At 28.5% G+C, this 72,089-nt stretch overlaps 4 protein-coding genes across 5 annotated transcripts in view; 2 read left to right on the top strand and 2 right to left on the bottom strand.

Annotated features, from left to right (window-relative positions):
• The window catches only part of LOC136075104 (uncharacterized), a 75,610-nt gene extending 73,274 nt beyond the window's left edge, over positions 1 to 2,336 (bottom strand). Inside the window, exon 1 of the mRNA XM_065787375.1 lies at positions 1,889 to 2,336. The gene's annotated coding sequence lies outside the window, so the exon portion shown is untranslated. The remainder of the gene's footprint in view (positions 1 to 1,888) is intronic.
• A 22,006-nt stretch (positions 2,337 to 24,342) lies between these two features.
• Positions 24,343 to 44,975, top strand: LOC100200689 (probable oxidoreductase). 2 transcript variants are annotated; one of them, XM_065787371.1, is made up of 2 exons: positions 24,343 to 24,470; positions 43,881 to 44,975. In XM_065787371.1, the coding sequence occupies exon 2, from the start codon at positions 43,920 to 43,922 to the stop codon at positions 44,901 to 44,903; it is 984 nt and encodes a 327-aa protein (XP_065643443.1). In that variant the 5' UTR covers positions 24,343 to 24,470; positions 43,881 to 43,919; the 3' UTR covers positions 44,904 to 44,975. The 2 variants fall into 2 exon arrangements, with proteins under 2 accessions (XP_065643443.1, XP_065643444.1); XM_065787372.1 differs by having other exon boundaries at positions 24,399 to 24,536.
• Positions 44,976 to 55,397: 10,422 nt separating this feature from the next.
• On the bottom strand, positions 55,398 to 56,128 carry LOC136074086 (uncharacterized). The gene is made up of 2 exons (XM_065786386.1): positions 56,033 to 56,128; positions 55,398 to 55,907 (listed from the first exon to the last, which is right to left on the bottom strand). Exons 1-2 carry the CDS (start codon positions 56,126 to 56,128, stop codon positions 55,398 to 55,400), a joined length of 606 nt encoding a protein of 201 aa, XP_065642458.1.
• Positions 56,129 to 71,271: 15,143 nt separating this feature from the next.
• The window catches only part of LOC136074782 (uncharacterized), an 11,736-nt gene continuing 10,918 nt past the window's right edge, over positions 71,272 to 72,089 (top strand). The window contains exon 1 of the mRNA XM_065787076.1: positions 71,272 to 71,436. Within this exon, the coding sequence (XP_065643148.1) occupies positions 71,358 to 71,436 (79 nt within the window). The 5' untranslated portion in view covers positions 71,272 to 71,357. The remainder of the gene's footprint in view (positions 71,437 to 72,089) is intronic.

The raw sequence follows: 72,089 nt of genomic DNA, 5'->3' as shown, positions 1-72,089 counted from the left end.
ACTACGATTATATTTTTTTAAACCAAGATAATATTTCAAAATGTGGACCCGCAATTTTTTTTGGACTAGGCCCCCTATAACTTTAAATTTGGCTCTGAACATATATATATATATATTTATATATATATATATATATATATATATATATATATATATATATATATATATAAATATATATGAATATACATATATAAGTATATGCATACATAAATTTTTAAATACATATATATATAAAAATATATATATATATATATATATATATATATATATATATATATATATATATATATATATATATATATATATATATATATATATATATATATATATATATATTAATATATATATAAACTTATATTTTTATTGTATAAATATATACATTTATATATAACTATTAGGGTGGTGCTAAAAACAACTTATTTTAAAAATGTCAGCTGACAACCCCTAAATGTGTTTTATATAATAAAATAATACTGGATTTAAAAAATTTTTGAATAAAAAATATTTTTATGGGTGCCACAAGGCCCTTATACATCAAACAGGTTCCTAATATTATAAAAAAAAAAGTTTTTCAAAAGTATGTCATGTTGGGTCTCAAAAGAAGCAAAATTTTATAAAAATTTCAAAAATAACAATTATTTTAAAAAAAAAATTGTTATTTTATAGTTTATTGCAAAAAAAATGACCTTTTAAACTAAAAATGAAAAAAGTTTGTTTTTTTTAATTATAATTTCAAAAAAATCTTAAATAATAGTTTTTTTATAAAATAATTGTTATTTTTAGAATTTTTATAAAATTTTGCTTCTTTTGAGAACCAACATGATATACTTTTGAAAAACTTTTTTTTTTATAATATTAGGAACCTGTTTGATGTATAAGGGCCTTGTGGCACCCGTAAAAATATTTTTTATTCAAAAATTTATATATATATATATATATATATATATAAATTGTTATTTTATAGTTTATTGCAAAAAAAATGACCTTTTAAACTAAAAATGAAAAAAGTTTATTTTTTTTAATTATAATTTCAAAAAAATCTTAAATAATAGTTTTTTTATATATATATATATAAATATATATATATATATATATATATATATATATATATATATATATATATATATATATATACATATATAAATATATATATATATATATATATATATATATATATATATATATATATATATATATATATATATATATAAAAAATCTAAAATAATAGTTTTTTTATATATATATATAAATATATATATATATAAAAAATCTAAAATAATAGTTTTTTTATATATGTATATAAATATATATATATATTTATATATATATATATAAATATATATACATATATATATATATATATATATATATATATATATATATATATATATATATATATATATATATATATATATATATATATATATATATATATATATATATATATATATATATATATATATATATATATATATATATATATATATATATATATATATATATATATGTATATACATATATATATATATATATATATATATATATATATATATATATATATATATTTATATTATATATATATAAATATATAATAATTATTTTACCATCGTTTTTAGGGGAAAAGTGTTTATTCTAGTATAATAAAACATTGCCTGCAACTTGAAAAAAACAATTATTAATTTTAGAATATTAATTTATTTAAACCCTTCTTTACCTGATATATATTTATAATACGATTTATTTATAATATTTCAATATTATTTAGAGGATGAAAGTATATAGGATTATAAGCTCTGTTATCAAATCGAATTTTTTAATTTTATTGTTACAATGATATTATTAACAAGTTAATAAATTTGAATATTCAAACTGTTTATGTAAAACTTACAACAATCCAAAATTCATAATGTTTCAATTTTAAAAGCAAGCACACCAGTTAACTTATCTTTCTTTTGATGCCAAATGGAAAAGATGAAATTTTTAAAGAGAAGTCTATTATACAATCACAATTATTAATGGACTTTAGAACAATACCACACACCCATTTATTGAAGCCTTCTCTTGCTACTTTTTGTTACAATTTTGCTGCAAGTCGGAAAATCTATTCCTAAATTCAGGGTAAATACAAGAAAGTTATTCTGAGATTGCTTTTTGGTGCTGGATATTGCAACCCATACAAAATTATATGTACTAAACTTGTATACTCTTGCAATAATACAAAAGATGTGTTACTTTTTGACATAAGAAGGCAAGAAAAAAGTTTGTTAAGTCATTAAATACCTCCTTTCTTCAAAAAAATAAATACCTTTCGTTGTATTGCGACGGATTACGAAATTAGTTCGTAACTAGGGGAGCACAATACTGCAAGGCGGGAGGGCCCCGGAGCTTAGAGAGCCCCGCGGAGATTTTTCACGTATTCTTAAATGAAAAACAGGTTATTCTTCTATAATAGGAACTCTATTTTAGAATTTAATTTCAATAGAAATTCTACTTTAGAATTTAATTTCAATAGAAATTCTATTATAGATTTAGTTTTAGAAGAAGTTTTATTGGAGAACTAAAATTCAAAAAAATTTTTATTACAGAATTCAATTTCAATAGCAAACCATTATAGAATTTCTATTAAATATTAGTGAACATTAGTAAATATTAGCGTTGTCTATTATAGAAATACGACTGATATAATTTAGAATTTTCGTATTTGTCGATAAAGTTAGGTGATTTTCTAGTGGAAAATTAAGTATAAATTATTAAATATTATTATATTTATAAGGTAAGTGCTTTTCTTTTTATATGCATTCATGCAAAGCAGTAAAAATTATACAATTATAATTTTTTTTACAATAAGTTGAGTTATCAAAATGTTTAGCTAATAAGTAATAAACTAGTTATACTTACAATATTGGTAATATTTTTTAACCGCTTGTTAAAATTATCTTGCAATTTTATTCTAGCGATTTAAAATTTTCTATATAAATTGATTACTGAGATCTTGAATTTTTAAATTAAAAAATGTATAAAAACGCGATACAGGTAGAACCATGTTTGTGTTGAGTACGCACTAGATTTTGTTATAGTACGAGGATAGTACGAATTAACAAAGAAACACAAATTATCCCAGTGTGCACAATACGTTTTTAAAACGTATTTTAGACGTTTTTCTTAGGTTTAAACCTAACAAAAACGTCCAAAGAACGTTTAATAAACGTACCGTGTCCACTAGGATGTGTACATATTTGATATAAAAATAAAAGGGGAGGGGGCGGACTTAAAATACGAACTAAAGAATAAATATAATCTATTATTTATTCAAAAATATTTTACTATATATATTTATATCTATAGGGTTAATACATAGTCCTGGTAAAATATTTTTAATACATAGTATAGAATATTACATTTAATACATTAAATACATAATACATAATTTACATTTAACACATAATACACAATTTACATCTAATAAAAAATTTTTCTACAATAGCATGGATTCAAAGAGAGCTTATATGAGTAGAGCCAGAAAAAGGAAATTAAAAAAGGAGACTGATGATAGATTACGTAAAAATAATAAAAAGATATCCTTATTTTTTTCATCAGTAAAACAGAAACCTAGGGAAGTAGATGGAGATAAAAATATCAATGTCGTTACTACTACTTCTCAAGCAACCCAATAAGAAGAAATGCTGTCTGTTTCAATTAACTTAGAACACAATGAAATTTCAAAAGATCATAATGAATCTCGTTATAAAAGTAATGCAGATATTTTTGCAAATCCTAACAATCTTACCACTGCAATGCAAGTTGAAGAAGCAGATCCAGTATTGAATATATTCGTGAGCAGCCTGGCGCAGTGGTTAGAGTTCTGGTTCAGAACCCAAAAGTCCGGGGTTCGATCCCGGCTCTAGTAAGGAAGGAGGCGTGAACTTCAGTTAAATGCTCTCTCGCGGTGCTCCGTGATAAGACCGTAAGGACTTCTGGGAGCACCTAGAAAAAAATGGAAAAATATATATATATATTTCAGGAATTAAATACATTAACACAGATATGGGATATTTTAAAGAAAAATTTTTTGATGATAGCACAAAAAGATTTATTATTTCAGCTGAAAGATGTAAACCACAAGGGCCATTTAAAAAAGATCCTTCACAAAATTGTCGACATTTTTCCGCAAATTATTATTATTGTGCATATAAATTTGGTCGAACACAGCGATTTTGGCTCTGTTATTCCAAAACTCTGGACTCAGCATATTGTGAACCATGTTGGTTATTTTTAAATGATAAAAATAACAAATGGCGTTTGGGAGTACGAGACTGGAAAGGGCTGAGTAAAAAAATAAAATGTCATGCTATTAGTCTAAAACATATTGAAGCATGTCAAGTATACGATCATTGGAAACAAAACAGGACACTTAATGAAGATACAGAGACATTAATTCGTCATAAAGCTTCACTTTGGAAGATGTAATAAGAAAGGTTATTTAACATCACTTTAATGTTAATAAAAAACTCACTTGCATTTAGAGGTCATAGTGAAGTGTTGGCAGATGAAATTTACTAAGGCAATTTTTTTGTCTCATGTTTATTTGGTATCAAAGAACGAAGATACAATGAAACAATTACTCAATAAGCCTAAAGGCACTATAATATATCCAGCTATCCAAAATCAAGTGATTCAATGTTTCAGCCAAAATTTAGAAAAAACATTATTATTGGAAATAAATGAGTCTGCCTTTTTTTCTATTATAGTTGACACAACTCAAGACGTATCTAGAAAAGAACAATTAAGTTTAATTTTTTGATACGTTCACATAATTCACAAACAAGACACTCAACTATGTCAAATAGAGAATAAAGAAACATTTTTGGGTTTTTATGAAATAAAGGAACATTCGGCAGTAGGTTTGACCAATCAATTGTTATTATTGCTTAAAAATAAAGGAATAGATTTAAAAAAGTGCCGTGGTCAAGGATATGACGGAGCTAATGTGATGAGCGCCATTTATAACGGAGTTCAGAAAAAATAAATAATATTCAGCCATCTGCACAATATGTTCATTGTGCGAGTCACAATTTAAACCTGGTTATAAATGACGCTGTATCTGGTTGTAGAGAATTAAACAATTTTTTTATAATTTTACAAGAAATTTACTCCTTTTTTGGCAACAGTATTGAAAGATGGGATTTGTTATCAAATTTTAGCGGGGAGTCGGAAGTAACTTTAAAAAAATTAAACCCAACAAGATGGTCTTCAAGAATTAATTTTTTATTAGCTATAAAGTTACGCTTTTTAGATAAAGTTAAAACTTTAACTGAAATTTCTTTAAAATATTCGAGAGTAGAACAAACTGAAGCTCTAAAATTAAGGGACAAAATATCAAACATTGAATTTGTTTTTATTTTCGTCATTATGTATCACATATTAACGAATGTAAATTATGCTTCAAAAAACTTACAAAAAAAGTGCATAGATCTATACGAAGCAGCCACGTTATTTGGTACTCTGAAATTCAAGTTAAAAGATTTTAGATCAAGTTACGATTTATTTAAACTAGAAGCTGTTACTATTGCAGTAAGTGGAAAATAAAACCAACATTTAAGGTTAAGAGGCGAGCCAAATATGCAAGACATGATAATGTGATGATTTAAGTGGAAGTGATTTAAACGAATGCGATGAAAAAAGTTTTCAAATTAATGTTTGTTATAGGACCATAGATATTGTTAACGTGAAAATAAGTGATAGATTTACTGGAATGGAAAAACTTTCAAATCTTTTCAATTTTTAGCAACCTCAAAATTTAATAAAATTGTCTGAATATGATCTAAATAAATCCGCTAAATTATTGCAACATAGTTACCCATACGATTTCACAAAACATTTTTCAACCCAATTAATTAATGAAATCATTTTTATTAAAAATGACATCACAGAAACAACTACATCAAAAGATTTAGCTGACATACTGCTCGTCAAATACAGTCTTATGGAGTACGATTTTTCAAATGCAAACACAGCAATATTGCTACTGATGACAATATCTGAGACAGTTGCAAGAGCTGAAAGATCTTTCAGCAAATTAAAGATTATCAATTCATATATGAGAAATAGCATGTCTCAGGAGCGTCTCAAACATTTTGCAATTTCGGAAATAGAGAACGAAAAAGCACAAGCACAAATTAGATTAAGTAATTGCGGAATTTGCGAATAAGAAGGCAAGAAAAGTTTATATTTAACGTAGTTCAACAAATACAAAGTTTCTTAAAATATTCTTTAATTTTTTTTTCTGTTCTTAGTTAGTAAAGTTAGTTTTGCTATTAAGTATACACCTCTTAAACATTATTTCGATGTTCGTTCTTTTTTATAATTATTTCGAGAAAAGATTCTAGATTATTTCTCAAAAATATAAAATAAACATTTTTATATATACTTGATCGTGTTATATTAACTCAATATAAAATCAAATATCAGATATTTCATTTGTAAATATACTTTGAAAAAATTTAAAGTGGGAGGGCCCCCTTACTTTGTTGACGGAAGTAGGGGGGGGGGGCAAATTTATAGTTACGCCACTGACAATATTAGTTACTTTATTATAACTTATTTTATTTGAGTTATTTTAGTTGGGTTACTGATTTTTTTCCTGTGAACTTTGGGGAGTCAAACGTGATATAGGTATTTGAGCTTATTGGTGGCTCCGCGCTAAATCGGACTATCTGTAATCTCCACAGAAAACAAATTTGCTTCCTCCGACGGAGACTCCGTATAAAACAAAATTGGTTTATCTGCGATTTAAACACAAAACCTTGATCATAACTTGATTAAGTTTGTCCTCTAGAGGTTCACTATTACTGGAAATTCCAGAGAATTCGATCCTGGAATATTCTTCATGATTATACAAATATCTAAAAAGTACTCTAGAAAAGTCTCCAAAAATGCTATAGAATCTTGTATTACAATACTGCATTAATACTTATTTTTATGTTTGCAGTATTCTATAATTATTTTTTAATATTTTGATAAGGTGAAAATGTTGTGAAGTAAAAATAATTGACAAAATACAAATTTAAGTAAAACTAATTGACAATATACAAATTTAAGTAAAAACAATTGACAAAATACAAATTTAAGTAAACATAATTGACAAAGTACAAATTTAAGTAAAAATAATTGACAAAATACAAATTATAGAATGTCAGTTAGTTTTTGTGAAGCTTATATTGCAACTTTTACTAGGGAAAGCTGCGAGCTGTAGTAACATTAGAGCTTATCGAGGCTTCCTATAAAACTGTTGACAGTTGGAGAACTGATAACTTTATCTGGTAACATGTTTCATGCCTTGGCAATGCCATTGTTAAAAAAGTTTAAACAAGCTCAATTGTTGCTGTACTCCTCACGGTGAAATCTTTCTCTGTGATTTGCTCTTGGTGAAATTGTGATGAGGGGAAAGTGCCAGTTGACTATGTCGATGTTATTTATAATTTTATATTTTTGGATGAGGTCACCTCGTTTACAACGTTCAACTAGAGAAGATAGGCAAAGCTGTAAACATCTGGACTTGTATTCAAACTTTTTCAGTTTGTCTGGTATTTTTGTGGTTCTGCGCTGTATTAATTTAATAGTTTGTTCATCTTTCACCAAATGAGGGTTCCAAGCCTGCATTTCAAACTCAAATATAGGACGGATGTAGGTGCAGGAGAGATGTTTCCATAAAGAACTATCACAAGATTGGAAAGTGTGTTTTAGGATGCCGAGCATTTCATTTTCTTTACACGAGGCAATGATGGGTTGGGTTTCAACTTTAAGATCATTGGTAACTTGAATTCCCAAGTCACGATCAGAGGTGGATGCTTCCAATGTTGTTTAAGCCGTTATTGAATAAGGGCCTAATTCCTACATTGAGTACTTGAAAGGAGTTAATTTTTTTTTCATCAAAGTGCAAGATCTTGTTTTTCTTTGCGTATAGCTCCATGAGCCAAGATTTAGTCCAATTAACAATTTGGTCAATATCTGATTGGAGTTGAAGTTGAGCAGCACTTGTTTTGACAATGCTTAGTATTTTGGTGACATCAGCGTAGATCTTACAACTGTTTTCTTTGATTATTACATCCGGCAGATCATTGATGAAAATAACAAACAAATTTGGACCCAAGACTGATTCATGCGGATCTCCACTTGTCAAAGGAAACTAATTCGATTGATTGTCACTAAGGATGACTCTTTGAGACCTGTTGAGTAGAAAAGCTTTAATCCAATTCAAAAGATTGCCTTCAATTCCGTATTTTTAATTTGTAAAGCATTCATTGATGTGGGACTTTGTCAAAAGCTTTAGCAAAATTCAGAAATACGAGGTCTACTGGTAGCTTTCTTGCCATATTTCCAGTCAAGAAATCCATTGTTTCAAGGAGATTTGTAATGCATGCTTTTTTTCTGAAAATCCATGTTGACTATTTGATAAAAGATTGTTTGATTTTAGATGCTGCATAATTGCCTTTTTAATTAGTTTCTCCATTATTTTACACGGAATTAAGGTGAGGGATATTGATCTGTAGTTTGATTGGTTGATTCTAGAGACCATCTTATATATAGGTCTTACATTTGCTGTTGACTCTGAGTTTAGAATTTCATCATTGTCAAATGATTTTTGAAAGATGAGAGTAAGTGAAGAAGACATTGAGGTAGAACAAAAGCGTAAAACGTGAGAACTGACATTGTCTACACCAAGTGATTTAGATATATATAGTGCTGAGAGTTCCATAAGAGTGGCTAGAGTATCGAAAGATATGTTATTGAGGATTGTGTTAGTTCTACGATCAAAACGGTAAAGATTGTCATTTGATAGCTCTTTGCTGAGAACTGATTGAAATTGATTGTTAAGTGAGTTGGCTATTGTAATTTTTTCAGAGATAATGATCTCACTGGAACTGGTAATTTGCATAGATGAGATCTGATTATTACAGAGCGTTTACTATTTATGTATAAAAACAGTCTTTAAGGGTTACGCTTAGTATTGACAAGGACAATTTTGAAGAATTTCAGAGATGAACAACTTTTTTAACGAGCTTTCTGGTTCCCTATATTCCACAACCAGGGATATGATTTTCCATTTTGAACTGACGTTACGAGCCCAGAGCAAAATTTTAAGACAAATTAGAGATAATAGTTCTTTTGTCATCCATGGTTGTTTTTTGGGGGATGGTTTGTTCGGCATAAATGGAATGAACTGATGACAGCATTCATTGTATTTGTTATGCCAAAGTTGGTAACATTGTTCTACGTTTAAGTATTTAAAAAAAAAATGACCAGTCAACCATATTGAAGTCTTCGTTGATTTTTTCGTAGTTACAAAGCTTGTATATAAATTTAGAGCTGTTGAAATGTGGTAATTTTACGCTAGAAGCCAATTTGTAATGCCAGGTGATAGAACAATAATATTGATCAGACAAACTGAGTGGAGGATCAATGTTAATTTTGCTAGCACAATCAGGAGAGTCACGTATTATGAGATCAAGAGTGTTTCACATAGGACAATTAGCAGGTTTGAAAGTAAAAATTTGGTAAAGAATCTTGAAAAAGAGAGACAAATGAAAAACTGATATCAATTTTACTAGAGGAAAAGACTGAATTGGAGCCCAAGTTTTTTCTGGGAAATGGAAATCACCGGCAATGATGACGCCATTGTATTTTTTGGTTGATACTAAAGTTTTGGCATCAAAAATAGCACTTGAAATCTCTGAGAAGGCTTCGATACCGGAGGATGGAGGTATATAAATGCAGCCTAAGAGTAGAGTTTCAATCAGAAGCTTTAGTTCGACCCATAATTTTTTAGATTTGTAATAAATAAAATTTTTGTGTAGTACGAATTCCTCTATTTGGTTTGAGATGATTTTATTGTTTGTGTATATAGCTTCACCTCCTCCAATTTGGTTGCAACTGTCTGAACGATATAGGTTGTAGTTGGGAAAAGAGGGAGTTGTTTGATCTTTGAACCATGTCTTGGTGATAAAAGTAATGTCAAAAGAGTTGTTTTCTACAAGTACGGACAGTTCGATGAGTTTTATTGGATTGAGGAAGATTGCATTGGTGTGGAAGCACGAAAAATGAGATAATTTAATGGAAGATCTGGCCTTGTTAAGGAATGAATTAGTGAGATGCTGAGAGCGACTGAATGGCTTCAGCAGATGATTTCCATTTTAGGAATGGGTTCCTCTCTCTTCCGTTGTTGTTGATTGTTTTGGATGTATCAATGCATTTGAATTTTCCGATGCAGATGACAAGTCGAAAGGGTTTGTCAAGTAAATCTTTTGCCAATAATTCTGCATTTTCGGTAGCACGCTTTTTGTTTAAGTTGTTGAATGTTTCTTCATCCACAGGTGTACAGTCTGGGCGAATGTAGACAGATTTTAATTTGTCTATTGAGGCAAGTTGCTTTGCATTAGATAAGAGATCATTGCGGTACTAATTTGAGTCAAACTCAACAATGATCAATTCATTTGGCTCAGCTGCTATAGTAGTTAAACTGGTGGTATTTTTGATCTTTTTTGTGAAATGCCCAAAAACTTTTTAAGCAACATTATAGTTAAGTTTTTTGAGCATACTCTAAACTGAAATTAGATGTATGATTATTGTATATATATATATATATATATATATATATATATATATATATATATATATATATATATATATATATATATATATATATATATATATATATATATATATATATATATATATGTATATAAATATATATATGTATATATATATATATATATATACATATATATATTTAAATATATATATATATATATGTATATAAATATATATATGTATATATATATATATATATATAAATTTATATATTTATATATATATATATATATATATATATATATATAAACAGGATATCAGCGAAAAGTCAGGGAATTCATATATCTGCAAAAAAATCAGGGGATTATCATGGAAGTTAGGTTAAATTTTAGAAAAATCAGGGAAAGTGGCTCTTCATCAAACTTACATAACTTAAATAAGTTGTACATGGTACACGTTATATAAAAGTTTATTTGGCAGATAGTTTTATGAACTCACTTGATATATTTAATGTGGGTTGTATTATTGTTTACATTTTTGCAGTTGAAGAGCATTTTTTTAAACGAATCAATTTTTATCAAATTGAAATTGGGTAACTTTAAATTAAATCAGAGAAAACAGGTAGAAGACTAGGGAACGATTAGGAAAAAATTGGGGAAATCTTTAAATAAGTTAAACTTAAAATATTTGTAGACACCCTTATATATACATATATATATATATATATATATATATATATATATATATATATATATATATATATATATATATATATATATATATATATATATATATATATATATATATATAAATATTTATATATATAAATTATGTTAGTGTATTCTACAAACAGAATGCTCAATGTTCTTAAGGAACATAGCAATAATAAATTAGTAAAAACACTTATCTAATTTTTTCTTTCTTTTACACTGTGTCTCTATCAGTAGGTTCATCAGGAAGAATGTCTAAGCATTAAAAAAATTTTCAAATTATAGAAGAAGTTATTTCTTAGGAAGTTGGGAGTTGTTATAGTTAATCGTGTAATAACTATAGTATTTTGCAACCAGGAAGTTGCGTTAACTTCATTAGATAATTAAAAATTCATGAAAAGAATTCTTTTGAATTTGGATAAATTTGGGCTGGTCATTTGTTTTTATAGTTTTTTCTGTTTTTTATTCATTAAATTTTCTTTGTCTAAACGAGTAATAATTTCAAATTTTTCTTGTAAACATAGTATACATTTTTTGGAAATGTTATTATAGGCAGGCGCAGTTTTTAGGATAGACCAGTTTAATTTAAAATCAATATTTTTTTCTTTTAGTTGCCAAATTTATTTTGACAGCATAGTTTCCTTTGAGTCCTTTTTGTGTTTAAAAGATTGTTTGTGGTTGGCATAACGTCTTTTCCATTTGCAGTAGGTATAGCCAATATATTGTTTATCAGGGTTGTTTTGCGAGGAAAGAATTTACATTAATGCATTTGTAAATAATATCTTTTGATAAGCAATTAACATTCATAGGCTTGTCAATTCTTTGCTTGCAGATACAATTTTCAGAATTTTTTTCTTTGAGAATCTCATTTCTATTAATCAATGGAAAAATATGGCTTTTTATAACTCTTTCAATAGTTTTTGTACAGCTATAGCTTACTTTAATAGTGTGTCTGTTAAAAGTTTTGTGCAATTTATTAGAGGGAGGGAAATGTCTGTCACCTAATTTTAAAAACGCTTTTCCAATGTTTGTTGAAACATCTTTGCGGTACGGAGGGTTGAACCAAATTATATTTTTATTTCTTTTTCGCTTTTTTGCAATTTTTGTTTCAAATTTTAGCTCGAAATTTTTAAATCCGCTTTTTATAAGAGCATCTTCATACACGCGTTTGGAAGAGTTAAAAATATTTTCATTAGAAGATTTCGATTTTGTCTATTGTTAATTGAAATGGGAATTTGCTTAAAAACTTGAGGGGGATGATTCGAATTTATATTAATATACGATAATTCATCATTAGGTTTTTGTTAAGGCCTATAAGAATTTTCCGAAAAGTTAATTGTGACATCAAGAAAATTCACAATTTTTAAATTAATGTTAATTTCAATTTGGAAGCCAATGTTTTTGAAAATTTCTATAATATTTTTCTGACTTTGTCAAGTTGAGGCTCTGATTTTTCTTGCATTGTTATTACGCCATCATCGCGGTACAAGCCTAATTGAATAAAATGAACTATTTTAGCTAGAGAATTTAAAATATATAAGCCTTTAAATTCGCAAATTTCTGCTCCGTCGTAACTTCCCATTATTACATCAAAATATAAGTCAGGAAATCAAAACAAAGATAGGTGATGACTTTTTCAAAACAAAAAATGGTGAAGACCTTTTCAGAATAATTGATTTATTTCATGATTTAATTTTAAAAGAAATATTTTAAGTCGAATTTTTTCCTTTATATAAGAAACGTTTGCATACTATTTTGAATTGTTCTAAAGAGATGTTATGTAGAATGCTATTTTTAAAAATTTTTGAAAAGTTCATTCCATAAAAATGGTCCGCGACATTGAATTTGGAATGAACCGAGTTCTAAATAGAATCTTGGAACTACAAAATTATCATTTGAAAAATTTGTTGGGTATTTATAAGAAATTTTAGTAAAGTAGGAGTGAAATATATTAGGAGACAAACTATGTTTTGATTTAAACATGAAAAGCATAACTTGGTATATATTAAGTTTATAAACATTGAGTGCATTAAGATCAATTAAGAATGGTTCTCCATGAGCAGTTTTCTTAACGCCAAAATTAATTCTGCATGCAAGTTTTTGTTTACCATAAATTTTTTAATCTTTCTATAGTTCCTACTTCCCAATGCAATATTGCAATAGGATAGATAACTATGGATAAATGAAAAATATAAAATTTTTAAAAACTTGATATTAAGAAATGGTTTTACTCTATATAGAACATAAATATTTTTAGAAATGTTATTTTCAATAGGTTTAATATGAGATTTCCATGATATATTTTCATCTAATATTATTCCCATGAAGTTAACAGTTGATTCTCTTTTAATAACTGAACTATTCATAAAGAGATTGGGTAATTGTAAAGGAAGGTGATCACTCTTTCAAGGATTATGAAACAACACAAGTTTCGTTTTCTGTACATTTAATGAAAGTTTATTACAAGTAATCCAATCATTAGTTTTTATTAGTTCTTCATTAGATATTTTAAAAAGTTTTTTAATGTTTTTATTTGAGTAAGAAAGATTAGAGTCGTCAGCAAAAAAAATTAGGTTTAAGGTTTTAGAAGCTAAATATAAATCGTTAATATACAGCAAAATAATAGCGGTCCTATGATGGATCCCTTGGAGAACACCACAAGTTTTCCCTTGGGAACACCACAAGTTATAATTTTATCAACTGTGTCAAATGCTTTTAACAGATCAATAAAAACTCCAAGTGTATAACAATCATTATTAAACCCATCGGATATATAATTTATTAATTCAATTGCTTTTTAATGTCGCAAGTTTTGCAAAAAAGTCTTGGGGTAGAAAAAAGTTTCTTTGCAATTATTGTTCTGGTAAAGTCTGACAATTTTTTATTGAATAAAGATAAAAAACAAGATCTTATGTTAAATACCAAAGATATTGGTTAATTGATGAAATCAGAGCGGTTGCGACATCTAAATCTTCTTTTTAATACCAGTTCATTGCAACAAAAAATTTAAAGTCATCGACTGGAGCTAAAACAAAAATCTTTAAACGGTGAAATTGCATTAAATAAAAAAGACTAATGAACTTAGCCATGCGGTGGATCATAATTTTCTCATCAACTAACATGATAAGTTTTTCAAATAAGAATTTCATTTTTAAAAAATATATAGAATGTGACTTCGCATTGTTAATTGGCCCAGGATTGTGAATTTTGTATATTTTGTCCATTGATAGTTTTCCCCCAAGGTTAAAGTGCTAACACCTCCCTCCTTTATATCCGAAGACATAATTTGTGGACAACCCTAACTTCACTTAAAACATAAGTAAAAACTATTTGGAAACAATGTTATAAAAGAGGCTCTATTTTTTATCAATAAAATTATTAAATCCTAAACTAAATACGTAGTAATGTGTTTGTACATATATATATATATATATATATATATATATATATATATATATATATATATATATATATATATATATATATATATATATATATATATATATATATATATATATATATATATATATATATATATATATATATATATATATATATATATATATATATATATATATATATATATATATATATATATATATATATATATATATATATATATATATATATATATATATATATATATATATGTACATATATACAGATATATATAGATAAATATATATATATATAAATATATATATATATATATATATAGATATATGTAAATAAATATATATGTATATATATATAAATATATATATATATATATATATATATATATATATATATATATATATATATATATATATATGTATATATATATATATATATATATATATATATATATATACAGATATATATATAAATTTATATATATATATATATAATTATATATATACATGTATATATATATATAAATATATATATATATATATATATATATATATATATATATATATATATATATATATATATATATATATAAATATATATATATATATATATACATATATATCAGGACAAGTCAAGTTATCTTGTTACTGGTAAAATGCAACCCAGTACAATCTGCTTCATGTCCTGCTACCTTGTAGGATACGCTTTTTTAGGCAAAGGCTAGGAGATGCCAACTCCAACTTAAAACACCCCCTGCCTTGGGGCTCTTGGTTGTGTAAAGGCTAGAGATGGTGTCTCGATAAAAATACTCATCTTGGGCAGATGTTAAATGTATTCGGCTACTGTCTTGTAAAAAGCCTCTTAGGCAAAGACTTAAGAGGTAAACAGATGCTATCTGTTGACCAGCCTCGCACCCCTTCTTCATCTATTAGACTGGCGCAGATGTATTTTTAATACATTGTTTCCGTTTAGGATGTTGATTGCTGGATCTTCTTGATTCAATGCATGGGTTTTGCTTGTGTCTCTGTTTTTATGACAAGACAACTCATTCTATTATCTCCTACTGAGGGTACAGCTTTAAAACTCAGTTTTATGGTTCTGAGGCCGGCTGGTAGTCAGGTTTCCCGAACTCTGTAGTAGCTCTCAGAGAGGCTGATTCCATCAACAGCTAAAAAATATCATGAAAAATATGAAAAGTAATAACAGTGCCATGTTGCGCATGGATGGTGTCACTGTTTGTACTTTTGGTGTGCATTGTGGAGGCAACATTTGGAGCCCTGTGTTACAGCTTATGGTTTATTAGCATTAATGAGGCAATTGCTTGGGTTACTAAACAGTGTTCTGAGTACTACCTATGCTTTGAGTCAAAGTTCTTCAACCAAAGTACCAAAAACTATAAAACACAAAATACCATCATCATCACCAAGTTCTCTAAACCTAACATTCACTAATATTCGTGGTCTTCGAAGTAACTTTTCTTCTGTTGAGTCTTATCTCTTGCAAAGTTCACCAGACCTACTTACTCTTTGTGAGGCTAATTTGAGTTCAGCTGACTCATCTTGCGATCTTAGTGTTGATGATTATCTTCCTTTAATTCGTAAAGACTCCAATAGTCACATGCCTGGCCTTGGCATTTACATTTGTAAGAGTTCACCCATTTGTCGTGAAACTAAGTTTGAATCCACAGACTAATCTTTTATGTGCTTTCGTTTAGCACCACTACACTCTATTGCCTTTCTTTTTTTTCTATATTGCTCTCCTTCATCTCAAGACTGCACCCTTTTTGATGTTATTTCTGATCATATTGACCAAGCCCTCTCTCTTTTCCATTAGCTAATATAGTTGTTGTTGGTGACTTTAATGCTCACCACTCTGAATGAGTTGGCTCTAGTGTCACTGATTCTGCAGGCATGAAAGCCCACAATTTTTGACTTTCTCAATCCCTAACTCAAATAATCAACTTTCTAACTCGCTTTCCAGACAACTCGAATCATTTATCAGAAACAAGACATAAGTCAAGTCTACTCGACTTATGTCTTGTTTCTGATCCTAGTCAGTGCTCAGTTTCTCCACATTCACCCTTAGGTGTTTCTGATCACAGTTTGATCTCTATAAAACTAATATTTCATTCTTCTTCATCACCAGAATCCCCTTTTTATCGTACCTCTTTCAACTATAGTAAAGCTGACTGGGATTCTTTCTGTGGTTTTCTTCGTGATGGCCCTTGCGTATAAGTCTTTTGTCTTCCTGTCGACAAATGTGCTTCTTACATAACTTCCTAGCATCTTTTTCAATATTTAACAAACTCTGAACAATTATCTTTTCTTAAAATAAATTTTATGTTCAAAGTTAATACAAAATAATACTTTAAATAATAATAAATTTTTATTTTGTCATTTATAATAAATAAGCAGACTTATTTACTTTACCAGATACTCAAACAACACTAATGTTCAACCAAAAGTTTCTTTGCCGCCAAAATTATGAAATAAAATTCTTTTTAATAAACTTAAAATTCTTGAAACTCAAACTTAATTTTATTTTTTTGCTTTATTGGTATTGTGGCTTATCCTCCTCCCGCTAGTTGCCATACAGAGGCCACTTTATTAAGGTTCGCAAAGACGAGTTCAGCTCAATAAAGAGCATCATAACCGGCTTCAAAGACCAAGAGCATGAAGAACCGAAAGATATATGAGTAAAAGTCAGAAGAAGCCGAGATAAAAATTGCTTTATATGTTAGAATGTGCAATCTTTTTTCAATTATACTAATTATTGAAACTTTTACATTATTTTATTTGCTTACAATTCTTAGATTACCCTATTATTCTTTTATACCATTCTTTTTATCGTCACTTTTCTATCGGCACTTTTATATCGTTATTTTTTATATACATTATAATTCTTAGATTACATTATTGAAATTTTTATATTTTCGCTTTATTTATTCCATTGTAATTTTTTCTTTTATCATTTCAATAAGAATGGCTTATTTTATTACTATTATTAACAATTATAAATGACTTAGGGGTCGTCCATAAAGTACGTACGCCAAAAACTTTGAAATTTGACCCCTCCTCCTGTTGCCATGCGTACTTTTATATCCCCACCCCCCCCCCCCATTCCCTATAAAGTACGTACGTTTCTCAAATTCCCTCCCCCCCACCTCAAATATCCCCCCCCTTCCACACACACCCACACACACACACATTCCTCCTTTTTTTTTTTCTCAATAAAAAAGTTTATTTAAAAAAAAAAAGACGGAGGGTACCTTAGATACTTTATACGACCCCAAAGCCCTTTGTTTGCGCATTTTAAAAACGTCTGTAAGTATATATGCAAATAATAATTTAAATAAATTTAATATACTTGGTTGGCAAGTGTGTATTTGATCGAGAGGTTAATGCGGCGGAAATAGGCGACGAAGATCCATGTTCGATTCCCGGTTTTACCTTTTTTTTGTTTTAATAACGAATCAAATGTAAGAAATCTATACTTAAGGTGGACGTTTTTTCAGCCACCCCTCTTTAGTAAGTAAAAAACAAGTCTTACGTGAAATCAGTAATATTGAAAACAAAGGGTAAAACCCAGTGGAAGGGGGTAACAGCAAATTTTGTGCCCATTTGCTATCATTTTAGCAAATTGTGCCATCATTTTAGCAAAACCTAGCGGTCAAATTTGGAAGATTTTGAGACGCCATTGACACGTTTTTTTTTTAGGGGGACTCCGTCCCATCAACCACGGCCCTCAGGTCTTACTCAGGGCCAGTATATAAGGGGTGACATGTGTGCATGGGTCCCCTCAGGATTTTTTGATGTTCCAGATAGAACACTTTCACACATCGAGCAAACTTAAGTTTGTTAATATGCCAAATGAGGTGGCCTTACCAAAAATTTGATTGGCGGAGGCCTGGGAACAGGCCCTAAAACGTTTGCCTCCCTCCCTTCCTGCCCAAACGTGAGGGAAATATGTAGCAAAATTTTTAACTTTACTATCTAAAACTAAATTTATCGACAGATTTTAGTTTTTGTAGAAAAATATTGTAAATTACAAAAAAGTTATGACCATGCAAAATTTACACCCTTCTCATTTTTGGGGTCGGAAAATTTGTATGATCATAACTTTTGTAATTTACAATATTTTTCTACAAAAATTAAAATCTGTCAATAAATTTAAACTAAGTTTTAGATGGTAAAGTTGAAAATTTTACTACATTAGTGCCCTCACATATGGGCAGGGGAGGGTAAGCGTTTTAAGGCTTTTTGTTCACAGGCCTCCGCCATCCCAATATTTTGCAAGGCCTCCTCATTTGGCATATGTATAAACAAACTTAAGTTATGAGTTTGCACGATGTGTGAAAGTGCCCTATCTGGAACATCAAAAAATTCTGAGGGCGCCCATACATGTGTGTGCATAGAGGAAAACTATACCCTTTACTCCATATACCATTTTTTTTTTTTTTATTCAAATTTTTTTTGTTCTTTAATCCTTACAAATTCGTAAAATATAATAGAATCTTTACAGAGTAAATAAAATTTAAAAAAAAAAAAAAAGTTTACATAGTTACGTTATACAAAAAAATATATAAAGTAAAACTGTAAAGTATTAGAAATAACTTCAAAGAACGCGGAAAACTTGCAAAAGACCGACGGTCTTGTCACCAAGAAACCGCTATGCGTTACTAATATTTTTGGATGCTTTTTTTAAAAATAAGTTTATTTTTTTTTTAATAAAAAAACAAAACAAAAAAATGTTATCGGTTTTCGGCAGAATGAGAATAAAAATCCAAAATGCAAAAAAACAAAGAATGCAGACAAAAAGAAGTTTTTAATTTTTTGATTTTATTTCGATACACATTATTATAAGTAGGTACACGATTTGCTAAATAGGTAAATTGCTAAATAGGTAATTTATAGTCGTTCGAGTGTTGATAAATAAGTCTATTATTTGCTTTTGTGTTTTTGTTATTGCAGTTGTTTTTGAGTTATTTAGAGTTTTTTGGGTTATTTAGAGTTTTTTGAGTTATTAGAGTTTACATTAGTTTCGGAACAAAGTTAGATTTATACATAGTTTTAAATGTTTTTGGGTTAATAAAAGTTCATAAAGTTGTTAGTGTTTAAAATGAGATCTTTTAATAACGTTTTCAGAGTATTTAAGTTATTCGATTTTGACAGTTGAGTATTTTTTAATATTAATTTATTATATAGATAAGGACCACGGTACGAAATGGAAAAGTGCGAGAGATTTGTTTTTTTAAAAGGTACGTTGAAGTTTCCCGTTCCTCTGGTATGGTATCTATTTTTGTTATTTTGGAAAAAATTCTTTGAAAAGTAAGAAGGAACAAGTCCAAGTTTATATTTGAGCATAAATAACAAGTTTTGGAATATATTGATTTGATATACATTTAATGCTTTCAAATTTTTTAAAAGTGGCTCAGCATGCGAGAGTCTATCCTTATTAAAAACTATTCTTGCAGCATGTTTTTGCTTTCGATATAGTGTGGTTAGTTTGGATCTATGAGTGCTCGCCCATGCAACATTAGCGTATATATAGTAGCTTTGTATAAACGAGAAGTATAGAAACTTTAAATTATCAGGAGACAGAATAGAACTAGCTTTGTAGAGGATACCAATGTTTTTTGATATTTTGGTATTTAATATATCTATATGTGATTTCCATGAGATGTTCTCATCAATAAGTATCCCAAGAAATTTAGTTGCTTGGGTTCTCTCTATTTCTTTAGTATCTATATTTAGCGAAGGTAAATCGGGTGGTATTTTTTTAAGGTTAGAATGAAAAAGAATGTATTTGGTTTTTTCTGTGTTTAACGATAATTTGTTAGATTTTAACCAACTGTTTATTTTTTCAAGTTCAGTATTTGTAGTTTCATAAAGTTCTGTAATTGATGAGGATGCATAAAATAAATTGGTGTCGTCCGCGAACATTATGAAATGTAATTTACTTGAGGCTTTAGGAAGATCGTTTATGTATATTAAAAACAAAAGAGGTGCAAGAATGGAACCTTGGGGGACACCGCATTTTATTTTGAGTAATTTTGAAGCTTTTTTTTCATGAGCAAAAACGCATTGTTTTCTGTTTAGTAAAAAATTTTTGAACCAGTTTAGTGCAACACCTTTTATCCCATATTTTTCCATTTTCTTAATTAAGATAGCGTGATCTACCGTGTCAAATGCCTTAGATAAATCAACAAAGACTCCAAGGACGTATTTTTTGTTTTCAAAGGAGTCATTTAAATTATTTATAAGATCAAGAGTTGCGTGTTCGGTTGAATGTTGCTTTTGGAAGCCAAACTGTTTTTCATTTAGGATTTTGTTATTTGTTAGATATTTATACAGTTTATTGTATATTACTCTCTCCAAAAGTTTTGAAAATACAGGTAGCACTGAGATAGGTCTGTAGTTATTTAGTGTAAATGCATCACCGGTTTTTAATACTGGTATTACCTTAGCTATTTTTAATTTATTCGGTACGGATCCTGTAATAATTGAAGATTTAAAAATTTCATAGATTGGTTGTTTATCTCCGGAAACACATTTACAACTATATAGCTACAAATGTCGTCTATCCCAGGGGCCTTATTCGTCTTAAGAGAGTTTTTTGCAATTTCTAGTTTTTCATGGTTTAGTTCAGAGAAAATATTTAAACAGAAATGTTGGTTTGTGATATAGGTTTCGAAGGAGATATCAGGGCATTGAATTTTTGAAGCCATATTAGGGCCTTTTACCATACATCTTTTTATGTTAAAAACTAGAAAATCTTTAGTCAGAATGTAACTTTTCTATTGATTAGCTAGTTAATTGTGATAAATTAGAAAATCGAAGTACGTACTTTCAAATTGAACCCCCTTCCTCCCTCTCATACACTTTCGTACGCTTTTTGTAGACCTCCCCCCTCCCCCCTATGAGCGTACGTACTTTATGGACAACCCCTTACGCAATTATTATCTATCATTTGACAGTGCTGTTACGCAGTTGTTTACGTAATTACGTAATTATTATCGTTTCTTATTTAACAAGGCCGTAACAAATTTGCAAGTTTTTTCTAAAGTTTGGGCATTTTTTTAAATTTTAAAGTTGTACTAGAAGCACAAAAACATGAATATTAAAATGATAGCAATAGTAATTAAATGATAATTAAATATAATTAATATTAATTTGACATTATTTAACGAGCAGCTAGATTTTTTCATTTCACGTTAAATTAAGTCAAAAATTTTAAAAAAATTAAAATATAAAAATGTTCTATACTATAATTTCCAACACAATTGAAATTTTTTTCGAATTCTAATAATACTTCACGAGGTGAAGCAAGGTGGGGCGGACATGCCCGGGCGGCTTTTTTTTTAGGAGTGACGGCGCTGATCATGTCATAAGATAACAACTAACTTTGTTTTGTATTACTTTTGTATTATCTATTTTTAACAGAAATTTTCACATATGTTGTCTTGGCTATTTTAGATGTAATTTTAAGCCTAATTTACTTAACAAAGTGCTCCAACGAAAAGGTAAGCCATAGGACTTTGCACGTTATCTGTATACTATCATTTTTTCTAAGGTTAGCCCTCCATTTCTGGATTCTTTCCTTTTCTTGATAGGCACGTAATGTAAATTAATATTAGGTAATTTACTAATGTAAAGTAACATTAGATTAACTAATAATATTATAATTATAAAGGTTAGCCCTCCATTTCTAGATTATATCTTTTTTTAGATAGCAGTTTCTGTAAAGTATTAGTAATCTTGTCTAAGGTTAAACCTCCATTTCTGAATTCTTTTCTTTCCTTGATAAGAAGTTGTTGTTTTTTAATATTTTTTGTTATATTTTTTTTATTGAAATTCAATTAATAAAAAATAAATATAAGCTAATAGTTTCTTATTGAGAATATTGCAGAAAAACTTTGTTCTATTTTAAATAGTCAACTGTTTTATCACAAAGAATTAAAAAAACAACTGAATGCTTATTAAAACTACCTACCATTTTTTATTAAAACTACCTCAATTGTTTTCCCATAAAAAACAATAAGTTGGTTTTGGGTAGTTTTTGTAATAGATGTGTTGTTTTTTTGGACTTGACGAAAAATAATTAGCTAATTTTTAATCATCAAAATTAACACGAAATTTTCAAAGCTCTATGAAGTTACTTCTTCAAAAACTTTTGTGTAGAAGATTCCCTAACATCAGGATGATATTTAGTATCATCACAATGTCCACGAAATGCTAGATCATTTCTGCCAAGAAATATTATTGTATTAATTATTAGAACTAATTTTTTTCAGTTATCAGAAAGGCTTTTCAAACGAGAATTATCTAAATCAACCTTAACAACATTCCTTTTGGAGTTGCAACGTGAATGTAATGAGTTAAATGAAAGCATAGACCTTTTATGTAAAAAACAACTTTTCTCATGTTTTTTAAAATCACGAACATTTCCCTTACCTTTAATAGGGTCGAAAACTAAATTTAGTATTTCAGACTTATTTGAAATACTAAAACCTAGCAGAGTACTAAAAAAAATGTAAGTTCCATCTTCTTTGCTAAAATAAGCTAACCAAGAAAAATGGCTGAGCCATTCAATTTTAAACGATCTTTTTGTATAAATAGATATTTGAAATATATTTACTATTAGTCTCTAAAAGCTCGATCTCTTCGACCAGAGGTTCATATTTGCTGTGTTGAACATGTTTCTTAAGTAATAGAAGAGCCAAATTAGTTAATCATGTAGGAACAGAAAAAAAAATTAAACAACTATATTTTAGATTCAGTGGCCATAAATAAATTGCCAAAAAAATCTTGTTGGTTTTATCAAATAACTTGGAATCAAAATAGAATTTAACTTATCATTTGAGTTTCTTCTTCAAGACATAATATTGGTATTAAGCTGACCGAGCGAAATGCAACTGAAATTCGGCATTTCAAAAGTAAACTGTACTTATGCGTCAAGAATTTTTCATGATTATTACTATTTTTATATATCCTTGACGCAAAAACCATTAATAAACCGCAAAAAAGACAATGAGCAGTAAAAACAGTAAAAACATCTGGTACCTAATACCTGGTACCTAAGTGGCAAAAATTAAAAAGTTGAGTTTTAGATAGAAACTATTGCTGTAACAGCATCAATTGTATAAATATATAACATATTCACCCTTAAAAATATATAATATATTCCTCCTTAAAAATGTATAATATATTCCTATTTGTAAATATATAATATACTGTTGCTTAAAAAATCTCTTTATTTTTATTTATGCCCACATTTAAAAACTTCATTATTTTTATTTTAATCTAATTAGGAAGCACACAAAAAAAGTATCTACAAGTTTTTATATACTATAAACCCTTTTTTGCGAAAATAAATTCCCAAACTATTCTTTTTAAAATCCTTATTAAAAAGACTACAATAAGTTTGTAAAACCAAAAATGTGGTTTTCTTTATTGACATTTTTACATTGAGAATAAGTAACATTAGGAACATACTATTTAATACAACTAATGATAAACTTTTATATTGAAGGGCACAGAGATTAAGCACTTAATTCGCAAAAAACTAATTGAGAAAATAAATTTTAATCAGCCGTTTCAGACTTTAAAGTGGTATATATTAAAATCTGATCAAAGTAGATTTTCTCAAAACATTTATTTTGTAATATAGGCAAATTTTAACACTAAGCTCTATAATTTAAATTAAAACATAGACAGTTGTTAAACACGTCTAAAGTTGTTTTATTTTTGAGTTTCTGGAGCATAAAGAGCATTATTAGTAAGTTCAATATTGTTAAATAAATTTTCTATGTACCAAAAAGTTTAAATATTGTTGTGTTACTTGGTATATTATTTTGTTTTATTTATTTTTATTGCATAATTAATTTTTCTAATAAAAACTTACTTTTAAAGTTAACACAAATTTTCGAAGTGTATTAGTATGTGTTAGTCGAAGTGTATTAGTATTTCGAAGTGTATTAGTATTATTATCAGTTGTTTGTTTGTTCAATTTATAAACCAAAGTTTTTTTTTGTCGAAGACAACTTTTTGCTGTCTCCCTTTTATAAATAAATATAATCCTATATAATATGGAGTTGAGTTTATTTTTTTCACAATAACAAATTTTACTTTACAAAATTTACTACTGCCGTTTTAATCATCCCCCCTTCCCCCTTTCTCCAACTCCTTTCTTCAAAATTAATAAAAAAGTTACAGTGGATAAACCTAGGGAACAAAACAAGAGTAAAGTTTGCTATAATAAATAAAAACTACAACTCGTTCCTCATTGTCAAGTCTGTCCAGCCGTTCTAAAGAGACGTCTTTTGATCGATCAAAAGACGCTTTTTTAGGATCAAATGTCGACAGGGTGGCTAACTGAAACACTACTATACAATATATTTAGTATGTAAAAAATTGAATCTTAAAGTTTCAAAAAAAATGTTTTTGCTTCCATGTCATGTTATTTTAAAAACTGAGTAATTTTCTTTATAAAAAATATTTTTCCTTAAATGTTCAAGCAATATGCAATTATAACAGGATATTTATGGCTCCATCTATAAAGATTTTTTTAACAAGATGATGTTCGTGTAATCAAAACATGTTAACTCAATAAATAAACAGAAAACTACGTCCCTCACCAAAATGTTTTCAACTATTATTACACGGATAGAAAAATATTTAAGCATTTATTAAAGGTAATACAGTCTACCCTCTGACTCTCTTTTGCTTAAAAGAGTATCAAACCTTAAATAACAACAAACACGGAGCAAAATCAAAACTGGAGCAACAAAAGGACAACATCAAACCTGGAGCAACAATAAACCTGGAGCTGCAACAAACCTGAAGTAACAACGAGCTAGCAATACAAAAAAAAATGATTTTTGCGGAGTTAACTTTTCCATTTCTGGCGAAATGATAAAAAAGTTGGCATAAAAAACAAAAATATTTCTTTATTTTTTGATTTAAACTTATAAAATTTGAAAATATGAATGGAAAACTGGCTTGTAAACGTATATACACATATTAATATTGTTAGCCAGTAAAATGAGTTTTAGCATTTTTTAGAGCTTTAAATAATATGCTTAATATAGAAATATATGCTTAAAGTTTTTACCATCATAATTTTTTTATGTCAGCGTAATAATTTGTAAAACATTTTGAACTTCTAGATTTAAGCTTTTTTCCTTGTGACTTTTTCCTATGTTGTGATACCAGTATTTTTGTTTTCTTTGGTATGTTCAGTTTTGTTTTATTCAGTTTGGGTTTGTCTCTATTAGTTTCCTTATTATCTAAATTTGTTAAACTTTCTTTTTTTACACTCCCAAATTACTTTAAGAATTGCATGATGTCACAGCATACGTTGAACTACCAATGTTGCCTAGCGAGCTTTTAATTAAAAGTCGATCAAAGCATGCATTAAAAACTGCTTGTTTGATATTACTATAGATTTGATGCTCTTTTATGCAAAAGAGAGTCAAGAGAGAACGTTTATTACATGCCATAGAACTTCTTATGCCCTCTTAGCAACTAAGTTGGGTACCATAGAAATCTGGTCGAACTCCGCATTTTGTTTCTTATAGGTTTAATTATTTAATGTCTGAACCATTTAGTATAAATTGCTTTTTGTTAAAAACGTTTCTAATACTGTTTACTAGATCTAAAATTGCATGTTTGAGTATTGTATTTGAAAACCAAATTTTTATGATTTAAAGTTATTACCTTAAGTTATATCTACATTGTTCTTCAAAATTGCCAGAGATAATAATGAATAATAATATATAATCATCTAAATGAGAAAAATGCTGTAATGCTTTAATTTTGTTTCTTTTTTGAAGAAAATTCCACTGAGCACGCAGTAGTTGAACTTTTCAATCAAATATCTAACGTTTTTGATGTCTGTTTTACATTAGGAGTTTTTATTGATTTGTCAAAAGCTTTTGCTATTGTGAATCACAATATACCAGCAAAAAAACTTGAAAAGAGTGGAGCAAAAAACAAAACTTACTTTGGCCCAAAACATCCAAAACACAGAAAACAATTTTTATACTACGATCAAAATATTCCATGCTCCGTAACATGAGTTTCTAAGGGCTCGATTTTTGGACCGCTTTTATTTCAATTGTACATAAAGGACTTATACTTAGAAATAAACGACTTAGGGTGAAATGCAAGAACAGAACTTCAAATTTGAAGTCGAACGTTAAACCTAATGTGCAACTTGAACAAATGCTTAAAGCGAACTTCAACTCAGGTCAACTCAACTCGAAAACCGCCAAAAAATAGACCGTTTTCAAGTCTGACTTCAAACCACCTTGAGAAAGCAAAAATTCCATCCGAATGCAAGAAGCGGACTTAAAATTTCAAGTCAGACTTCAAATCTGAAGTATGACTTGAACGGAATGCATGAAGCGAACTTGAACTGAAGTCAGACTTGAAAAACAAGAATTTTTGAGTTTTCAAGTCATTTTTTCAAGTCCGCTACAGACCAATCTTGAAACCAAACTTGAAAAACAAAACAAACCGCCATTGGCATTTTGCTGATGCGTAACAAAACTCTACTATTACCAATAACTTATTACAACCTTTGCAAATATAAAAATGTGTTTTTACCAAGCAAAAGTAGTTATTTGGGTATACAAACGTAATTAATTTTGAAGGTTACATTTATCAATGTATATTTGTCAATGAATTCATTACAGAAAACCAGCATTGTGAAAATGTCTTTTAAAACATCCTGTAACTCGTATGTAATGATCCAACATGCCATATTATGATGCCATTAGAAATGTCTATTAGCATTTTGAAATTTCAAACATCCTAGCATTATAAAAGGCTGTTGATTAAGGTACGTTTTTGTGATACAGTATAAAAGTAAATTACATTTAGTAATAAACAGTTGCAGTTACACAAAGAAGTAATACGTGTAAAAGGAGTAAAAGAGAATTCACGAGAAGAAGTGGTTATAATAATATGAAATATTAAAAAAAATTTGTTTAAAAATGTTCAAAAATGAATCGGTATGAGCTGAATTTTAGAAGAAGAAGAAGAAGAAGAAGAAGAAGAAGAAGAAGAAGAAGTATGCCAAATCACATACCAAAAATTATTATTGACGTAATTTTAAGCCACTCTTTTAGAAGTTTATAATGGTATAGAATTTAAAATGCGCTACAGATTTTCCAAATAAACTTTTTTAATATTAGCTTATGACATTACTAACAGCAATGTTAACAATCGAGGGTGCCCTCTTTCATCTGTACACAACTGGCTATTGCATTTCAATTTTATGCTACTGATTCATTCCAAGTGAGTAGATATGATCTGATTTAATTAAGTATACTCTTTTAGACAGTATTAGAAGATTTGGAGGAGATGAAAGTTAATCAGTGAACTGTTTATCGAGTAGTTAAAAACATTTCAATTCAAATGATATCAGTACATAAAGTTTCCAACAGAAGCTGATTCTTTGATAATTCAGCAAAAGTGATTATAAGTTTTCATGGATATTTGCATTTTGCTATTAAATCCAAACTTTAAAATTTTCTTTGATAACGAAAATATTTATATTTATCAACCGTTGTTTAAATTTTACCAAATTCAAACTTCCCAGGATGTATAGGAGCAATTAATGGAATACATATTCCTATAATAAGCCCAGAGAAAACCCAGAAATATATCAAAACAGAAAGGAATTTTTCTCTTTGAATTGCCTGGTCATTGCAGGTCCTTCAAAAGAAATTTTATCTTCTTGTGTTCAATGGCCTGGAAGTGTTCATGATTCACGAGTTTTTGCCTACTCAGCTATTAAAGAAGTTTTAGAAGCTCGCCAACATATTCATGTTATAGGTGATTCGGGCTATCCTTGTAAGCAATAGTTAATGACACCTTTTTCTAACCCAAAAAATTAAAGTGAAATCCGATACAATTACAGTTTGAGAAGTAAACGTATGGCAGTTGAATGTTGTTTTCGTATGTTAAAAAAACGATTGCTTTGTCGTAACATTCCCTTACGAACAAAACTAAAAAATTCCATAGCCATAATAATATCCTGTTTTGTGCTTCACAACATTGCCCTTCTAGAAAAGGATCATTGGGAAGACAATGATATACAAAATAGGAATGAATAAGATGGCGCTGAAGCATTCACAAGTGATATTTTTGGAGAAGCAAAAAGAAATCAAATTGTGGACCAATTTTTTAAAAAAATCTTTTTTATGTGTCTGATTATAGATTAAAGTCTTATAACAAAAACTATATTTGCAAATGTTTACACTGCATTTTACATTTCAAAATAGTATTATATATCAAAAAACAATTTCATTAAGAAATAAAGTAATGAATTAAAACATTCCTAAAAAAATAAAAATAAATTTGATGTCGTTTGAAATTAATCGTCCTCAAATAGAATAATTCTGTTGTGTTCTTTTTTAAGGTGGTCGTCTGGTAAAAAAATATTTTAAAAAGTCAGATTTTTGTTAATAATCCAGTTTAAAAGAAAAATTTGTGCTCTTTTAGAAAATATATACTTTTAAACATATTTTTTAACTAAATTTTCCAAAAATTTAATTCCTGTAAAGACATGTACTAGCCTTTTCCCTTAGCAACGCCCTTAGCAACAATCATTTTTGGTTGTTTTGGGCTAAAACAATTTCATGGTGCAAATATCAAGCTGATAAAATATCAGGCTTGTCTAAATACAATTCAAAAGGTGGTATTCCTGAAGTCATTAAATAAGAAATTGAAAAGGTTTTTATTGATTTAAGTAATAATGAGCTTTTGTCGCGCTGCACAAGGCACAAGCCAAAATGCTAACGAAGCATTTAATCAGATTCACTGACGGAAATGCCCAAAAAATACATTTGTTTCAAAAGATGTACTAGAAATGTGTACGTTTTCATCAGTAGTAAGTTTTAATGATGGATATTTATCTCTAGCTAATGTTTTGAAGAATCTTTGTTTAACACCAGGAAAATATTTTATTGATCGTGCTATAGTATTTGATAGTAAAAAAGTCAAAAATATACAAAAAAAATCAACAGATACTGTAAAGAACAAAAGAAAAAAGTTAAGAGCTATAAGGAAAGGATTTATTGATAAAGAAAACACCAGGAAGGTGGAGATATTCTAAAGGATCATTTTAATTATTTTATTTTTATTTTGTTGGTTTTCTCCGTTTGTGATATTTCAGACCTAAAACGCAAATATCTCAGCTTCTATAAATTATTTTTAAATGAAATTTTCAGGGTTTGTTCATCTGTGTATAAGTTAGTATGTGAACCAGAATCTAATTAATTTATTGATCATTTTAGGAAATATGGGTTGGTTTTTGTTGAACTTTACCCCTTTTTTAATTTCCCCAAATACGTAAAGCTGCCATTATGGATTTAAACATAATTATAAATTTTTACTGGTTCACATACTAATTTTATATATATCCTGCATAAAAAACCAAACTTCATGCAAAACGGATGTACAGATAGCTAGAACTCTTTGTTTTAAGAAAGTGATGTTTTAACCATTTTTTGCTGATTCAGCATTAAAAAACTAATTTTTTTTTTCTTTTTTTTTTTTTTTTTTTTTTTTTTTTTAAAAATATGACTTCTTAATGTTGAAAAATAAAATAAACTTTCCCCCAAATTGTATTTTTGATTATTTTACCAGACGACCACCTTAATAACTTGTGTTCTTTTTTATAACTGTGACAATTTTTTTGGTAAATTTTCATTCTAATTTCATGTTATTTTTGTTTGTATTGTTGCTTTTGCTGGAGTAAGTTTATTTTTTATGTTAGCTATTTCTATTAGTTCTTTATCAAGATCATGAATTTCATTATATTGCTTTTTTTCATTTTTTTTAGAGAGATTTTTAGAAAGATTTATTTTTTAATGTTGAACATTGTTCTTTTTTATGTGTTAATGAACCAGATGGTATCAATGGTTCAGTAAAAGTTTTCTTTTCTGTTTCTATGAGTGGCCCAATAGTATCAAAAGTCCTGTCTTCATATGTGACCTCCATTGACTCGTTCGGATTACCTATATAAATAAATAAAATATTTTAATGGTATATAAATGTGTATATATATATATATATATATATATATATATATATATATATATATATTAAAAATAAACATCAAACAATACTAAATCTCTTAAATCAAATAATAATTTATTTTGAGAAATTTTCACTGAGTTATGGACACCAGCATCAGCACCTCGTAAAATATTACAAAACTTTGTAATATTTTACGAGCTGATGATGCTGGTTTCCATAACCCAGTGAAAATTTTTCAAAATAAACTAATATTTGTATTAAGAGAATTCGTATTGTTTGATGTTTTCTTATTAATATAACATATACTCTGTTTTTTTTCTTTATTTGCTACTTACAAATCAAAAAACTGTTTTGCTTTTTGCTTTGAGTTCATCCAGCATTTCTTTGGTTCTTTTTGATCTCTTTTAATTCCGATGCCTTGGCTGTTGAATAATTGCGTTATTTCTTCCCACAAAGAATTTTTTTTTTTAGGGAGACATTATCGGTCTTTTTTTCTTTGATGTCGTTGTAGTCTTTGATTACATCGATCAAAAGTGATTTTTCTTGCTGACAGAAAATTCGTCTTTTAGAATTCATTTTACAAATATTTAAAAAGTAAGCAAAAAGTCTATTGTGGATATGAATTTTGAAATTTTTATTCTTTTATTAGATGAGCAATTCCGATCATAAATATTTACGACGAAATTTTCATTTTGATGAACGGAAACAGAATAAGCAGTAAACAAATAACACATTTATTTTTTATCTCTTCTTTTTTTACAGCTTTAAAATTGTAAAAGTGTCATGATTAACTATTACCTGTAGTTAAATTGTAATTTATATTGTCATATAATTTATATATTGATCGTATGTTATACAAATATCATTACACGAATTTGTTTCAGTAAAAGGTTTTTCCCGTAAAAAAATCCATTGCCGCTATTGGTTGCAAAGTGCATTTTCCGATAAGCGCCCTGATTTCAACGCCTCGACTATTTTTCAAATTTGACTTTCTCAAGCACAAACTTGAAATTTTTAAGTCTCGTTTACGCATTCGCTCAAGTCAATTTTTCAAGTCTGACTTGACATAATCGAACTTGAGATTTCAAGTTGAACTTGACTCAAGTTCGGTTTTTGCATTCCACCCTTAATACCTAGCAACAAACGACTTATGCTTAGCAATAAACGACTTATACTTAGCAATAAATTTTTTAGATCTAATGTTGTTTGTTGATGATTTCAATCTCTTTATTCTAACAGAAACTTTAAAATATTTTTTAAAATAGTTAACAAACAGTAACGAGCCTTTCCTAAGGAACTAACATTCACTAAAAACGGACAAAAATTTATGCACTTCTATAAAAAAAAGTAAATTAAAAAATATACCTCTTAATTAACATATATTGAAATTATAAATAAACATAACATCGATGAAAAAACTAAATTTTGCCTTTATTCACAGTTATTTTCCTTATTCTAATATTGCGTGGCTTAGTACTAGTCTTAAAAAGATAAGAAAGACAAAGTTTAAGAATAGTTTTTGGAGCCGACATAAATTTTACTTGCGAACCACTTCTGTGTGTGCTCCGTGCTTTAAATTTGCATAAATTTAGTTTACTTAAATCTTATGTTTTTTATGTTTAAAACAAAAATGGGGTTGTCTCAAAAAAGTTTTAATTTTATTTTGGAAAATCAGCCGTAAGTAATGCATATTTCGGACGTGTTTTCATTAAATTATTATTACGACGTGTAAAAATTTTTTACATATTCTTATAGAGCTGAATATTATAGTTTGGGTATATGAAATGTTTTTGAAAGAAAAAAACATAGAAATAAAAAAAAAATAAATAAATAAACGATACAAAAATCTATTTGAAAAAAACATTCTTAAAAAAACCATTAACGCAATTTATTAGAAAATTATTACATTAGCAACAAAAAAACATGGTGCATAATAAAAGAGGTAACAAGGAAAACTAAAGACCACCTAAATGTTCCGCAAAACTCAAAAATAGATGAGAATGATATTTTAGCTAATAAGGCAATAGATATTGCAGAGAAATATAATAACTATTTTATAAAAGTTGGGAAAAACTAGCTGATAATATAACTCCTTGAAAAAAATTTTTCAAACCTTTGTAGATTCGGTACAATACAGATTTATGTAATATTACACTTATATTAGCCAATCCCATTTTGACCCTCATGAACAAATTTTAATACGCGGAGCGTCATAAAATATTTTCTAGGTGTTGCTTTCCGATGGAGATTTTTTTATTTTTTATTTTGGATAACTCGCGCCACTCTTTTTATTGTTTAACTTTTTTTCATTTTTTGAGTTTTTAAGGGTAATTTTAAACAATCGGCGCGAATAGAAATCATCAATATTTAAATCATTAATGATTAACTGTTTAAAAATGTCATCATTAACTATTTAAAAACGTCATTACAAATAATGAAAGTTTTTTTAACTATAACGATTGTGGGCATTATAATTACTATGATTTTTGTTACTGTGGTAAAACACTGGTGGTATTTTGAAAACGCAAAAATTCATTATGAAATTAAAAAAACGTAGTTTTTAAACACGGTTGCGTTGAGGTCCAATACACAGCAATTAAAAATTCGTAAGATGCTTTTGATCAGAGCCGTTGCAAGGCTCCCCCACACCCCCCAATTGGGGTGGACCCAGCATTTTTAGGGGCCCTTTTTGAAAGCTAAAAACATTTTTTTTTGTATTGTTTATTATAAAAATATTTAAATATATATTGTTACTATTAATAAAAAAACTTGGCCTTTAAATCACAGTATTACCTAAATTATGCAAGAGTAAAAAAAGAGCAATAACATTTTTCATGCAAAAAAACAACCGTTGAACACGACCGAGGTCCGAATTTTATTATAAAACGCAAGCTTTATAAAAATCTGCCAAACCGTAAACGAGAAACCATTAAAGAGCAGCCTATCGGGCGAAAAGATATATTTCTCTAATTTGCTTACTTTATGATTATATGCAAATAGATTATTGTTTGAATTTTGATTACATATTTCAAGGTTATTTATTTATAAATTATAAATCGTTTTTTCATTTTGGCGATTCACAATTTATCTTCGTAATAATTTATTTTAATTACAATGCTATATGTTATTACTTTGCTTTAATACTATGAAAGAAAAAGTATATTATTTGTTTTAATTAAATCATAAGCATTGTTTTTAAAGAAACAAATGTAAAGCATTGGAAAACTGTAACGCTTCACGTTTGTTTATTTTAAAGTTCATATGATTATAATGCCATTATCATATGGACTTTAATTTTGCGTTTTTGAACTGATTTTTTTATTATTATTATTATTATTATTATTATTATTATTATTATTATTATTATTATTATTATTATTATTATTATTATTATTATTATTATGCGTTGTTAGTCTTTTATATCATAAAAAACATACAATGAAGAAGGTTTCCAAAAGTTTATAATATATTATGTTAGTTTTTCACGATCTAATTAATGGTATAAAAAAAGTGAAAATTGGTGCCCTAAGAGAAGAGAAAAAGCTGCAGTCAGGGAGGAAATCACAAATTACCCGAAACTAACACATTTTTTGAAACCATTGGTTCAGACTTGAAGTGTTTCAATACCAACAGAAACTACAAATAATTTTGATTGTCATTATTTGAACACTAGAGTAGAGTCAGATAGATTGAGTCTACATCAAATGGCATTACAATTTTGCCTATTTTTCTTAGTGATGATCCTTCTGAGTGGCCAGATAATATTTCTGACGTACAGAGGTGTGACATTGTTAAACGTGGTTTCAAAAAGATTGAAATTGGTTTTCCATACAATCTAGAAAGAAGACAATTTTTACTGAATTATTATACCGCAAGATGAAGAATGGAGAAACCTATGAACGGACATAACTAACATATTTTTTGAATGGCATTGAAGTGTTTTGTTTTTGTTACAAACTTTTTGGTATAACTTCTTCACGATTCTGACAAGGAATGAACACTTGGGAAGGTTTATCAAAAAAACTTAAAGAACACAAAACATGCAGTGCACATTTCAAGTGCTTTGAATAATGGATGGCTTTACGAAAACGTTAACTGATATTTCTTTTAATTTATTGCTTTGCTACTTTTTTTTCTTAATTTATTTTTTTACCCTCAATTTCGGTAATGCAGGCATTGCAAATCAAGCTACCGTAGACGAGCAAAAGTAGAATAAACTGTGATAAACCACTTTGCTATTATTTAAAAGAAATCTTAGAGGCACTTGAAAGATTGGAAAAACATGCCTTGGAAAAGAGAGATAGGGCAACAGCCACAGAACTACAATTGTTGATAGAATATATTAGAAAATAGCCTTTCCTATTATCAATTGTTATTTGGTATGACGTTTTATTTCAAATCAACAAATCAAGTAAGTTGCTTCAGTCTTCTGCAACCTCTCTCGACATATTAGCTAGTGAAATAAAGGTAACAAATGCAACAAGTGCGTTCACGAAATAAAATCGAATTATTCATAAGAGTGTGTTGATTACACTCTGAACCTGAACATCAGTAAAAAGCAGATTTCTTTTTGCCACTAATTGATATGTCAATTGCATCAGTAAAAGAGCGTTTTGAACAGATCAGCATTGTCACAACGCTTTATGACTTTCTTTACCGATCTGAGAATCTTATCAAAGCCTGTAATGAAAATTCTCTGTCGGCATATTACAAAAGTTTGCAAGTGAAGCTTGCTGATAGAGATTCTAAAAATTTAGAAACGAAGTTAAAACGGTTTGTCATGTTTATAAAGGAGAAAAAAATTCTCTCCTAAAATCTGCACATGACTTCCTAAACTACATCTACAAACAAGAGCTGCAAGAAACTTATCCCAATCTAGTTATTGCGTTAAATCAGTAGAAATAAAATAAAAATAAAATCATTAGAAATAGTACTTTGATTTTATCTTTTCAAAATTAAATGTAATAATTTTTTAGCAGTATCATTTTAAACCTTATTTTATATACATTGCATTATTTTTAATTTACACTTTTAAGATCAACAAGACCATAAGCAGATGTATATTGAGCCTGCCGCAGAGGCGAAATTCAAATCACGGTACAACCATAGAGATGTTTTGTGCTCAAATGGTTAGCATCTTTTGACAGAGATCACAATAAAAAATGGTAAAAATTCTGTATTCAAAAACGATGGGAGGTCTGAAAAGATGTAAAATCGATAGAATCAAAGCCTTCTGAAGTTAGTTTTTGTTGATAAAGACCAGCCACTAGGTCTTGATTTGTATATTTCACCAGAGTACGGATTGTTTTTTGATATTCTAGGTCTAGTTTGAAAAAATGTCTAAGGATGAGACTCCCTCAGATTTTTTGGGTACAATGAATTGTAAAACTATTAAAATCTTTAAAAGTTGAAAACTTATCAGAACTCATGGCAAAATTGTAAATCTATTGATCATTGTTTAAGAAATTTATTTCTTAAAACAAGATAAATTTTCTTTTAAAAAAAAAAATTGCATGATAGGATGTTTATTTCTTAATACAAGAAACTTATTTTTTGTTTTAAAAAAAAAAATATTTGTAACGGTAAAATTTATTCAAATAAATGTAGAGCATATGATAAGCATGGAGAAGCTTCAGAAGCTACTTCAAATAAAGAGTTCTTGTAAAAAACCATTAAAAAAGTAGAAAAAAGGATTCAAGGAGCTTGCCCATGGCAAGCTCCTTGAATCCTTTTTTCTACTTTTTTAATGGTTTTTTGCTTTCTCGTTGGTTTCTGACAGGTTTTTTGCTTTCTCGTTGTCGAATAGTTCTAATAATTTGAATTTTGATCCGATATCAAACTGCAAACTCTGAACCTTAAAAGTACATTTGAAACAAATTTTTTTTTACATATTTTCTTAAGATATTTGTCTTAACCTGAAAATGTATATTTATATAAACATTTATTGCACATTTTACATTATATGTCTCCAGCTGAAAATGTATATTGATATTAATATTTATTGTAGATTTGCAGCGTTTAAACTCTTTTTTTTTTTTTTTTTTTTTAGGTGCCCCAAGAAGTCATAACGGTCTTGTCACAGAGCACCACGGAAGTGCATTTAACTAGGAAGTTCACGCCTCCTTCCTTACCGTGACGCAAAAATGTGTCCAGAGCTCGTTACGAACATGGATCTCCTGCTTATAAAGCAAGCGCTCTAACCACTGCGCCACGGTCGTACAAACTATGGAGTAAATTTGTCTGAGTAACAAGAGATCTGTGGCAAATCGGACGGATCCAGCATTTTTTGGTGTTTGAGATAATAAGTATAAACATACAAATGTTTGGATTTTGCTAACATTGAGCAAAATCCAAACATTTGTATGTTTATACTTATGTCAAATAATGATGCTGTTTAAAAAGTTGCAATGATTGAAAGCTGGGAACAAAAAAACTCTAAAAATTCGTTCCACCTGCCCCTAACGTGAGAGCAAGAAGCTGTTAAAATAATTTTTCTTTGCTATTATTAACTAAATTTATATTTACGAACTCTGAGAGATATTACTATGAAACTTAAAATTTATAAATGAATATAAACAAGGTTAAGAACAGCAAAAAAATATATATATTACCTACTTGTTGCTCTTACATTAGGGGCAGGTTGGACAAATTAAAATGCTAGATTCTTCACTGATCTGTTCGATTTTTCTAATGTCAAAAAAAAACCTACTCTAACTTTTTTCGACACAAAGCAAGCGAATACTTCCAAGTTAAAATGCTCTTCTTCGGTGCTCTGTGATGCAACCATTATGATTTCTTAGAGCATCTAAAATAACCACAGAAAAAATGTGTATATATATATCTATTTTTGAATCACCTTGATTCACGTTTTGATCTAGTATAGTTTACAACAAAAGACTGAAAGTCCTTTACCCAAACTTTTAAGGAAACCATTTTGGACTTGGATTTGTTTGATCCAAGGCTCCAGTAGCTGTATTTTTAAATAAAACATCATTTAATAACAGCATGAAGTAAAAATTATAAAGATTGTTATATGGCTGGTAAAAAGCCTAAAGATCAACAAAAAATTACTTTACAGTAGCCAAAGTGTTGATTTATCTATCGTAATTAGTGAAAGATAGGTACAATACATTTCTTAATTTAAAAAGCCCAGTACTTTTTTAGGTAAATTAACTGGATTTGACATTAAAATCAAATCGCGCTATATTGAAAATAATGATTTAAGCAACCAAAAAAACAAGAGACCACGAGTGGCTGTGGTATATTAGTCATAAAAAGCGTAACTTGTGGGACTGTACTGTGTGTGTAATAATAATAATAGAAGAATAAAACAGGCTATTTGAAGAAATAATAAAAAGAAATTATCAAGTTTTTCATTTTTTTCTTTAGACAGTAAATTGATTTTTAAGATTTTTATAAAAGTTTTTTCAATTGTGAGATTCTTCATAAAGTTAAAACTTTTTATTTTTTATTTTTTAGACCTTTAAGTTTATTGAAAAAAATTTCTTATAATTAGCTAGGGCAATGAGCTTTTGAAAACAGGTCACAGTCAAAGTCTTTTAATTATTTATGACAATTTCAGCATGAAAGGTTTTTCAAATTTTTATCGGAACTATTTCTTTCATAGCATTCCGAGTTTTTTAATATCCTTATACAAGTTTTTAAATAATGTTATTTTCTGAATCAATGTAAATTTTTTTACAAGGTAAACAAAAAATAATCATAAAATTTTTATCTTTATGTTTTTAAACAAATTTTTCTATTAACTGTAAGCATTTCTGCTCATTATTGTTATTTGAGTATTTTAAACTAGCTCGTCTTTTTATAAATTTTTAATATCCGTTTTTAAAGAAAGTTTTTACAAAGTTATCGGTGTAAAGAGTTTGTGAATCAAATAATGCATTCTTGGTATATCTTATACTATTTTACTACCAATGCCACCGTGTCTGTAAACTCCTAAATCGTGCATTAATCAATTTACTTTTTATAAATTTAGATTTTACTGCCATTAATAGATTTTGCATCTTGATTTAGTGGCTAGTCATCAGTTAACCATTTTTAATGGCTGCCACAAATGTTTCATTAAATAAATGGTGAGCAAAACTCTAATGGATTGCTAATATAAAAGGCAAACTGAAATTTAACTATCGAATGTTTGCTAAGTCTGTTTTGCCAGGCATGTGTCATTTACCCATAGAATCACTTTAAACTCAAGTTTTAAGTTTTATAAATACAAAATCATTTCATTTGAATGAAAATCTACTAAAACAGGAAGAATTATAGACTGCATTTAAAATAATCAAGTAAAATTAATCAAGAAAAATTTTTAATGGTTTATGCTTAGTTTGTTAATTAAGCTACACAAAGCCACATCCTTCTTAACCTCATTATCAGCTCAGTATACATACCCATACTTAACTTGGATGTTAGCCATTTTGTGTAGCATTTGGAGTAAATGTGCTTTAGTATATACGATTATTGAAAATAATTGTAATTTAGCATTAGGCCAAATGAGCATTACATTAATATGTTTACATTATAAGTAGAATGACATAGCAAGAAAGCAACAGAAGAAATTTGCAAAAACTATAAATTGTATAACGAAATAAACGCTTAAACGCTCTTTAGCTGATGTTATCTTGATAACATACTTTGTCATTGACTACATAACTTTTGAAAAGTTTATATCTGACTTTGCGATTCCTGATAAAGTTTAATTCGATTTTGAGCCCTGGATGCTACTCTGCTAGGCCTTATGTGCAAGTCAGTTAGGTTTAAAATGTTTTTCCGTCTGTCTTCAAGAGTGTTTAAATTCAGAATTTTGCACATTTTTTGAAGCCCGAGAAACTTTCGTGGCCTTGTGTTGTACTTTTTCAATTTTTTTTCGTCACTATCAAGGGTTCCAAGTTTGTATGGTTAACTCCAGATGTGGTCAATATGTAATATCTCTTGACATAAACATGTGTTTAAGAATTCGGAGCAAATAATTTGTTTTGTATGCAGCTATGTTGCACTTTCGAGCTTATTTAGAATTTTCAAAGATTAAAGTTCCAAGATCTCTTCCAGAATTCGTAACTAAAACTGATCTGTTGGTAATGCCGTCGTCTTTGGCTTTGCATATAAAGTAATCATATTTAACTTTTCATCAAATCAAATTTAATTAATACACTTAATTCTATTAGTCAGGTCTGTGAATACTAAACTCATCTATATCCGATTGTTGACTTGCTTCTTACAGGTTCTTTATCGTTTTTGACAGCTTAAATAAGTTTTGCGTCATCTGCATACATTTTGCTAATGGCTAATTTGAGATAAATTGGCAGGCTATTAACAAATATAAATAAAACCTTGTTATATTAATCCAGTCAGATATTGAGTCTCCAAGTATAAACGTGTTTGTCAGGAAGGATAAAGACCTTCTGGAGAAACACACAGCTTGCGGTTTGTTAAAAAGGCTTTTATTCAACATTTTATTATTTATTCAAGGCTTTTTACATTTCAAGCTTTTTCAGCAGTTTGACGAGCAAACATTTATCAAATATTTTTGCAAAGTCAAGAAAAATCTTTACCTGCAATCCAATGGCTCTGTTTTGCTGTTTTTTTTATAAAAAGGTAAAACATTAGCTACTAGCAAGATAATAAAACTTGCCAGATTTTATTAAAAGTTGGGGTATTAAAGTTAGCGGAGCTGTTATTGATGTAGCACTTACTTTTAAAAAAAAAGCGGACTAATGTTATAATTGCCCATCGGCTTATCATAGGTTTTTGAGATCAATATTTTGAAAAATCGTTATATCTAAATATAAATCCATATCTTTTTTTACATTTGTATACTTCTTGATATGCGTTCCGTTTTTCTATATTGAATTTGCATTTTTGTAACAAAGCTTTTTTTTGAGTCTAATTACCTTAATTAAATTGTCGGTGATTCAGGCTTGTAATTTCTTTGGTGGTTGACTAGCTACCTTTAAAATAAACTTATGGCGCGCTCATTAAGGGGGTTAAACCATATGGTTTATCATCCTTAAACACCGCTTTCTATTAACTTAATTTGCCAAGTTATGTTACTTATAAATGTATTTATTTCATATTTACCGTATTTGAAAAGGAAATTTTTTGCCGTTAAACCTGCTTTGATTACTACTGCTTAAATCATGCTACAAGCTAGAAAATATTTTGTCCTAAGAGGCTGTGCAAAGAAAAGATCCGGTCAAAACGTTGTTGTATTTTTATGATCAGATAAGATATTCCAGTCAAAATGCCAAGTTATGCCTGTAAAGTTAAAGTCATCTTTTGCAACTAAACAATGATATGCTTTTGTATAAACTAAGTATCTAACTTAATCAAGAGCACAATATATTTAATTTAATTATACTGAAGCAGTTGAACAATTGAATCGTTTAGTCATTTGCGTTTCCCTTGCACAAAAGTCATAAAAATGGCGAGCTGCTGTAAAAAGTGTTATTGAGACAATTAAAACAGCTTTTACTCCAAAAATAGTTTATAAACTTCTAGTAATTATAAGTTCTCCAAACGACTCGCTTGCAACTCAACCGATAGTCGTCCAGTTTGAACACGTGGAGACTAGAAACAAGGTGTAGCTGGTACTAGCTGCCGCAAATTACCTATCAAAAATTGACAACTCTAGAAAAAAGTTTTTGTTAGTTCAGATCAAATTCCATCTGAGGTTGATACTTTCACCAAACTAAAAAAAAAAAAAAGTAAAGCAAAAAGTACAATGACGCTTTAGAGACAAATAAATAAAAATCCTTTTGATTGGTTATACGAAAAGGAAGGCTAAAATGTATCAACACACATACAAAGTAATTCAAATCAAGGGTACTAAGAAAGATGCTTTTGGTAACTGGAAAGAAGATTGCGTAGCTGCAAGGCTGTCGCAGGCCATTTCAGTCTGAACAACTAGCAACTTAACCAGCATAAACATCCGCATAAAACAAAAATAATCTTCATCAAATTAAATCTCAATATGATAATTTAAAATGATAAATTTTAAATGGAAAGAATCTGAATAACATTGAAAAAACAAAAAATTAAGAACGAAATAAAAGAAATAAAATTACCATAAGTTTTTGATACTGTTACTTCAACCCCAGTTTACCCACTTATTAACATTCCATAAAAATTTGTATATATTTTAATGTTTTGCAATTTTTACATATACTAACTGTATTTTAATTTGAATGTATTTTAATGTGTTGGTGATTCTACATGCACTAACTGTATTTTAATTTGAATGTATTTTAATGTGTTGGAGTTTCTTCATGCACTGACTGTTTTTAATTTGAATGTAATTTAATGTGTTAGAGTTTCTACATAAACTGACTGTATTTTAATTTGAATGTATTTTAATGTGTTGGAGTTTCTAATGCCATTTTTTTTTAATATTATTTTAGATATTGGATTTTATGTTGAAAAAAACAAAAAAACTAAAAAAAAGGGATTAAATGTTTACATTGTCAAGTTACCCCAACATTGTCATTCGTTAATGAGAATATTTTAGATGATAAAAAATTGTCTAGAAAACGTAAAACATGAAATCAAGAATTGAAAAACCTTAAATTCAAAACAGTAATATTTAGAACCTTAAAAGACATACACTTGCAACAAAAAGTATGAAGGGTCAGCCGGAAGGATGACTTACTGTACAAAGAATACCCGGGTAATGATTATAGCAAAAGCTAGGTTACTGTTAAAAGCACTTTTAACAGTAACATAGACAACAAGAATCTTAAAGTAATTAAACTCGTTTAGTTTATTAATTTTGAAAAGCATATTGGACGTGGTTGCCTTCAATTGAAAAAGTCAATTGGTTAAATCGTAAAGACAGTTTGAAAATGCCTTAAAGAATTAACAGCAAACTTATTTTTATATTTGCTACCCCTTGCAAGTTTATCTCTTTACATTGCACATGATATATTGGTATCTCGTGTCATTTCTTGGTAAGTATTCTCATAATGTACATAATGTATATACTTTTTTCGAAAAAACTCTTTGAGCAAAAAAAAAAATTTTTAAATAAACATTGCCACCACTTGACAGCAAAGAATTTCTACCACTTTTCAGTGATATCGTTTTGCTTATTTTCTGTATTTCAAGTATAAGAGAGGAAAAAATTGACAAAATATACTGGAATGTGTGCCAAATGTGTACAGCAAACTAGTATTTGCTTAGTCAAAGTTTTTACAAAAAAGATTTTTGGGTTAATAAAAATTGATTAGTCATTTTTAAAAAATGACATTTGATTGAGCTTTTGTTTGAGATTTTCCAACTCATAGTCAATTTTTCAAGAAATATGGTTGGCTAGTCGGCATACTTTTAGATTTGAGAACCTTTTATTTTTTAAAATAATGCAATCAGCAGTTTTTATGGATTCGCATCTCCCTCCACATTTTGTTCCTAGAATCGACCTTGTTAACAGTAGCAATATCAGCAATCAGCAGATTTTTCAGGTTTTTCTTAACCATCAATAAAATAGCATTAATAAGTTGTTTTTGAGAAATTTGGACATTTGAACAAATGAAATCCAATCATCATTAGGAATAAAATCAAATAAAAGTAAAAATTGCAACAAATGAAAAACGTTTATACTAAAATCATGTTCTAGTCAAGTCATGTCGTGGTCAAATTGCCGTACAATCATGAAAATAAAAAGTTTTAAACAAAATTTTTAAATATACTGTTTTGATACTTCGATAAAATACTCATAAATAATGTATGCAGTGTACAAATTTAAAGACCCGAAGGATTAGAAGTTAAAAATTATTTTAAAGATATTAAACTTAGATTTTTATTCTTTTTTTTTTTAATTTTTGTTTTTTATTGCTAAGGTGTTTTATATTTTTTATGATAAAGTTCTAAAAACAAAAAATAACATGTAATTAATATAAAAATTGTTTGGGGTTTTCATGTTCTTATACATAAATACATTTTAAATCAATTATAAAAGTTAACAATTTATGCGCATCAATATCAATTTATTTGAATTAATACCAGGTGTTCTAGTTTTGAATTTGTAGTTTGATGTTTCACAAAATAAAAATTTAGAAGAAAGTTTTAAAAGTTATTTTAAATTCATAATATTTGATTGCTTAAATTATTTTCAAAATATTTTATTTAGATTATTTGAAAAAGAATTAATTAAACATCTATCCTAACAATGTGCAGTCATTTTGGGGAAAACACCACAGCGTTGGAAGTTGTTGAAGGCATCAATTTAAAAGGGTATGAGGTTATTGTCACAGGTGGAAATTCCGGAATCGGTGTCGAAACAATAAGGGCTTTAGCAAAAGCAGGTGCAAGATGTGTTCTTTGTACAAGAGATTTGGATAAAGGACACCAAGTTGCTAAAGAAATAATTTCTTCTACGGGAAACGATCAAATCGAAGTGGAGCAACTCGAATTGGACTCGTTAGAAAGTGTAGATAGCTTTGTGCAAAGATTTCTTGCCAAAAACAGACCGTTAAACATCTTAATTAATAATGCTGGGGTTATGGCGTGTCCTAAATCTTTTACTAAAAATGGATTTGAGACTCAATTTGGTGTTAATCATTTGGGACATTTTGCTTTGACCATTGGACTTTTACCAGCGTTGAAAGAGGGCGCTAAACTTATGTGTAAAAAATCTAGAGTAATTAATGTCAGTTCAATAGCGCATGCATATGCAAATATTGATTTTAATGACATTCATTTTACAAAAGGAAGGGAGTATGAAGCATTTGTATCATATGGACAATCAAAAACATGCAATTGTTTGTTTTCATTGGCTCTCACAAAACGGTATTTTGACGATGGTATTGCGTCCAACTCTGTGATGCCTGGAGTTATAATGACCAATTTACAGCGATACATAAGCACAGATGATCTAAAAAAGAAAGGTGTGATTGATTCAAACGGTAAACCTTTAATAAATCTTAAATCAGTAGAGGCTGGAGCCTCAACATCAGTTTGGGCAGCAGTGTCTCTAGATTTGGAAGGAAAGGCAGGTCTTTATTTGGAAAATTGCGCAATTAGTACAGAAGAATCAAACATTGAAAAAATAAGGGCGGAGATTTTAGGATATGCGCACTATATTATGGATAACGATGCTGCTGATCAACTATGGAATGTTTCTGAGGAATTAATAAAGAGCAAATCTCTTTAATTAACTTTCAAAACTTAAGCATCTTTAATGAACAATGTAACAAAATCTGTTTCAAATGAAATATTAGTATAATTTTAATGAATAAAAGCACTAAAAATGTTTTTTTTTATATTTTTTTATGTTTATATATGTTTTTTATATATATTTATATATGTGTTTATATATATATATATTTATGTTTTTTGTTTATATGTTTATATTATTTTTTATAATTTTAATATTTTTTTAATTAAGTTTCTAAAAAGTGTTAGCTTAACAATAGTATTAACAGAAGGAAGATTATTGAAACAATAATCATTATATTTTAACTCATTTTAAATTGAGTCTTTTATGGAAAATATCATATATCATTATCGAATTTTCAAGTTTCAAATCTAAAACTGCAAAATTTCTTGTCAAAAATAGAATTTCTTTCTAGATGTAAGGTTTACATTAAGAAAAGTTTACAATTTTATAAAATATATATATATATATATATATATATATATATATATATATATATATATATATATATATATATACATATATATATATATATATATATATATATATATATATATATATATATATATATATATATATATATATATATATATATATATATATATATATTTATATATATATATTTATATTATTATAACAAACAGTATATAAAACTATACTTGTTTTAAAAATAAAACTTAAAAATAAAAATATAGTTTTAATTTGAATTTCGATATGGCTATTTTATTATTTTTATTTTAAATTTCTCTTTAAACAAATAATAGCTTAATTTAAAAAGTACTTTTTAATTTTTACATTACCTATCTAACAAACATTTATAACTCAGATTGTTGAATTAAAAAGCTTTTCAAAAACTTTAATCTTAAAAAAAACTGAAATACTTTTACTTCGGTAAAGTGGGTTTTAGTGTTCTGCTTAATGTTCTAAATAGAACTGAAATAGTGTTTTGCGCAATAACAATGATAGTTTGATTCTGCTATGATTTACTGCACAAAACATTTTTTTTTTCTCAACTATTACATTAAATCGTTTCTTATTAACAAAGAGACCTGATTATTGATTAATTAATGAATAAATTTTTACTTCAAAATTTGAATTTGGCATTCTTTATCATAAAAAAAAATGCTAAATTAAAAATAAAACTAGTAGATAACCCTCATAAAGATAAATAACAGTTCAGTTAAGGTTTGTTGCTGTTCTTACTAAATAATAAAAAACCTAGAAAAGATATAAAAACATATTAACAATCTGACATAATTCTTTTTTGTCTTGGAAAAACGCCGAAGAGACTTCAGAAGCTGCCGAAACCACAGAACAGAGAGATTTAAAATAAGCTGTTCTGGACTACCTTTCTTATTCTAAACGTAAACTATTTCACATCAAATTTTTAAACTTAATTTTTATAGTTTCCAGTCTTCTACTGAACGTTAAAAGGATCTTAAGTACGTATTCATTTACTATCTTTTTGCCAATGTTATTTTGTGGGTGTGCGCGCGTAGGTGCGTGTACATGCGTTTATACACGTTTATATACCTTTGCATAAGTTTACATGCTTCTATTACAGCGGTGGTTTTAAGCACAGGCAAAGCAGGCATTTGCCGGTGGCCTCGCATTTTTTTTTCTTAGTACAAGTAATATTAAAAAATTTTCTTAGTACAATAAATATAAACAACGAAACTCATTTATTAAAATTCAATATAATGTATGCGTACAGTATTTTTATAAACAGTATTTTTATAAAATATTCAACTTTACATATACATCTATTATTATGTATGTAGCAATTTTTTTTTTGGCGTTAATAATGCCTGGCAACCATATGAAACGTAATGCCTGGCAACCATATGAAAGAGTATGCGGTTTCTAGTCTCATATTCATTGACAATGACTGTGACAAATATATCTTTGCCCATATACACCTACACGTCTCAAAGGCTTTTTCCTGTTTTTCCATCCTCCTAACTGAATGACTTTTTGTTTGTTTGTTTATTTATTTTATATAATATTGTCTTTACATTTTTACTGTTGCACAAGACATAATCTGAGCAGTGATGGGATGTTATGCTGGTTCCGGGTATTTGTTGTAGCGGTTTCTCTTTGAGCCATAGATCAGTGTTTATTCCATGTATAGGTGTTTTATCCATTGTGGATTCGATGAAGTATGGCTACATTTGCTAACAGTTATTGACAATAGTCCCATAAGCGGGGCTGCCCCCTCCCTGGGAATACCCTTGGTGAGTTGGTGAAGTCTAAAGTTGGAGACTCTCCTTGCATTGCTGTTAAAGCCATCTTGGGTTCTTTGATTTACGACTGGCACTTCCCTTATTATTGTTGTGGCTTTTATATTCACTCCTTCCGCTGGCTTTTGATTAGACTCGACGTTACAGAACTTACAACAAAGACTGATTTTTCTTTTACTAATTTATCACATTTACATACTATTTTTATTATTTTACATTAATGTTTTCATGAGGACGCTTGTTCCTTCCTTCTGACTTTGAGTCTTTATGCATTTTATGAGTTGAGTTCTTTATGTACATTTTAATATACAAAATCCTGGTACGTTTTTGGTTTTATATTGAAAAGATTTGTGGTTTCTGTAGTATTATATTTGTTTGACGTCGCTATGCCATTTTTGTTTTTGTGAGCACTTTAATGTCTTCATTAACGATCTTTTTATTTTTCCTGACAACAATTTTGTTTTTAGTTTCTCGTTTGTTATAGTTTGTTATATTGCTATAGCTATAGTATGATTGTTGTTGGTATAAAAAATGTTGTGTTATGATTGTGTGCAAGTTACAATTTTTTGGTATAATGTAAGTAATGAATGATGTAAAAAACCAAATTAAAAGCTCATGAAAATTTTCAAATTAAAACTCATAAAAAACTATTTACGTTCCACTATGGGTCAAGACCGCTTATCTGCATTAGCTTTAATTTCCATTGAAAATAAAATAAGTCGGTCCTTGGACTGTTCTGATTTAATTGATGAGTTTGCGTCTTTAAAAATCAGAAAGGTTAAGCTTTAAGTCAATGTAATCAATCCTCCTAAAATCTGCGAAAAAAATAAATGGTATCGCATTTTGAGTAGTCTCATAGTGCATCTTCATCCAAAATAAAAAAAATACTTAATGTACATTTAAAACCTATGTGCGTTTTTTGCTTCGTTACGTTCTAATAAATATCCAAAACACAATAGAACACAAGAATTAAAAACTCAACTAATATAATAGAAAACTTGCCTATGGCCTCGCATATGGTAAACCCGCCACTGTTCTATTAAAACTAATAATGTATGGTATCGTAACTATAATGATAATTGAAAAAAAACACACAAAAACAAAGCACTAAAGCTAATACAATAGCTATCAACTTAAAAAACCATGCAGCTTTTATTCCATAAAAGTTGCATGGCAGACGGATCTGAGGCATTATGATTAACAGGTAATCTAACAGGTGTTTAATAGAAAATAGGTTTTCTCATTTCCCGAACAAAATGTTTAACTTATTGGGATCTCGTAAAATCCTAAGATATGGTTTTTCTAATTTGGTGAGAAAAAGTGTGTAAGTTCAAACAAATACACAAAAAATGCGTTTTTCATAGTATTTCATTTTTTGGAAAAATATAAAGAAATCAAATAAAAAATAATTCATAGAAAATAGGACTCTCAAAACGAAACTATTATAAACTTTATTACCATTAAGTTTTATAAATATTAATATTTGAAACAATTTTTTAAAAAACGTAAATTGAAAGCGCCAAATCACTTTTCGGTGACCGAAATTTCGCAATAAAAGACTCTTGGTTAATGTCGGTGGGATAGTTAATAGAGCATTATATAGTTAGTCTAAATTATTTGTTGGGGAGAACGGGGTGAAATTGGACATTTGGTGAGACAAAACTTGGCAATTTCTCAGCAAATAACTTAATAATGCATAAAGTTTTTTTTTTATATCTGTGATATACAATAACTACTTCATATTAATGTGTTTTTTGAGTTTTAGAAAAATTTTTTTTCAAATTTTTTGTGAATATTTAAAAATCTAATAAGTTTCCTGAAATTTGATGACATCATCCATGTTAATTATTTATGTTTTGTTTGCGTATATATTTATGTTTAGGGTTTTTAATTAACCACTAATGTCAAATTTAACTGAAAAATATGGTTAGCAGGTGGTTAAGAGATCTATATAAAACAAATGTTTTCTCACACCTACTTGTGATGGGGTGACTACGGACTAGATTTTGGGCAAATTGGGTCACTGGTCAACTTCATCCCTTTTTAAATTTGCTATATTTTTACCTTTACAATTAACTCTTTTGTAAATAAGCAATTGAACAGAAAAATTCAATTTATGTTTATGATAAGATTTCATTGTTGTTGTTTTTTTAATTTAACTATTGTTTTTTTTTGACAGAAAAAAAAGAATTTAATTATATGGGATCTCTTTGTCTTAAAATTTTACTCTGATTATTAAACACATCATTTACAGTAAAAATTGTTTTATTGACAAACATTTTTAGCATATTTTATTAAAATTAAAATTATTTTGTTTGAGGTCTTTACTATATAAAATATATATAACTTTTTTTTTTTTTTTTTTTTTTTATTTTATTACAAAATAATAAATATTTACAATTTTTTCTTCAAAATTACATTAACGAAGGTTTTCTATTATAGTAGTTTTAAAATATAATTTTTTACAAATGTTCGTAAATATATACTTTTTTTAATTTTTATTTATTTTACTATATATTTTTTGTAATTTTGGTTTTGATTATTTTGTGTTTTTCGATTTTGTATTTTTTTGTATTTTTTGGTTTTGTATTTTTTTGTATTTTTTGTTTTTTTAATTTTTTGCTGTTGTGCTGAAAGAAACCGAGAGTTTAGATTAGGTTAAAAAAAGGAAAAATTTTAAAATAGGTTAAAGAAAGATTCATAAGGTAAAAGAAGGATTTATATCCAAAACAATTTAAAAAGAATTACAGGACTTTTACATAAACATTACGTTACGAACACTATAGATAAAAAATTATGTGTTAAAATAATATTTCATAAAATAAGGGTTGGCAGTGATTTGCTAATCATGTATAATAATTTTGTTGTATAACATAGAAAAAATTGAAAGAGGGAAAGAAATTTTTACTAAATATACAACGAGCCGTTGTTTTATTTTAGCTCATATGTTTAGTTTCAGACTTCCATTCTCTACTTGACAGAAAACATTTTTAATACAAAAATACTCACAGAAAATCTCCGCGGTGTTTCGACGGACATGATAATTATATTTTAAGGTAATAATAGTCTTGATGTTCCTGATTATTACCCTGATCACTGCAATTAGGTCAATTTTTTTGTTACTAAACATGTGGTGATGTTTAAAATACTCCCAATGTTTAACAGAAGGAGGACAGTAGGCAAAGATATGTTGTCCTCGATTTTACCACAAGTTTTGCATTTGTTATTTTTGACGATCTGCTGCCTTGTGCTTTTGGCTAGCAAGGCCATAGAAGGTAAACTGTTGTGTAAAAAGCGAAAGAGGATGTTTTGAGTTGGTCCGCATGCGTAGGAAGTAAAGTTTTTTTTCAAATTTGGTTCCACGGCATTGTTGTTTTTGTTGAACCGTTCCAGAAAGTTCGCTGGCACGACTGTCTTTTTGTTTTTTGCCACTTCTAGGTAAAAAATTTTGTTTGTTTTTAGGGGAATGTTAAAAAAGGACCCGTTTTTGTCTAATATTTCGGTTGTTGGTTTGTAGTACTGAGACGTTTTGTTGTCCCAGTGTTTTGGAAAATTCTTCTGCTTTAAAAAGATCCAGCTTTGGTTTTGGTTCGTAAACTTTATAAGTAAACTCGCCAACCAATACTTTGAAGTAGAAATAATCGTGTGCTTTATCCTCTTCGCATTCTTTTAGTTGAAAGAGTGTTTTGAGGCGAAGTGCAAGACTTTGCTCCTTCGGTGATAAAATTCCGAGACCCCCACTTTTGACGGGTAAAAAAGTGTCTCTCTTTTGACCTGATTGTAATTGGTCTTTTGCCACAGATTTTCGAAAGTGGCTCAGTGCAGACGTTCTATTGCCCATTCGGGAACGGGCAGCACGTTTGCCAGAAACCACACTTTTGACATTGCTAAAGTATTTATCAACATAGTCTTTCCCCTAAGTGACAAAGTACGTATTCCCAGAAACTTGAGTTTTTTCTTTATTTTGTTTAGAGTTACTAACCAGTTGAAATTGGTAGTATCGCTTAGTCTGGTGTAAAAAGTAACACCTAATATTTTGAAACCGATGTTGTTGTTCCACTATATGTCGTCCAATTCCCGGTACATTTTAGGATCAAAACCCCCAAGGGCAAGACCTTTGGTTTTTGAGGCATTGATCACTGAACCACTTGCTTTCTCAAACAGTTTTATTTTTTCAAAAAAAAAGCGGTTTCACGTCCCTAACAAAAAAGTTCGAATTGTCTGCGTACTGCTGTATTTTGTGGGGTTTAGGTGTACCTGGTAACGGGAAACCCTCTATTCTGCTGTCCGCTTTGATCACCAAAGCGAGAGCTTCGGCGACAAAAACATACAGCAAGAGAGAGAGGAACGCCTTGTCTGACTCCTCTTTCCGTAGAAAAGGAGACTGACAGGAAACCGCAATTCAGAAAGATGCCGAAACTTGAGTATAAGGTGTTGACAAAAGATGCAAAATTTTCTCCGAGATTGAATTTTCGGAGAATATGAAGCAGAAACGATCAACTTTATCAAACGCCTTTTCTTGATCTATTGACAAAATGAAACTAGGTAGATTTTTAAATTCCGCGTAATCTATAAGATCACGGACTAAATGTAAATTTGAGAATATTGTTCTACCTGGGATTCCGCAAGTTTGATTTGGTTCTATAATTTTCCCCATTACTTTTACAAGTCTTAGGGCCAGCGATTTTGTGATTCTTTTGTAATCAGCGCCGATTAAGGATATGGACCTCTAGTTTTTGCATTCGCTAAGATCTCCTTGTTTGGGAATTAGTGAAATAATTTATTTTTTCATAGAGTGGCTGGTGTTATTTTCTACGAAAAGTTTTTCGTAGGCAAGTTCTTCAAAATCTTTTTCTAAAGTGTGCCAAAAGGTTTTATATAATTCAACTGGAAGTCCGTCATAGCACGTTAATTTTCCGTTTTGAAATTTAAAAAGGGCTACTTTCAGTTTCGCACCGGTTAGGCGGGTATTTAAAAATTGATTTTCATCATCACTTAAACGTTTAGTGATGTGTGACAAGACATAGTTTTGGCTGTCTTTGCATAAACTAGTTTTGGTGTAAATTTTTTTATAATATGAAACTAGGGAGTTTAGTATTTCACCAGGTTCACTAGTCAATGTGCCGTCATTCTTGCGAATTTCGGTAATTGACTTGTTCCGCTGTTGAACTTTTTCCAAATTATGAAAAATTTTGAAGGTTTTTCTCTTTCTTCGATTCATTTTTGTTTCGTGCGAATAAACGCTCCGGGAAACTGGAGCAAGAAAAGAGCACCGCGGTTATCTTTGATGCTATCTAAATTCTGGTTAGCGTTTTGGCGCTCCCGTTGGATTTCGTTTTCAATCCTTTTGATGTTTTTTTTGTTTTTCGCACTTTCCTGTATCGATATGTGTTGTAATTCAGCCTTAACAAAAAGTTTCCAGTCGTCCCACCATTTTAAAATTGACGTAAAAGACCGTTTTTTAGTTTGCCAATTTTGAATTAAGAATTCAATTTTTTGTCTATGCACCTCTATTTCCAATAGGGAACAATTTAATTTCCAGTATCCTGGTCCCCTCCTAGTTTTACTAAAATTGACAGTTGTTGACACGAACTCGTTGGCGAGAATTTTGGTGTAGGTTGTTTTTTTGGCGACTTTATCAGGGCAGTAGATTCTGTCGAGTCTACATTTAACCGTCTGATTGCGCCATGTGAATTCTCGTTTGTTGGGAAACTTGTAGCGAAAAACATCAACTAGCTTATACTTACCTTGGAAGACCCCGAGTTCAGTAATGCCGTAGGTGTGATATTTAAAGTTGTTTGTGCCTTCTGTGTCAAGAGGCAGGCTTTCGACTATGTTGAAATCCCCTGCCAACAGGACGGGTAGTCCTGTGTCCTGCGAGATGTTTCCGAGGCCACCGAAACAAAGGCGCCTTTTTCTCTGCACATTAGGCGCGTAAATGTTCAGCACCTGCATTTCGTGTTCGTCAATTTTTATCATGACATTTAATACTCTTCCGTTATTGTCCCTTATTAGTTCGTTTAAAGAAACATTGGATTTAGAGAGAACTGCCACCCCACAACAGTTATGACTCGGACCGGAGTTCCAAATAGACTCGCCAGTTCATTCGTCACTCCACTGTTTAACAGTGGACGGTCCGGATTTTGTTACCTGAAGGAGGATAAGATCGAAGGTGGACTTTTTGAGAAACCTAAAAAAATTATCGCGTTTGTCTTGGTCGTTTAGACCGTTTATGTTGCACGTTAAAATATTAATAGCCATGATGAAGAGGATCAGGTTTCCTAATTTGAAAACTCGTGTAACTCGTGTACATGAATATAATAATTTTACAACCTGACATAAATAACACAAACATATAAACATTAGGGCAGGTCGAGTTACAACTTTTTTTCGATTTCAGTGTTTGGCATTATGGAGATAATTTCTAAACAGTCCAAAAACACATCCTGGAAAATTTTATGAAATTAAAATAGTTTCTTCATGAGCGATTTTAGCTTTGAAGTTGGGTCCTAAGGCTTTCCGCGCAACATTTACTGCGGCATTGTATTATAAATAAAAAGCAAAAGGACTGACAGTTACTTAGAAATAAAGAAAAACAAAATAAAGTACTCTAAGTCAAAAAAATATATTTTTTTTTTAAGTTAAAAATTCATACTTTAACAAAATTCTTTTGTAAATTCTGGTCCGGATTTAAAAAAAACGCAAATTTAAAATGTTGAAAATTTGTTTAATGGTTATATTAGGGGTCTAAAACTGTAATCTTGCGGCTCTTTTTTTAAAATTATTTAATGAATATTTATTTTAACTATTTAATGAAAAACCTCTCAACCTTAAATAGGTTGCCGACGCCTGGGTTATATAATAGAATATTTGTAAAATAGAAAACTATCTTAATTATTTCAGATAAGTTATATTTATCCAATAAGTTAAATTTTAATAACGATTATTAAAAACCTTTGAAATAACTGTCAAAATTTTAAATTATATAAAAGATTCCATAAAAAAAATTGCATTCAGCTCTTTTTATTTATTAAGAACCACGCGAGGTAATGACTAACTCAAAAATTATTATACATTTTTATTAAAGTTTAATTTTACATGTACAAGTAGCAATAAATTAGTTTTTAAATTAACAAAAAATATCTTCATGTCTCACCGTAATAACGTTTAGACATAAAACTCTTTCTATGCTTTTTGCTTAGAATTTTTGCTAATATATGCTTATGACGTGCTTCCTTTCCAAAAACAGTACGAGAAGCCATGGAAACAAGTTGTACAGATCTCTCAACACTCTGTGAATGTGAAGAAAGACCTGGGAGTTCAATTTTTTCTCCAGATAATAACTTTTCTACTATCTCTTCATCAGTAATATCTTGAGTTGTTGCTGGTTCATCTATTTCTTCATCAAAAATGTTTATGAGCTCATACCATATATGAGCATCAATGTTAACTTCTGGAATTTTATTAATTCTGTTTATAACTTGGCCATCTTTTTTACGATTTCTAATATCAAGTAATCTCTGCATTGCTATTGATCTTATATATATTTCCTCTGACTTTAACATACAAAATATTCTCAAAATATTCTCAGAAAGTAGGCAAAAAGTATTGAACCTTAAGTTTGCTAAGCAAATATCTTGCACCTCTTTTCCTTGGAGCTTGACTTGGTTAATCATAAAATATATAATTGATGGAGCTTCGTGTAACTTATTGCTCTTTTTATGGAGGAACCATGTAGGAACATAGACTTGGACAATATAGGTTACCAAAATAATTAATTTAGAATCAGGAACTAGTACTCGGACATATAAAGACATCAACCGTATTGCCAATGTTAACCAACGAGAATGATTAAGGGGACCAATTTTCCAACTTGAATATTTAACACTCATATTTCCAGTGGCAATTGCAATGTAATATTCATATAAAAGCCTCTGGTCACTATTAAAATCATCTAAAATTTCTTTTTCTAAAACAATAATTGGAGACTTAATAACACCAAAATTAACAACTAAATTAAGCTCATTATTGATATTTGCCATTTTACCTAAAGGTCCAGCAAAATGATTTGGTGAATTAGTTACTCCATCAATATTTTTAAACAAAGATCTAAAGGGAAGCTTATTCTGATGAAGATTGCAACCTATAGTCTGAAGTTTTCGTCCTAGTTTTTTCTCTAACTCCACAACCATTCCTGCTTTATGACCTGTGTTTGTGGAAGTATTGTCTGCCAAAACTGCTTTTAGAGTGTTTAAAGAATCATACTCTTCAAGAACTTCGTATAGGCACTGAGCTTGCTTTTTTCTGTTGCTCCAACAATAGGTAAAACTTTGTGAGTAAGATACTCCCCACTGTAAAGGTTAGGGAGAAGTTCTTTAGTCACAGTCATGTGATGTTCTTTCTCTGTTGATCTCTTTAACACAACCTCACCATCTTCTCTTTTTATTTCTCTTATAACTAAAGTTTCATTATCAATTTTACCATCAACACCAAGGCAAACAAACTCTCTGTTATTTTCAAAGGATTTCAAGTCTGACAATACTTTAACTGACTTTTTTTGTCTGTCTATTTTGGATTTGTCTAAAACTAAACTTGATATAATTGCTGGATCATTAAACAGTCCTGATAGATCGAGCAAAAGAGCATTCCCTAATGCAGCTCCAATCGAACTTCCTATATCGTTTCTGATCAACTCAATAGCAAACTTTGGAAACTTCCAAAGATTGTAAATTCCTGATGGACTTCTTGCAGGCTCCCATATCTAAAAGAAAAGCTATAAAGTTAATTAACAAAAAAATTTTATATAAAAAAGTGATATGTTAAAAAAAAGAAAGTAAATTTAAAAAATGTAACAATGAACTAAATTTCGATTTATTAGTTAATTACCTCACTTGAGCTAGAAATAACAGATTCTGAATCAGATTCTGATAATACTATTTCTGGAAGTAAATTAAATGTTTCTTGTTGTAATGATTGTTCCATATTTTAATGTTCAGTTTTATGTTTCTTTAAAGATCATTTTCTAGACCTTTCACAATCAACTGAGCCAAGTTGAAATGATCCTTTAGGACCTGACTTATCTCTCTGGTTTTTTAAATATAACCTTTCTTCTACAGGAACCTAAATATTATTTGATAATATTGAGAAATTGCATATGAATTTTATAGTATTAAACTTTATCACTCTAGTAATATACTTGTGTTCATTTTATTTTAAAAAAACTTTTATTTTATTTATCTATTATTAAAAAATAACATAGTACTTCTTTATCTGGACTACATGTGCATAAAATATGAGTATTAGGACAATTATCTTGACTACATTTGATATTTTTATCATTACAAAGTACAACTTTAAGGTCACATGTGCAGGAACTGATATCAAAAAGCCTATCCAATTTTTTAGAAGTGTTTTTTTCTGTTAATACTTTGCATTTTCTTAGGTTAATTAACCTGGATATGTTTAGAAGTACTCCAACTTTTTTTTCGACACAATATGTGGACATTAATGGTAGCCGAGTGTTAACTTTTTTTCAAATCATGATTACTTTTTCAGCTATCAGTTTTACAATTACGCTAAAGCAATAACTTGGATAAGTATTGTTAAGAAAATAAAAATCTTGAATAATCTGTCTGTTTGTGGGTGGTTCTGTATTTGCAAGAGGGTTAGGACTTCCACCAAACTTGCTTTTTGTGCAATTTCGTGTTTTACGCTTGTTTGAAAACATTATTTTTCGTCCATAAAACTTTCTTTTTCCCACACAATTATAACATTTGTTTATTTTGCGTTAGTGCGGCAATCTTTAATTTGTATAAAAATGTAAGTGATAAAGACGGCGTTGCAAAAAAATTTTTAATTAAATATACCAATATTTAAAATCATTTTAGCTCAACTTAAACTTCATTAAAACAAAAAAAATTTTACCAAGCACATTTTTTTCACCTATTAATCAAATCTCTTTATTACCAAACCCCTGATTCCAAAATCGACCTGCCCTAATAAACATTAACCTTATAGCACGAGTTTTCGTTTGAACTGACGTAATACGAACAATAGGACGTACTGGACCATAACATTTCACAAAAAAAGCGCGAACTACAACAATTCGAATTACGACAGCTTAAGCGTTTATTCAAAAATGTGACACGCATAATATTGAAGAAGTTAAAAATAGAACGGAAAAAAAGAATTTTTGTGGAAAGAAAAAGAAATAAGAGTTTAGAACAAATAAATTCGAAATAATAGTCTGATTTGAGAACAAAGCTAAAAAAACGAGATAAAAGGAAAAAAATAAGAAAGAGAAAAAATCTAACGATTTCTTTTCCGCACCAATTAGGCTATCGTATTTTTATCTATTACTAGCAAATCAATTTCGTCTTCACACGACATTTCCGACATTAAATAAACATTCCACTCAAACAAAATAGACGTAACAAAAATTATCTTTAATGAAACAATAAACAGCAAAAAAAACCACAAGTATGACTAAAAAGTTTAGATGTGTATTTTTCCGTGATTACTATAAACTTTTTTTATTTATTTCTTTTATTTCAAAATAGTAAATATTACAATTATAAAATTATTAAAAATAAAAATACAAAAAAATAAAAAAACTAAAAAACACAAAAAAATAAAAATACAAAAAACAAACAAAAATTAAAAAAATGTATATATATATATATATAAAAACACGACTTTATTTTTAAAATATGGCATATAAACTCAAGAATATTTGAGAATAGATCAAAGTAAATAAAATGAAAAAAAGCCTGTTTTTTTCTTTTGTTTCTTATAATATAAAGTGTAATATAAAAGTGTTCATGAAATATTTATAAATGGAAAAATATATAAAGTTAAACGATTTGTAAACTTATTGTAAATATGCGTATTTATTATGAAGAGATAGTAAAGACATTTGTAAATATGTATTATTTTGTAATAAAAAAAAAAAAAAAAATATTACAATTTTTTCTTTATAATTACATTATCTCAGGTATTATAGTTTTATAATATATAGTTATTACAAATGTTCGTAAATATATACATTTTTCAATTTTTATTTTATTATATATTTTTTGTATTTTTTGTTTTTTATTTTTTTGTGTTTTTTGATTTTATATATTTTTGTGTTTTTTGGTTTTATATTTATTTGTATTTTTTGTTTTTTATTGTTTTGCCGTTGTGCGGAGAGAAATCGAGAGTTTAGATTAGATTAAAAAAAAGAAGAAATTCTTAAATAGGTTTAAGAAAGATTCATAGGGAAAAAAAGATTTATATCAAAACAAATTAAAAGGAATTACAGGACTTTTACACAGAACATTTCGTTACGAACACTATTGATAAACACTTAGGTGTTTTAATAATATTTCATAAAATAAGGGCTGGCAGTGATTAATCTAATCATATATAATCATAATTTTGTTGTATAACATAGAAAAAAGATGCAGAGGGAAAGAAATCTTTATTAAACATACAACGAGCCGTTGTTTTGTTTTAGCTCATTTGTTTTAGTTGCAGACTTCCATTCTATACTTGACAGAAAATATTTTTAATACAGAAATACTCACATAAAATGCCCGTGGTGTTTACGGACATAATAATTATATTTTAAGGTAACAATATTCCTGATGTTTCTGATTATTACCCTGATCACTGCAATTGGGTTTATTTTTTCGTTACTATACATGTGGTGGCATCTACTGTTCCATATTGCATTCATGATGGTTTGAGTGAGTGTCAACAGCAGCTGCGAAGTGGGGTTTTTCTCCGATAAATTCACTGTTTCAATCGAGAAAACCGAATTTATCGGAGAAAAATTGTTTAGGGATATCAAGGAGTTATATACGTGTTTAAAATACTCCCAAATTTCAACAGAAGGAGGACAGTAGGCAAAGATATGTTGTCCTCAATTTTACCACAAGTTTTGCATATGTTATTTTTGACAATCTGTTGCCTTGTACTTTTGGCTAGCAATGCCGCAGAAGGTAAACTGTTGTGTTAAAAACGAAAGAGGATGTTTTGAGTCGGTCCGCATGCGTGGGAGGTGAAGTTTTTTTTCATGGGAGGTGAAGTTTTTCTTTTTTTTTTTTTGAAATTTTATAAAATTTTTTTGTTAATATTTGTAGTTTTAATTTAATGTTATACCTGTTTTTTTATCTTAGTTTAAAGCTTATGGATACTGTATTTTTTTTATTATTATTTTTTTTTTATGAATTTTTGAATTTTTTTTTTTAAATTTTTTCAATATTTTTTATTTCTTAATATAATTTTTATAGTTTTAATTTCTGAAGTATTACTTTTGTTTTTTGTACTAGTTTTAAGTCCAGTCATCGTGATTGTATAAAGAGTTATTTTGGATTTGTGTATTGCTTTTAAAGGGGAAATCCCCTCTAAATTTACCCAAATTTTATTTAAATAATTTTATTTATTTATGCATTTTAATGTATGCACAATTCAAAATTAAATGTTTATTTACTGATTTTAATCATTAAATCCTTGAAGTTTAGTATTTTTTTAAGGTACCTTAAAATTTATACTATAGCAACGCCCATAGCAACGGTGTAGCACCTCATTAAAAATTCTAATAACTTATGTGTATTTCTGAATAGCTGCAGTAAAATTCTTGGTTTGGCTTCTTTACTTATCCAGCGAGCGAAAAAGTCTAGTTTATCAAGTCAGATTAAGTTTTCTGTTATACTGAAGCTTTTAAAGTTGACAATTTTCTTAATTTCTTAAAAAAATGGGTAAAGCGCGTGGAATAAAATCAAGAACAATAATTAAAAAAAGGAGGAGAGGTTTCTTAGGGAAGAAATTTAACAGTCTTGACAAAGAAAATATTGAAATGGAGTTAAATGATAATCCTTCTGTAACAATTTTGATTGAATAAAATACTACAATTGTCAATAATAACTCTGTAAATAACAAATCTGGATTAAATATATTTTCTACATCTGTATCTGCGAAGAAGGTAAAGCCAATTGAATGTTCCAGAGCTTTTACAAGAATGAAAATATCTGGATATAGGATTATAGATTGCTCTATATTATCTGACATTTAGTGCTTTAGCATGTCCTCAATGTGGGGAGTGTTCCTCCTTGTCATTGTCCGAAAAAATGCAAGGCAAAAAAGGACTTGCCTCAAAGTTACTTATCAAGAGCTTTAACTGCAAATATGAAAATGAGTTTTATACTTCAAAACAATGTAACAGAGGATATGATATTAATTGTAGAACAGTATACGCAATGCGTGCACTTGGACAGGGACATTCTGGTATAAAAATATTCACCACTTTAAGGGGGCACAACCCTATTAAAAAAGTGTATATTATTGAAAAAATTAATTTTTCAAAAATACACTTATTTTAACTCAAATTTATCGTAGAAACTATTGCTGATTTTAAAATCTTTGCTATCTATGCTGATATTGGTCAAAATTTCATTTATTTAGATGTTCATTATTTAAATTACCCTAGCAACGCGCATAGCAACCGTTTCTAAATGTTGTTTTTCATCTTTTTAAGCCCTTTTTTCAAAGTTGATTTTGGCTTTCTTACATTACTAAACCATCCTCCCCCTATGACAGAAAAAAGTTACAATAATATTGCTTCTAATTATCAAGTTGTAATAAAAAAAGTTGCCAAAAATATAATGCATCAAGCTGTTAAAGAAATACGAACATTGAAAAAACTAGATCAAATCGTCAGACAGCAGCAATCTATTTTGCCTCATTTAGATAGTCAAGAAGATATATTATGTGATGCAGGTGTATCTGTTGATGGTACTTGGCAGCGGCGTGGATTTAGTTCAAATAACGGTATTGTTGCAGCAATTTCTATTGACACAGGTCGAGTACTAGATATTGAGGTAATGAGTAAATATTGCCAGGCTTGTATTAATGCCAGAATATGGAAACATTCAAACGTAGAGAAATATGCAAGTTTTATAGCAGACCATACTTGTACAAACAATCATCATGGATCTGCACCATTAATGGAATTGGTTGGCACAGAAAAAATTTTTAATCGATTTATAGAATTAAATAAAATGCGATACACTGAGTTTTATGGGGATGGGGATTCAAAAAGTTTTTTGTCTATTGAAAATGTTTATGATGTCACAAAAGTGGTTAAACAAGAATGCATTGGCCATGTCCAGAAGCGCTTTGGAACACGATTACGTAAATTAAAAAAGAGAGAGAAGGGACTAGGAGGGATAGGAAAGTTAACTGATGCTGTTATTGATAAGCTGCAAAACTATTATGGTATTGCAATACGTTCAAATATAGGAAATCTAAAAGGAATGCAGATTGCTGTGATGGCTGCACTTTTTCATGTGGCATCATCAAAAGAACATAATTATCACACATTTTGTCCAAAGGAGCCAGGTACATGGTGTCAATATCATCTTGACAAGTTGAATAATACCCAAAATTATAAACCAGGACCAGGACTACGCATGAGTGTTATAAAGTTTGTTAAACCAATCTTTATAGCTTTACAAGATGAAAATTTACTCAGCAAATGCCTCCATGGCAAAATTAAGAATCAAAATGAGTCTTTCAATGCAACAATATGAAATCGTGTTCCAAAAGATAAATTTGTAAAACTAGTACAGTTGGAAATTGCTGCTTATGATGCAGTTGCTCATTTTAATATTGGAAATTTAGCCACATTAAAAATATATGGTAAAATGCAGATGGAGAGAGGCAGCTACACTGAGCTTGGTTGCAAAGACAGAAATCGTTCACGATTAAAAAATGAAAGTCGAAAAAATGGTGAGAAGTATAGGATGCGTCGCAAGTTTCTGCGTGGAGCGAAAAAGAGTAAGGGAAGTGGAAATAAAAATAATGAGGGTTTGTCATATGGAGCAGGAAGTTTTTAATGTTTATATCAAACTAGTTTTATCATACTTGTTTTGTAATACTTGCAGTTTATATGAACATGGCATTTAACAGGGAAAACTAAAATTTTTTTACCATTTTAGCTTTTTATTCATTCGCAAGTAGAAAAGGGTTATTAAATAAGACTTTTGATAAATAAAGTACATCTATTTTTTGAATATAGTCTACAGTGCAATACTTAATAGATAAAAAGGCTCCAGATAAATATAATTATTATTAACAATAGAGTTGACATAATTTTTTTTTTTAAACCTTTTTTTCTAAGATTTCATCATTTTCCTAACTTTGCCTGATTGTGGCAAAGATATTTCAAAAACGATTTGATTAAAACTTCTCATTTTTTGACAGATTGTTTATTATGTACAAGGTTGTGCAATAAACCTCAAAATTATAGAATATATGTGTTAAAAATAAAATATAACGATTTTTCGGTCATTATGGGGGATAAAAATATCTTTTTTTTTTTGTATCCTTCAAAAAAATAAAGCACGACCCCAAGGAATAAGTAAGTTGTTAAGTTTTTGAGGTTCATTGCATACCTCTAACATCAAGCTAGTTAAATGCCAAATTTTATTCTATGTGACCTTCGCATTTTGAAATATTTTTGCCACAAAATGGTCAATTTTTAAGTTTTTGCCCGCCAAAAATTGGCCCACAGGGTAACCCTTTCTTTTTTTTTAATTTTTTTTTTTTTTAAATCGTAGTTTTATTATGAATTTACTTAATAAATAGAAAAAATTATTTAAATATCAAAATTAAAGATTTTTTTATTTATGGGGTTGTGCCCCCTTAATGAATATGCCATAACCAATGACTCAAAATAATTATGATAAGTTAGCTGTGAAAATAGGTGCTGTCACACAAAAAGTTGCTGAAGATACCATGTTTGATGCAGTAACCGATTACCGAAGACCAGATATGTGTCACTCGATAATTTGAAATTTGGTGTATACGATACGGTAGCAAATTTTAATATTGGTATGAAAGCTTCAGTGTTAGTTTTTGAACAATTAAATATGTTTCCAGGTGCTTTCATGGTTAAAAGTTCCAATAAAATAAACAATAAAAGAATAAAACAATCTAATTATAGAATGAATGAAAAGAATAAGTTACGGCGACAGTTAAATAGAGCAAAAAAACTTTTTAAAAATGACATTAATTTGGAAAAAGAGGGTATAACTTATGAACCAGGAGGATTTTAAATAATGTTTTTTTGATTTAATGAGGTTAATGATTGCTTTTTTATACATTTTTTGATGTTATTTAATAAAAAAAATTATTAATTTGTTTTTTTTCTCAGTATGTTTCTCAGTATGCTGTATCTCAGTATGCTGTATTTATAACGCTGGCCAACATTGCTCGCCAACCATTCAAAAGCCGTTTCTAAAATTTTCAGTGGTTGTTTATTAACTGGTATAGAGTTTTTTAAGTTGAATAGTGCCTTTTTTTTTTTTTTTTTTTACACCTGCTGTTTATGCTGTTTTAGTACCATATTATTGAATATTGGACTTTGACTTCAAAATACCTAATTTTATATTTGTAAAAAAAAATTCTGTTCTACTTAAAACACTCTTCTACTCTATATAAACACAATATAAAAATTTCAACTTGGGTTATTTTGCTCCCTGCCCACAATATTGGCCGGCGTGAAACCTGTTTTTGCAGTTTTTGGTAATTTTTTATGGTTTCCATAGCAACATGTTACCATTTTATTTATTTTTTGTACTTTTTTCTTATTTTTTTAATAAATGCTATTGGTGTGACAAATTTTTTTTTCATAAAAATTGATTTTAAAATTAGAGGGGGTTTCTCCCTTAATATAATCCCTTGATTGTCCGACGGGTATCTTATTTGCTTTGTTTCTTTTTTTTGTCTTTCGAATTTTCTCTGATCATATTCTGCTTTTTTGTATGCCTTAAATATTAATAGTTCATCTTCCAAGCATTTTGTTTTATCGAACCCGTAGAATAAATTTAAGTTGTAAATATGCCTCTCAGCATAATCTAAGCAAAGATATTCTGAGGGAAGTTCGATTTTTTTTTCTGGTTCTTCTATGTTTGCTTCATTTATGATGTTGTCGTTGTGATGTTCGATTTTGTTTTCAATATTATTATTGTTAAGACTTCGACTTTCTTCCATGTGAGCTTCTGTTTCTTTTGTTTGAGAACTTATTTCAGGCGGTTGTAGTATTTGTTCGGGTGTCTTTGGTTTTGTTTTATTTAAGTTATTGGTATCGTTGTTTATAATTTGGTTTTCGACAGAGTCTTGGCATATCACCATAGAGGCTTCTGATTCTTGTGGTTTAGAAAATTTAATTGTTGGTTCAGGTATGTCTTCCGATATTTCTGGTTCAATAGTTTCCGTTACTTTTTTTCTAGGTTCTTCGGTCACTTTTATAAAATTTTCTTTAGGTTTTAGGTAATCTTCTTTGTTTTGTCCGGTATAGATTATCCTGACGTTATATCCGCATAGTTTTAAAGATCTTGGTATTGGTTTAATTACTTGATTTTTTTCTTTTTAAAGTTATAAAGTTTGCCGTTTAAAATAATTACAACTCTCGTATTGGTAAAATATACACATGGCGGAGGCAAGAAGAAGACAAAATAGTCTTATCGCCAAGCTCCCAATAATCCTTAAATAATATAGCTATCAAATCTTGTCATTAAAAAAGTTATCAAATATAAAAAGTAAGAAAAAGAAAAAAAAAAAAATTTTTAATTTTTTAAAAAAAATAAAAACAAAAAAAAATACAAAAAAATAGAGATAATAAATTCTAAAATTTATTTTCAAATATAATTGAACACAAAGCAAAAATGAAAAAGAAACAAACAAACAAAAATGATATTTGAAACTATATATAAATGTTTTTAATTATTGCGATTAAGAATTCTTAATTAGGAAATATAATGAAAAGAATTTAAACTTCTATACAAGACCTTTAGTTTTTCATAAAAAGAAAATAAAAACTAAGTTTTTTAGTGAACTAAGTTTTTAAACCTTTGCAAATAAAATGAAAATATACTATACAATATTTTAAAGGCCAACAAATAAATATAGCTCTAGAAGAAGTCCTTCATGTTTTGATTAATCAAAATTATTTCTTTTAGTTTTGATTTAAAAATATTTATGTTTGCAAGCGTTTTGATCTCATTTGATTCATCATAGCAACTAGAATTCCTGTATAGTAGGATGTTCCGTTTTTAGGCGTTTTGCGATATACTGCTCTTGTGTGTAAATGTTTCCCATATCCGAGTTGCTCTAGAGCCACATCGACAGGTAAATATTTTTTTCGAGAGGCAAACCGATTACCGATACTGCAACTCGTTTGCATAAGTTTGTAGTAGGAGTAGAATTATAAAAATGGTGGGTTACACCATTAATTAAAAGTCCATTTTCAAGGTTCAACGATTTCGACTTATCAGTTTTCATGACGAATTCGATCATTGTCCCTTTTCGAATAATTTGAAGGCCTTCCATATTGTGATCTAAATTGGCGTTTTCAAGAGCGATTAAAATATTAGGTTCAGTTATATTTTCTATTATTTCACACAAAAAGGTTCTTTTCAATGTGCTAAATTCATTAGACAGTATTGAGTTAAAATTAGTTGCTATAGCTTGAGCATAGCTTTTATTAAAAACATTTAAGTCTATTTTAATTTTCAATGTTTCCATATTAAGATTAATTTATATCGTGGTCAGGGTTTGACGATTAAGTATTTTTCTTCAACGCTCGTATCTCACACATACACAATCTTCTCTACTCAAAAGTTGTTTTAAAACAACTAAATGCCCTTACAAACTAAAGCTGCCTTACAGCAACTCGATGTAAGGGAAGGATAAAAACACTCAAAACACATAAACCTATACTACTCAACGATTGCCTTACAGGCAACTTTAAAAAAACCCTACAAACTAAAGTTGCCTTACAGGCAACCCGTTGCAGGAAAACGGAAAGAAAAAACACAGGGACCAAAAAGTTTCAGTATGTGTTTTTTTCGTGAAGTTTTTACTATAAGTGAAGTTTTTACTATAAACTACTTTTTAATTTTAATCTTTTTAGGTATTGTGGTTTATTCTGGTGGTCTCTGTATGGCTAGTTGCCATACAGAGACCACCATACAAAGGCACGCAAGGACATGTTCAGCCCCCTAAGAAGAAGCGTCATAACCGCTTTACGGCCGAGAGTAAAGTGAGTTTTGGAAAAACGAAGTTATCTTAGAGCGAAAGATAGAAGTAATCGTGTTAGAAAGATAGCATAGAGAGAGCGGACAGGATTGCACATGATGTTAGATTGTGCAATAGGTGATAAAAGTATGTTAGATTGTGCAATAGGTGTATAAAAGATGAGGGTGAAAGTGGCGTAGAAAAGCGTTTTTGAACAAAGTTATAAAAAGATTAAAAGAAAACAATCTTTAGATAAATGACAATCTGTAGCTCCTAAAAATCGTATTCGTTGTCTACAAAGTCTGAGTCAGTTCGGAAGTTTTAAAAAGAGCATTTTTGCAACATCTTTTCTCACTGCAACAGAAAGATCATTGTGAAGAAGAAAAACTAAGGTTTTATCAAAGGACCATGAATGAGATTTCATTGAAACATTGTGGCATTAATTTCCTTAAAATTTGTTTTAGATTTGAAAAATTATTTCAGAACATAAGAGATTTTAATAGTTCTTTTTAATTATCTCAAGGAAAAAATGTTTGAGTTTGACCTTGCATATTTTTCAGATTTAAGATTTGGTATTTTTGAAAAAGTGTAGCTTTAGATCGGAAATCATACTTAACAAACTTTGAAGAGCCAACATTACTTTAAAGTCGTTCCAGTTTATTTAGAACTTTTTGAACATTTTGCAGATTTATTTTTTACAAAGTTTTTCAAGGAAGTAATTAAGATCATACTAATAATCATGACTCCTGCAGGTGAGCTCTAGTAAATGTATGTTTTGTTTATAACTAAAGCAAAAATTGTTACTCTAAAGTCTTTTTATATTTTCAGCAGTTGAATCAAAAATTGTTTTGCATTTTTCAGAATACACTACTTTTGAACTCAGCAATTAGTTGATTAAGAAAATGAAAAATCAATCACATTCTCACCTGAATTTACGATTAAATTTGAACATAGATGTATCAGATCTCTTAATAAAATTTTTTAAGATACTATCGTATCGTTTCGTATCGTATCGTATCGTATCGTATCGTATCGTTATAGCAAATACGTGAACAAAATTTTCCACTGGCTCTTATTTTTAATTACTTAGTTGCGCTAAATATATTTGATTCTTTACTAGTTTTACTATGTTTGGTGAATTAGTCTTTTATTATTAAATATTTTTAACTCTTTATTTTCTCCTTTTTTTTTCTTACCTCGTGTCTTTCCCGAAGTCCTAAAAATTTATCATGGATAGTTGTTTTAAAAATTTTCTTAAAACTATCCCAAAAAACTTTCAATTCTTATTAAATTCTGCAGCTTTGAGTTTTTAGTCTAATTTTAAATAAAGTTATAATAAGTACGATTTTTATTTTTTATTATTTTTTAAATTTTTTTTATAAAAATTTTTTTTTTATTTAAAGAGATACGCCAAAGCTTTAAGTTTTATATATATATTATAAAGAAAACATTAATTAATACGATTACTCTTAATACAATTAATAACTTGTTATTATAAACTTTTGCTGGGTTATGGTTACCAGCATCATAAGCTCGTTAAAAATTTATACAAAAAATTTTTTTGTAACGTTAGAAACAGTTTAAAATTAACTAACGTCAGCAGTTGAATGACTTCTTTCATGCTTACGTAAAAATGTAAAAAACGGAGTCCATAATTTAGTTTTTACAAACTGCCCGTTATCTAAACTAATTCCGCCATGTAAAGGTGAACATTGAAACCTCTGTATTTTAAGAGCTTCGTACACTTTTCGATCAAATTTTTTTGCTTCAACTTTTATTGTTTTTACGTTTTCCCACTTATTTCTTGTCTCACAAAGAAATAAAGTGGGAAAACGTAAAAACAATTTAAGTTGAAACAAAAAAATTTGATCGGAAAGTGCGCAAAACTCTGCAATAGCCACCCATAATAAGTTTTGGTCACAAGTTGTGAGCAAAACTTATTATGGGTGGCGATTGCAGACTGATAACGTTTGTCCTCGTTTAAACTTTTTAGATGTTGCTGAGTTCGAGTCCTAATTTGAAGATTAGTTTTGCCTACGTATCTCTTTAAGCGTTTGCATTCAATCAAATAAGTTCCGAGTTGACTATTATGTTGCAGTTTAATTTTGTTTTTCGACGTTAGTAATGTTCTTAAATTTGGATTTGATTTGAAGACTACTCTATAGCCAGCTTTCCAAAGTTTATAGCCAAACTCTATAGCCAGCTTTGGTAAGTTTCGGGGATAATGATGGTATCCACAGTAACTATACAGTAGGGAGGTTAAGAGAGTCTGATTGAATTTTGTTGATTTTTAGGGACTATATATTTCCAATTAAGTTTCCAATCCGTTAAAGTTGACATATGTTGCATCCATTTTCGTTAAACATTTGAATAAGGAAATAAATCTCATGTTTTAAATATAAATTATTGCATACAGAATAAAAGCATTTTGTTCATGATGTTGTAAAAACATTTCTGCAAGTACGACCATAAATAAAAGACCTATAGAACTAGAATTCTCAAGCTCATGGATTTCGTTATTACGAAGGAAACAACAACGGTGCAAAATTTGATCAAAATGTGCGCGAAGCTTGTAAAATACAGAGGTTTCAATGTTCACCTTTACATTGCGGAATTAATTTTGATAACGGGCATTTTGTGAAAACAAAATTTTAGACTCCATTTTTGACATTTTTACGTAGGCAAAAACGAAGCCATTCAACTGTTGACGTCAGTTTAATCTGTTTCTAACGTTACAAAAAAAATTGTTTGTATAAATTTTTTACGAGCTGATGATGCTGGTAACCATAACCCAGCGAAAATTTATAATAACAAATTATTAATTGCATTAAGAGAAATCGTATTAATTAATGTTTACTTACTAATATAACATATGCTTTTATACACGATGTCAACACTAAAGATATATATATATATATATATATATATATATATATATATATATATATATATATATATATATATATATATGTATATATATCTATATATATATATATATATATATATATATATATATATATATATATATATATATATATATATATATATATATATATATATATATATATATATATATATATATATATATATATATATATATCTATATATATATATATATATATATATATATATATATATATATATATATATATATATATATATATATATATATATATATATATATATATATAAAGTAAAAGATAGTCAAACCAGTAAACAAAAGTAAATCTATTTTTCTCAAAATATTTATTATTAAAATTTTTTTCTAATCTCCATAAAATACACTAATACAAAGTGTTTTTATATTTAAATTATTAATTAAACTTTAAACACTAGAGGCCTTTCAAAAAATCATCAGTAGAGCGGTTTTGGTATTGTTGCAAGATTTTTGTATTAAAAATGAAAATAATTTAAATTACATATTGTTCCTATGAGTAAATATTGTGATGGATTAAATTCTCATTACACACAGGAAGAATCAATTAAAAATATCATGTTTTTGTTTGTGCAGATGCTTTTCATATGACAACAAAAAACTTTCATTTATTAAGCTTAAAGAAAACAAAAAGTTGGATAAAAGATTTAGTTACACTTTTTTGGGAACATTGACAGATATAAACATGGTTGTCAAATCTATCAGTTCTGCAGTTCTGCAAATAGAAATATGTATATATATATATATATATATATATATATATATATATATATATATATATATATACATATATATATATATACAAGGGCGGATGAAAAGAAAGGGGCGTTGGAGGCAATCGCCTTCCCTCAAATAATTTGGAAAGAATATTTTTTATATTTATATATTTAACAAAGTATTTTAATTGAAAACGGATATAAACTAGTGAGGCTGTTTAGAAGTGATAAGAAAATTAATAAAATGTGATGCAAAGAAAATTTAAAAAATCAGTATGTAAGAGTCTAAATCTAAAAGAATTAACTAAATGTTTTATGATTAGTGGGCTTGCCTGCTCACAAATCATTTTGCTCACAAAATTGTGCGGCCGTGGTGCAGTGGTTAGAGCACTTGCTATATAAGCAGGAGATTCAGGTTCGAAACGACCACTGGGCATATTTCGCGTCACGGTAAGGAAGGAGGCGTGAACTTCCTGGTTAAATGCACTTCCGTGGTGCTCTGTGACAAGACCGTTAAGACTTCTTGGGGCACCTAAAAAATAAAAAAATAATCAAACTGAAAATTGTCAACCTAGTATGGATTCACCAAATCATAAAATTGCCTTCTTTCTTCCTTCTTAAAATGGTCTAGATCCACCAAATTAATAAAAACCCTGAAAAGTTACCCCCTTTGTCTGGATCCGCCCCTGTATATACTTTTTGACCTTTTAAGACAAGTCATCAAATCTAAACCACTCAGTCGGCAAATTTCAAAAAACAGGGATCTTTCTTTTTTTTTTAAGTAGGCAAAATTGTATTGGGACCCCTGACGTTACACACCCTTTCGTATATGTAAAGTATACACTACAATACTAGTAATATCTTATAATGCATGCAATAAACATAAAAAATTAACTAAAAAAGGACGTAGGAGTTAATTATTAATGAAACTATTTAGAAATGATTAAAACACTATTTAACATAAAATCAAGTGCTATTTAACATTTTACAATTTAACTATTTAACAATTAGTTGTAAATAATTTATTTAACAGACCACACAATCGTACTATTTAACAGATTGCACAATTGTATTATTTAACAGACCGCACAATTGTATTATCAAAAGGTGAACAACTTGTTGCTCAGCAAAAAAATAAAAATCTTCAATAACGAAACTGTTTTCACGCAACGCAATTGTATCAATTTTTTATAATGCTATTACTTAATGAGTTTTAAAGTAATGACTTTACTTAATAAAATTATTTCATTAAGTAAATTATTCTAACAGTTTATCCTGCTGATTCTATTCATTTTAAGCAATTTTTCCTGTTGATTCCAGCAAATATATCACAAACCTTTACGTCAAGACTATTCATCCCCAAGAGACCATTCATCTTCTAAAGTATATATATATATATAAAAATTATAACTCGATCATTTCTTAATAAAAAAAAATTGAACTTGGTACGCATCCGTTGCAGGAAAAGAATTTTTTACATTTTTAGTCAAATTTTACAATGTTTCAAAATGTGGTGATGGTTTTTGAAGTAAAAAGATTTTTCTTTATTATGTTAAGCGTCTTGACTATAAATTGCTGTGAGTTTCATAATTTATTAAAAATAATTTCATTAACAACAAAACTGCAAATAATTTTATTAAGTATAAGACGACGATTTGGCGTTTACAGTGTTATAAAATGTTTTATTAAGTTTTTAATTACGCGCATTATACAATAAAAAAAGACTCTTAAAACAGATACTATATATAAAGTGTTGTAATTGTATTTTTTATTTTCTGCAATACTATGAACGCAAACAGGTGACAGAATTGTTTTGTTAGGTAGACTTGGGAGGGATAATTCTAAATAAAGATAGTAAAAAGCGTAAAGTAAGAATCCAAAATAATAGATATTCATCAGAGTTATGAGACTCATTCCATTTTGAATAATAGTCTCTGTTTAGTGAGGAGGAGGAAAAGCATAATGAGCGCTATGAGGATCTTACGTGACTATAATAAAGCGTTTGTATTAACGCAATTACATTCTGGCTGGTCCCAGCAAACATTCGATCTAAAAAAGACGTCTTTTAAGCATATAATAATGTCTAATACTTTTGAAAGACATAATAAAAACGTCTTTTGTAGACCAAATGTTTGTTGGGGTGTAACGACCACTGGCATGTTTAAAATGTTTGCATGATAAAATGTTTATATGATCAATATTTATTACGCAAAATACTTGTTTCTGACTC

Source organism: Hydra vulgaris, chromosome 01, assembly GCF_038396675.1.
Source record: "Hydra vulgaris chromosome 01, alternate assembly HydraT2T_AEP".
Lineage (NCBI taxonomy): Eukaryota > Metazoa > Cnidaria > Hydrozoa > Anthoathecata > Hydridae > Hydra > Hydra vulgaris.
Note: the sequence above shows the minus strand (reverse complement) of the source record. Positions and strands in the feature narration are given on the sequence as shown.

Coding starts and splice junctions, on each gene's coding strand:
- LOC100200689 (XM_065787371.1), top strand. CDS start 43,920: ATGTGCAGTCATTTTGGGGAAAACACCACAGCGTTGGAAGTTGTTGAA.
- LOC136074086 (XM_065786386.1), bottom strand. CDS start 56,128: ATGGAACAATCATTACAACAAGAAACATTTAATTTACTTCCAGAAATA. Junction 55,908..56,032: donor TTATTTCTAGCTCAAGTGAG/GTAATTAACTAA, acceptor CTTTTCTTTTAG/ATATGGGAGCCTGCAAGAAG.